The 70,267-nt window shown below is 48.2% G+C and overlaps 5 protein-coding genes across 6 annotated transcripts in view; 2 read left to right on the top strand and 3 right to left on the bottom strand.

The window, feature by feature from the left end:
* Positions 1-9,542: 9,542 nt before the first annotated feature.
* On the bottom strand, positions 9,543-25,870 carry LOC122370838. The gene is made up of 5 exons (XM_043346774.1): positions 25,677-25,870; positions 16,403-16,538; positions 15,019-15,233; positions 10,373-14,812; positions 9,543-10,177 (listed from the first exon to the last, which is right to left on the bottom strand). The coding sequence occupies exons 2-5, from the start codon at positions 16,477-16,479 to the stop codon at positions 9,978-9,980; spliced, it is 4,932 nt and encodes a 1,643-aa protein (XP_043202709.1). The 5' UTR covers positions 16,480-16,538; positions 25,677-25,870; the 3' UTR covers positions 9,543-9,977.
* A 2,983-nt stretch (positions 25,871-28,853) lies between these two features.
* On the top strand, positions 28,854-36,753 carry LOC122370833. 2 transcript variants are annotated; one of them, XM_043346769.1, is made up of 4 exons: positions 28,854-31,034; positions 34,247-34,417; positions 34,823-34,982; positions 35,300-36,753. In XM_043346769.1, exons 1-4 carry the CDS (start codon positions 29,702-29,704, stop codon positions 35,421-35,423), a joined length of 1,788 nt encoding a protein of 595 aa, XP_043202704.1. In that variant the 5' UTR covers positions 28,854-29,701; the 3' UTR covers positions 35,424-36,753. The 2 variants fall into 2 exon arrangements, with proteins under 2 accessions (XP_043202704.1, XP_043202705.1); XM_043346770.1 differs by lacking the exon at positions 28,854-31,034 and adding an exon at positions 33,153-33,732 and having other exon boundaries at positions 35,300-36,040.
* Positions 36,754-38,539: 1,786 nt separating this feature from the next.
* LOC122370835 (peptidyl-prolyl cis-trans isomerase-like) lies at positions 38,540-45,279 on the bottom strand. The gene is made up of 5 exons (XM_043346772.1): positions 44,893-45,279; positions 42,376-42,495; positions 41,115-41,235; positions 39,761-39,886; positions 38,540-39,138 (listed from the first exon to the last, which is right to left on the bottom strand). The coding sequence occupies exons 1-5, from the start codon at positions 44,959-44,961 to the stop codon at positions 39,077-39,079; spliced, it is 498 nt and encodes a 165-aa protein (XP_043202707.1). The 5' UTR covers positions 44,962-45,279; the 3' UTR covers positions 38,540-39,076.
* Positions 45,280-45,398: 119 nt separating this feature from the next.
* LOC122370834 lies at positions 45,399-49,501 on the top strand. Its single transcript, XM_043346771.1, has 2 exons — positions 45,399-47,502; positions 48,531-49,501. Exons 1-2 carry the CDS (start codon positions 47,421-47,423, stop codon positions 49,397-49,399), a joined length of 951 nt encoding a protein of 316 aa, XP_043202706.1. The 5' UTR covers positions 45,399-47,420; the 3' UTR covers positions 49,400-49,501.
* A 19,726-nt stretch (positions 49,502-69,227) lies between these two features.
* LOC122370831 overlaps positions 69,228-70,267 on the bottom strand; it is a 1,827-nt gene continuing 787 nt past the window's right edge. Inside the window, exons 2-3 of the mRNA XM_043346763.1 lie at positions 70,011-70,267; positions 69,228-69,332 (exon numbers count right to left, since the gene is read on the bottom strand). The exon at positions 70,011-70,267 is cut by the window's right edge and continues 384 nt beyond it. Of these exons, the coding sequence (XP_043202698.1) occupies positions 69,228-69,332; positions 70,011-70,267 (362 nt within the window). The remainder of the gene's footprint in view (positions 69,333-70,010) is intronic.

Genomic DNA, 70,267 nt, shown 5'->3' with positions numbered 1-70,267 from the left:
GTTTTTGCAATATCTCAGCCGTTTCTGGGCCGATTTAGCTGAAACTTGGACTGTCGGTGGTAGTTTAGGGTAGTGTAGTGTAGGGTAGTGTAGGGGTAAGGGTGGGGGTAGGGTAGGGTAGGGTAGGGTAGGGGTAGGGTAGGGTAGGGTATGGTAGGTTAGGGTAGGGTAGGGTAGGGTAGGGTAGGGTAGGGTAGGGGTAGGGTAGGGTATGGTAGGTTAGGGTAGTGTAGGGTAGGGTAGGGTAAGGGTAGGGTAGGGTAGGGTAGGGTAAGGTAGGGTAGGGTAGTAGGGTAGGGTAGGGTAGGGACTAGGGTAGGGTAAGGTAGGGTAGAGTAGGGTAGGGTAGGGTAGGGAAGGGTAGGGTAGGGTAGCGTAGGGTAGGGCAGAGTTAGGTAGGGTAGAATTAGGTAGGGTAGGGTAGGGTAAGTAGGGTAGGTTAGGGTAGTAGGGTAGGGTAGGGTAGGGTAGGGTAGGGTAGGGTAGGGTAGAGTAGGGTAGGGTAGGGTAGGGTAGGGTAGAGTAGGGTAGGGAAGTAAGGTAGGGTAGGGTAGGGTAAGGTAGTAGGGTAGGGTAGGGTAGGGTAGGGTAGGGTAGGGTAGGGTAGGGTAGAAGGGTAGGGTAGTAGGGTAGGGTAGTAGGGTAGGGTAGGGTAGGGTAGGGTAGGGGGTAGGGTAGGATAGGGTAGGGGTAGGGTTGAGTTCAAAAAGGGCCCAACATACAAAACACCTGAACACCACGCAACTATCACCCTCCCTTACAGTTCAATTAAAAACAGCTACCCAAATCTACCCAAATAATACACCTAAAAATACAAGTCAATCACCCAAACTAATGCACCCGTAGCATAACATAAATCAAAACATACAGTTATCGCGTAAACCTGTACCTCTAGTCTACTATTATAAATCTTAAAAAGTCCGCCGCCGCCGTCGGGGTTACGCAGCCGGCGTTACTCCCTAAAAGGCTTATTGCGGCGCCGTCGGTTGACGCACGAGGGTGAAATTTTCACGACTCGTGGGTCACGTAATTCAACAGGTCGTATTAAATTTTGGGCACGATGCGGCCGGGAGTGCGCCCGTGGCGCGTGCTCATCTGCGCCATAGGGTTAGCATTAGAATCGCGACCGGCGCCGAGCAGAGGGCACGTGCTTTAGGCTCAGTTGTTCGCTTAAAAAACTGAGTGGAAATAATCAGAGCCGGCAGGTCATTGACCTTTGACAACAAAGGCCGACACAGGGCACCGCTCGCCAAGGGGATTCGCCAGTAAATACAATTAATTCGTGTTTGCAATATCTCGGCCGTTTCTGGGCCGATTTAGCTGAAACTTGGACTGTCGGTGGTAGTGTAGGGTAGGGTAGGGTAGGGTAGGGTAGGGTAGGGTAGGGTAGGGTGGGGTAGGGTAGGGTAGGGTAGGGTGGGGTAGGGTAGGGTAGGGTAGGGGTAGGGGTAGGATAGGGTAGGGTAGTGTAGGGGTAGGGTAGGGTAGGGGTAGGGTAGGGTAGGGTAGTGAAGGGGTAGGGTAGGGTAGGGTGGGGTAGGGTAGGGTAGGGGTAGGGTAGGGAAGGGCAGTGTAGGGGTAGGGTTAGGGTAGGGTAAGGTAGGGTAGGGTATGGTAGTGTAGGGTAGGGTAGGGTAGGGTAGGGTAGGGGTAGGATAGGGTAGGGTAGTGTGGTAGGGTAGGGTAGGGTAGGGTAGTGTAGGGGTAGGGTAGGGTAGGGGTATGGTAGGGGTAGGGTAGGGTAGGATAGGGGTAGGGTAGGGTAGGGTAGTGTATGGGGTAGGGCAGGGTAGGGTAGAGTAGGGTAGGGTAGGGTAGGGTTGGGTAGTGTAAGGGTAGGGTAGGGTAGGGTAGGGGTAGGGGTAGGGTAAGTTAGTGTAGGAGTAGGGTAGGGTAGGGTAGGGTAGTGTAGGAGTAGGGTAGGGTAGGGTAGGGTAGGGTAGGGTAGGGTAGTGTAGGAGTAGGGTAGGGTAGGGTAGGGTAGGGTAGGGTAGTGTAGAGGTAGGGTAGGGTAGGGTAGGGTTGCATTGAGTAACCTCCTAACTTACAAAGGGTTTGAACAACTCGCATGCATCACCATCATACTTTACAGTCCAATTAAAAGCAGTTACCAGGTTCTACACAAATAATACCAATAAAAATGCAACTTTCTTCACCCAAACTAATGCATCCGTTAATCATACATATCAAAATATACAGTTATCGCGTGAACCTGTACCTCTAGTCTACTATTATAAATCTTAAAAAGTCCGCCGCCGTCGGGGTTACGCAGCCGGCGTTACTCCCAAAAACGCCTATTGCGGCGCCGTCGATTGACGCAGGAGGGTGAAATTTTCACGACTCGTGGGTCACGTAATTCAACAGGTCGTATAAAATTTTGGGCACGATTCGGCCGGGGGTGCACCCGTGGCGCGTGCTCATGTGCGCCATAGGGTTAGCATTAGAATCGCGACCGGCGCCGAGCAGAGGGCACGTGCTTTAGGCTCAGTTGTTCGCTTAAAAAACTGAGTGAAAAGCATCAGAGCCGGCAGGTCATTGACCTTTGACAACGAAGGCCGACACAGGGCACCGCTCGCCAAGGGGATTCGCCAGTAAATACAATTAATTTGTTTTTGCAATATCTCAGCCGTTTCTGGGCCGATTTAGCTGAAACTTGGACTGTCGGTGGTAGTGTAGGGTAGGGTAGGGTAGGGTAGGGTAGGGTAGGGTAGGGTGGGGTAGGGTAGGGTAGGGTAGGGTGGGGTAGGGTAGGGTAGGGTAGGGGTAGGGGTAGGATAGGGTAGGGTAGTGTAGGGGTAGGGTAGGGTAGGGGTAGGGTAGGGTAGGGTAGTGAAGGGGTAGGGTAGGGTAGGGTGGGGTAGGGTAGGGTAGGGGTAGGGTAGGGAAGGGCAGTGTAGGGGTAGGGTTAGGGTAGGGTAAGGTAGGGTAGGGTATGGTAGTGTAGGGTAGGGTAGGGTAGGGTAGGGTAGGGGTAGGATAGGGTAGGGTAGTGTGGTAGGGTAGGGTAGGGTAGGGTAGTGTAGGGGTAGGGTAGGGTAGGGGTATGGTAGGGGTAGGGTAGGGTAGGATAGGGGTAGGGTAGGGTAGGGTAGTGTATGGGGTAGGGCAGGGTAGGGTAGAGTAGGGTAGGGTAGGGTAGGGTTGGGTAGTGTAAGGGTAGGGTAGGGTAGGGTAGGGGTAGGGGTAGGGGTAGGGTAAGTTAGTGTAGGAGTAGGGTAGGGTAGGGTAGGGTAGTGTAGGAGTAGGGTAGGGTAGGGTAGGGTAGGGTAGGGTAGGGTAGTGTAGGAGTAGGGTAGGGTAGGGTAGGGTAGGGTAGGGTAGTGTAGAGGTAGGGTAGGGTAGGGTAGGGTTGCATTGAGTAACCTCCTAACTTACAAAGGGTTTGAACAACTCGCATGCATCACCATCATACTTTACAGTCCAATTAAAAGCAGTTACCAGGTTCTACACAAATAATACCAATAAAAATGCAACTTTCTTCACCCAAACTAATGCATCCGTTAATCATACATATCAAAATATACAGTTATCGCGTGAACCTGTACCTCTAGTCTATATTATAAATCCTAAAAAGTCCGCCGTCGGGGTTACGCCCAAAAACGGCTATTGCAAAGCCGTCCATTGACGCAGGAGGGTGAAATTTTCAGGGCTCGTGGGTCACGTCATTCAACAGGTCGTATTAAATTTTGGGCACGATGCGGCCGGGGGTGCGCCCGTGGCGCGCGCTCACGTGGTGTGCCATAGGGTTTACACTAGAATCGGCAACAGACTATTGCTCGGGAACGGTAAGGGCTACGGGGGTGAAATTTTCGCTGTAAGTCGGACGCGTGCACTAATTTGTCGTATTACATTTTCGAGGGGGTGGGTTCAGCGGTGTGCATGTGGTGGGGCCGCGACCGGCGCCGAGCAGAAGGCACGTGCTTTAGGCTCAGTTTCTTCGTTTGCAAAACTGAGCGAAATCAGAGCCGGGAGGTCGTTGACCTTTGGCAACGAATACCGACGCCGGGCACCGCTCGCCAAGAGGATTCGCCGGTAAATACAATTAATTTGTTCTTGCAATATCTCAGCCGTTTCTGGGCCGATTTAGCTGAAAATTGGATTGTCGGTGGCAGTGTAGGGTAGGGTAGGGTAGGAGATTGTAGGGTAGGGTAGGGTAGGGTAGTGTAGGGGTAGGGTAGGGTAGTGTAGGGGTAGGGTAGGGTAGTGTAGGGGTAGGGTAGGGTAGGGTAGGGTAGGGTAGGGTAGGGTAGGGTAGGGTAGGGTAGGGTAGGGGATTGTAGGGTAGGGTAGGGTAGGGTAGGGGATTGTAGGGTAGGGTTTGGTAGGGTAGGGTAGTGTAGGGTAGGTTAGGGTAGGGTAGGGTAGGGTAGGGTAGTGTAGGGGTAGGGTTGGGTAGGGTAGTGTAGGGTAGGTTAGGGTAGGGTAGGGTAGGGTAGGGTAGGGTAGGGTAGTGTAGGGGTAGGGTAGGGTAGGGTAGGGGATTGTAGGGTAGGGTAGGGTAGGGTAGGGTAGGGTAGGGGATTGCAGGGTAGGGTAGGGTAGGGAAGTGTAGTGTAGGGTAGGTTAGGGTAGGGTAGGGTAGGGTAGGGGTAGGGTAGGGTAGGGTAGGGTAGGGTATGGTAGGGTAGTGTAGGGTAGGTTAGGGTAGTGTAGGGTAGGTTAGGGTAGGGTAGGGTAGGGTAGGGTAGGGTAGGGTAGGGTAGGGTAGGGTAGGGTAGGGTAGGGTAGGGTAGGGTAGGGTAGTAGGGTAGGGTAGGGTAGGGTAGGGTAGGGTAGGGTAGGTTAGTGTAGGGTAGGGTAGGGTAGGGTAGGGTAGGGTAGGGAAGGGTAGGGATAGGGTTAAGTTCAAAAAGGGCCTAACATACAAAACAGTTGAACACCCTGCACCTCTCACCAACCCTTACAGTTTAATTAAAAACAGCTACCCAAATCTATCTAAATAACACATCTAAAAATACAAGTCAATCACCCAAACTAATGCACCCGTAACATAACATAAATCAAAACATACAGTTATCGCGTAAACCTGTACCTCTAGTCTATTATAAATTTGGTGGTGACTGTCGACTGGCGTCTGGCGGCCTAGACCTTGAGGCTTGAAAGTGGCCTTCCTTTTCCGTTGACTCCGATCCTCCAGATGGATATGATATAAAGGATCATTTTTATCTTATTTCATATGGGCCAGTCAGCAAAGTGGCTATTATGTTTCAGCATTCACACACACAATAGTTGACTGTCAGTCTCTCATGCTGTCAGTGTTGTGAAGTAACGAAGGAGTTGAGTTTTGTTGATTATAAATTGTGATGTTATGTAAAGGACTGGAAAATGAATGTGAAAACTATGGAAACATATTGGCAGAGTATTGTCACTTACTATCAGGACATATGGATAGAGAATACATTCAAATTAATAAGAAATGCCAAATATCAAGGTACTCAATCACTGATAGGAGTGGACTATCATATGTTTTAATGTCAATTATATGAAAGTTAAGACTGAAACTACCTTTTACCTCATCATACCTAATGAAAAATTGTGTGAAGAAAACATTCACAGCCTCTTTGAAGCACTTAGACCACTAAAAAACAAAAATTTTCACGTAAATATGTTGTGTCTCCTTCCTTCAAAACATCATATCGGATGGCGCCACTTTCGTCGACAGTTACTTATCTGCACGCAAATCGAGGAAAACGTGAATTGATTGACGTTTACGTGTTTCCAAATTTAAGATCACAGCATATTCAAACTTTTCAGTGTACCTTTTAACATCTAAATATAACTACAACGATAAAAACTTACCTTCAACACGAGGACGACGACAACCACGTGACCGGAGACGTCGCGACGAAATAAACAAACGGCGCCGCCAAATGAAAAATATTCTCCGATATGAGTAATGTGAAATTGAGTCGCAATCATTTTGGGTAGTATGAAAAATGCTCTTTCCAACAGAACCCTAGTAAAAACGTGAATGGACAAAAAATAACTTTTATTTCGACATAAATATTGGCCTGTTTTTAAGTCATTCTGGTATGCCGTTAGATTTCGACCTATAAATTGGTGTTCCCCCAATCATTGAAGCTTGAGCAGTGAAAAATATGAAAGCCTAATCTGTTTTGCATCATTAGTGATTCTCCTAGGGTGTTGCCATTTCTCCCTAGGTGTTGCGAGTTGCTTTTGCAAAACGTGTTCCTGAAACGGCTCAATTTTTTGAGCCCTCAACATTACGCCTATGGGAGCCTCTGACGTCACACGCTCAATATTTTGAGCGCTCAATAATTTGAGCTTTTCCCCCTTGTGCGTGGGACTGAAATTATCCTGTCCCTAACAAAATACGAACTTTCAGCCCATCGGCCTACGACCTAACCATTACTGAGATATAGAATTCGGTTCAGCACGTGCGCACGTGCAAAGTGAGACAGCAACTGATTTGTTCAGGTCACCCATATAGCCGGTCCCTATCTGTATACCAGCTCTGAGCGCACGTGCAATAGCACCCTAACTGTAATACACGAGAATGAACCCATATATATATAGGTATGTAGTTGTACAAAAAATGGCTTGTACATTGTGCATTGTGCAAGCCATGAGTTTCAAAACAATCGTTCCAGTGACTGCGGAGTTTGTGAGCGAGACATTTTAAGCACTCAGGATTCAGCATTTGGCACGCGCCGGCACGGTTACCCGGTTACCCAATACCCAGTCACATTATTTTTTTTATATAATGAACGATTTATCTAATGCTCAAGATCTCTCATAGACCGGTCAGGCGGTTGCAAATATGTAAGATTATAAAAAGCTTCAAAAAGTTTTAATTTGAATGCGCCCTTTTTATTTGGATGTTAATTTTTTAGTTTGAATGGAAGCATTTTAATTAAGCTGTGAGGTTTTTAATATGAAAGTGATCTTTTTTAATTGATATGTGACCTTTTTGAATATGAATGTGGCCTTTTTCAATTTGATTGTGACTCATTTTAGTTTGACAATAAAAATGTGTAGTTGGGTTCAGATTGAGACCCTTAGTGACCTGGCCTCTGTAACCTGACCTGAAATCAGTGACCCCATTTAGCAAAATATGTTATAATGCTGTTCCGTCGGTGGTTTTCGATAACTTTCTCTATGATTCTACAAATTTCTTAGTAGGCCTGTAAACGGTCAGAAACACGACCTTTGACCTGTCCTGTAACGTCATCGGTTGAACCGAGATCAATGAAACTGGGTCGCGAGATGGCTCCCTAATGGAGCTATCGACCGCCGTTTTTGAAAATCAGTCGGTAAATTCCGAGATCTTAGGGGGGGGGGCAAAACGACCCCCCTACGGATGTCAGGGTCCGGTAATAGTTACGGAGCGAGCGAAGCGAGCGTAGTCTTTCCTTAGATTAACGGAAATTTCTGAGTATGAGCGGCCGGCCGTGGTCACGCTTCTGCGAGGCTTATATCTCAGCAACCACTTGACCGATTTACATGCGGTAATTTTTGTAGGGTAGCTTCATTCCTTCTACCAAGTATTGGACTATTCCCGATGCATGTGGGTGACCCCTTATGCACGTGCCACGTGCAAAACGAAGAGGTGTCACTTTTGTAATTGTTGCAATATCTCGGTAACTACTTGGCCGATTGCGCTGAAAGTTGGCATGCAGGTAGGCACCCACTAGGCAATGCATATCCATGTGCCGGAGTTGGGGTGCTGCTGCACGTGCGCACGTGCAGGGGTCGATTCCAGATCTCGAGAACGGCTGGACCGATGGCGCTCAAATTTGGTACATGGCTAGGGACCGGTTAGTAGGGTGCCGTGCAAAAGTCAGTTGGGACCCATTTTGCACGTGCGCACGTGCAGGGTGCCGATTCCAGATCTCGAGAACGGCTGGGCCGATTGTGCTCAAATTTGGCACATCGCTAGAGACCGGTTAGTAGGGTGCCGTGCACAAGTCAGCTGGAGGCACCCCCTCGAAATTTCGCACGTGCAACGCTCACCCTCTCGCTCGCTCCGTTAGTCGCCCCAAAAGGCGTTATACTGGTCTTACGGGGTGCAGCTCAAATCTTAACTCAAAGGATAATGAATGAACATACAGGGTGTCCCAGAATTACCCGGACATTGTTAATTAGCGTATAAAATAAGGCAAACATGATTGCGCCTTTTTCTTTTTATCGTCCTATATAGTCAACTAGGGTGGCTGTGAAATAGCACATGCAATAGATACGCTTGTTACAAGATCAGCCGACAATGATTGAAAATGCCAGCCATTGCTGGTCTCAGTTGTTTTACGGCTCTCCCGAAACTGGGTGAAGGCCTGTTTTCTTTGACCTGTTGCCGGAGGATAATACGATCATATAAGATAAACTTAACATCAAAGTGTTCCTAGGTCATAAGGCATTATCCCCCAAAACAAAAATTGCTGCCTACACCAATTTTGTCGCGTTTTTTTACATCTGAAGTGGAGAAGCTCCATGTCTGAACATGGCGGGACCTTTGGCTTCCAACAGATTTGGTTTCCAAAACAAACCCGTTCATGGCCATTTGGTTTACGGCATCCAGTTTTTTACTGGTAGAATATTACCGCAGTAGTACTCTGTGCTAACCGCTGTCGTTGTGCCATCATATCAAGCCGAATGAGTGCACGGTGGCTCAAAATGTCTCACAATTTGATTTTCGACGGGTGCCTGGCCGTCTCTGCTGTTGGGGCGTTGTAGCCATCTGACGTTCACACACGCCTTTTTCGGGCGGTTCAAATGACAGAATACCTTCGTTAGACCACAAAGTGTGCTTCAATATAATTTTTTGTTGTATATGTTATATTCTTAGGATGAATTGTAGTGATTTTCGCTGCTTTTCCCGTAGTTTTCGCATATTTTTCAGGCGAGGGATCCCAAATTCCAAAATTTTGCGAAGATAGTGGTGGAAAGTAGACTGATGTTCTTTAGATAATCTGGATCTATCGTTTAGCTAGTTTTTAGCTAGATCAGTGACGTTTGTTCTCCATGACAAGCAACCACCCGTTTGACAACTGGTGCATGGCCCTTTTTTGGCCGAGCCCAAGCTTGTCAATCAGGTTTATCTCTTGATCTCTCTGGCTTCGTTAGCTGATATAATTGCGCTTTGATCAATCCTAACTGCTTGCAGATGAGCTGCTGAAGCTCTCCAGCAAAAACCATGCCGAAAGTCCGTTTACAAAGTTGAAAACGGGAGTTGATTCACCATGGTTGCCTATTAGTGGTTTAAGCTGAAAACGGAAAAGGACTACTCTTACTTGACTCTGGATAATAATTGACTCGAGTCGTTACCGGTCACCAAAAGCACACAGTCCCCAAGCTCGATAGCTAAGGGATATCTTATAAAAGTATGATGCTTGTATATCATTAGAATCGAGCGCAATCGCACTTTTTGCCAGAAAATAAATGTCCGGGTAATTCTGGGACACCCTGTAAGTGAAAGGAGGCCCGGACAATTGTGTTAAGGTGATACCCCCACCCCACCCCACCCCTTACACTGATGCTGGATATACATCGTATACCTTAACGGGTGCTGAAAACAAACGATAATGTGTCTGTCATTACCACAATTATGATTAATGATGATCATCAACATGTTTATTGCATACACAAAAACAAAATACATTTGCAAGACTGGTGCCAATCAGGAGAAGACCTTTTCCTGACTTGACTTTGTCATATCTGCAAAGCATGATGTGACTTCGGCCATTTACAGCAAAACATCACATATGGAGCAAATGACGAGTGACGACATGATGATTTAATTGCTCCAGTACTACAACATTTCACACACAATAACACTATAATTCTGGCAAGCCAAGCATGCGGAAAGACATCCGTCTTTCCGACTTATATAAAGCGTAACTAGTTCCGCCATCGTTACACTCCACAACTGGCAAGACAGACCGCAATGTCTTAGCGTGACATCAAGGTCGGTGCTACGCTCAGCGTTACATGACATCAGATTCACTGGCGCGGCAAGTACATCAGAGCCCGGTCTCGCACTGACCTCCGCCAGACATCAGTGGCTCACTGGTACCACTGGACGGAGTGGCGCCCGTAGACATGGCGCTCGCTGAGGTGACGCTTCTCTTGATTGCCCGACAGCAGGGGTTCTTGAGCAGGGCGTGCCACAGAGTCCACACTCCGCCTTCGCCAGCCACCATCAGAAGGAAAACGGCAAAACCTGCAGCGGGTACAAAGAAATCAACACCAAGGCACTCCGACTAGACCGAAATACACGTGCATTCTCACATACTTTACTCTGTATCTCCTTAACCCACCATGTTAACTTTGTAACAAACTTTTTAAAGTCCTGTAGCTTTGTACCTCAGATTGCTGTTGACATATGAGCACATTTTGAGAAGTTTCAAAGTCTCACCTTGAAGCGTGCTGCAAATGCAGAAGAGGAGGGCGAACACCAGACGACCTTCCCGTACGGCCAGGAAGCCAAAGATCCATGCCAGTCCAAGCATCACCGGGGTGACCATTGAGACGCGCAGACGGCGCCGCGCCAGCTGCTGCTCCGGCTGGTTGGTGCGCAGCCTCCTCTCACGACCGCAGTACAGGGCGCACACGATACGGACATACAGCGCGGCGTTAATCACCATCAACACGAGCATTGGCAGTACCAAGGCGTAGCGGAAACTCTGGAAGTCCATCCAGCAGACGCGTTCTTGGCTGTCATAGCAGTGAGGGCGACTAGCCAACACGCAGACAACCGGCACAAGACTTCCGCCCCAGACCAGTCCGCTTGCCTTATGCATGAACCTGGGAATGTACGTGCCCACAACTTTCACGAAGAGCAAATACTGAAACACAGCCTCCACGCACATCCACCCGAACGTTGCTAATAAGAAGAAATGAAGCAGCGCCGACAAACAAACGCAGGCGTCGTGATGTTCCTTCGCTCCCAGACCTCCCAGAAAGGTCACGTAGACCCCTGTTAGAGCAACACTCATGTGCATAACGATCTGACTACTACGCAGCTTCCTCCATTTCTTGAATAACACAAATGTCAGCATGGTAAAGACGAGTCCAAGAAGCGAAAGGCAGCTTCCGATGTAAGTGAGAATATCTAGAGCGTGGTGGTAGCTAGCACTAAGATACTCGTCCCGTTCGTAGTTGAAGATCCTGGCGAAGTTAGTCAGATGGTTGCAACGGCAAAAGTCACTACCGTCTTGAACCTTCACCAGCCAGCAACCCGTTGTGGACCAACGAGACTCAGCAGAATCCCAAAAGGCACATGTTGGCGGAGGCGCACACTGTCCTGGCAGACTACGAAACGTCATCAAAACATTTGCCAAGGCTCGCTCCTTGCTCGTTGCGCCAGGAATCACGGCCGACACTACCTGACTCGTGACACGTTGGCCGGGGGACTGCAACAGCCGACCATTACGATAGACGACAAAGGCAACGGAGATGTTAGGCCTCTTGTTTTCTAACAGGATCGATGACTCCATACCAGATGCGGAAAAGCGAGACATATCAGCGCCGTGGGCTATCTTTTTTACACTGAGGTTCGTTATCTCGTTTGAGGATGATGCGATGCCAACGATGTCCTCCGATAAAACTGCTATATTTTCCGTGTCTATATTATAATCGCCTTCCACTGAAGTTTCCAGAATGTCCTCAAGCGCGTTGGCAATGCGGGAACCTTTTCCAGGTACCAGTGAAGAGGTCTTGAGTACTGGCTGGTCCACATTCATCAGCTGACTGGCAGCTTCAACAACTTTCCTGTGTACAGACAGCACATCTTCCGGTGGTATGGGCCGATCCTCACCCTGTCTGCTCCTCTGCACACTGGCAGCAATGTTTTCCAATATGTCAGCAGCCGAGACCACATCTCCAGCATCCAGGGAGGCCGGCTCGGCTGTCAGCCGTTGCAGCTCGTCCGCTGTAGCCGACACGTTATCTGTAGTCACGGCGTCCTTAGACAGCTGGTAGAGGTTCCTTGAGGTGCTAGATACGGCGGCACAGCTGGAGGCTCCGAAGTCTACAGACGACCACTGGACGCCCGTCAGAGGAGTACCCTGGCAGTGCCGCAGCGGACGTCGCCCGGAGCCATCCACACACTGCTCTTTGGCGAAGACAGTCCCTCCGCACGTCTTCGGCCAGCTGAGAGGCACGGGGTGCTGGGTCCTTTCTGCTGGGCAGCAGCGTGCAGGCTTGAAGTACTCAGGCTTAAAGTCTCGCATAAGGATATCAACTCCATTAAGATCTCGGTGAGCCTGTTCAAGTTCCTTTTGGTTCGAAGTTCTAGAGTGGCTGGCGTTTCCGGACGGTGGATGGCTCAGGATGACCGCTTCTAAGGTGATGTAATAGTGTGCTGTAACATCTCCGTTGCTGGATGATGTTACACGGAGAGGGTAAACTCTTCGTTGAAAAACCTGGCCGGTATCGGGAACTACAAGTACCTCGCTTGTATGCGTCAAGTTGAAGCAGGGACAAATGGGGCCACAGAGGGTAAGTTCGCACTGCGAAATATTCCCTCCAGTCTCCTGGACTCCAACAACATATTCTTGCACGAATATATCTCGCTTGGTTAACAGAAGCGAGTTGGACGTGATCTGTACTCCCAATTCGGTGATCAGCAGTCCGCATGTGAGGTAGCCAAAATCTACTGAAGGAAATATTTGTACAAAGACTCGCCCATCGTCATCGGAGATAACATTGAAGCTTTTCACTCGAAATCCATCGCGTGCATTTGATGAAGTTCTTCCGTTCTGAAACAGCTCAGCTGTCGTCGCGTCCGAGGTAGAGACCATGCATATGAGATCATCATTCCAGTCTTCTACGAAATTCTGGACACTCGTAACATTCGCGAGAATGGTTTTGTTGTCGAAGGAATGATCATAAAATAACACAATCTCCGCTGCTTCAGCAACAGCATGTTCTTCACACAAGGCGCATCCCACGGCCTTTTCAACAGGCGTAACGAAGTCATACTGGCCACGTGGGACGTCTAAAACACCATGCGTATGACTCTGATCAGTAGACAGAAAAGGGGACAAGCCTGGGTAGGTCAGACTGCTTAAGTCTCGCCATGTCACTCGACCGTCGTGTCTTTCCAGTTGCACCGCGACACGGTCCGATCTTCCTCGAAAGCCGCTCAGACGAAGCACTGCATCCAGGTATCTTGGCAAGGTCAAGCTGGCTAGAGTTGAACCAGACCTGGTGCACAGAGCCGATGCTTCTGCCCACGAAATACGCGAGCTGTTACTTGGGCATATGAGCGCAAAACAGCGTTCGATGCCCGTTGTGCCCATCTTATGCTCAGGCTGACATATTCTCTGTCTTGCTATCGACCCCTGTGAAGCTTCCCTTCCAGTCGGTGAGAGCAGAGGAGTTATGACGCACGCCACTCCATGTCTCGCCGTACATGAAGAGCTGGAGACCAGACCTTTCTGGGTCATCACTGTGCAATTCTGATCATTTTGTAGGTTGACCGTGCTTTGACCATCATCAGTAATCAGAAGACTTCGAATTGCCGGTAAGAATGATCCATGTGGCCACAGTCTTTGAAAAGGAAGCCAGATTGTGGAACTGAGCCACGACACCCTTTCCTGTGGAATCCAAGGTATGGAAAACGGATGCCGATGGTGACACGCGGAAGTACGCTCTTCAAAGCTGACATTTGGAATTACCCTCACGCACAGTCCCGACAAAGTCTTTGTGTTGTTGGCCGGTAGGAGTACAAATCCGGGTGGGCATGCAGGTGGAGGCGGTTCGCACCGATGAAGCCTCGATTGGCAAACGCCAGCAGCGCAGAAGGGACCCCACTGGGCACCGCTGGGCCCAAAACTCGGCATACATCGCCGTTCAACGACAGCCATGAGACGATTTGTTACACATGGTGGATACGATGGAGTGAAACTCGAGCTGTTCGACGTCTGCCACATGTGTCCTTCCACGTCCACGATGGGACAACGGAAAACCTCACGAAGTGAGTGGTCGTTGCGGGACGAGGTTCCATTCTGTCGAGCGGTCGCATCATTGAAAGCAATGCTTTCCTGGAAATGTGCAGCATCAAGGGGTGCACCAATGTCGATGATGAGTGACACTTTGCGAAGAACAGGTCTTGGTGTTTTCCTTCCGTATTCCTGATGCCTGACGAGATTGCCTGGGTAGTCAAACGCTGCAACGAATCGAAATCTGTCCGCAACTGAATTCAAAAGGTCCCCCAAAGTTTTCATCGTTCCATTTGACGTCGACGTTTCTCCCAGTGCCGGGCCACCTGAGCTCAACTCCAGCAGCTGAAGTGTCTCCAGGATCCCGTCTGGCGTCGTCGTCAGCACGTACATATCTCCAGAGCTCGCCACGTGAAGGCGTCCACTTATCACAGGATCCGCTGCTCCAGTCACATACCTTCGACACCAGAAAGTGCCAACGCTCAGAACGTTTCCTGAACGAGGCGCGAACTGTTGAAAAATGGTGAAGTTTGCATTCCACCAACTCGATATGTAGCGCGTTCTTCCGAGCACGAAGTGATCTTTGACGATGGTGTCGCCCGGACCGCAGGTGATGTTTATGTGGATACCAGTCTCCAGAGAGGTTTGATCCACAAAGACGACCTCGTCATGGGCAGGAGACGGTCGGACGGTCGCAGCACCGATCTGAGCTGTGAAAGACGGTTTGTAGTTGGCTTGTTGTTGCTCCGCGTCAGTGTGCTCGTTACGGAAGCACACCACTCCTAGGGTGGCGTTGCAAGAAGTCCAGGCCATGCTCAGTTCGCTGTCTATCGTCGTTGCTCGAGCGCATAGATCTGTGACTTCAGCGGAGGCAGTGAGGGCGACGTCTCCAGGTGAAATAGAGCTGTAATCTGAAACAGACGTTGACATTGTATTAATTACTCTGGAAAACTAGCACCTCGACAATCTGTAATCATCCACTGCAACTTCGAACACCAAAACAACAACTGAGTTGCCCAAGTTTTCGCGATAGTACCTAATCACTCACGACGAAACTACGAACTCCACCCGGTTTATTTGTTCAATCGCCACTATTTTGGCCAGCATATCAGCTTACCACCATCCTGGAGAAGCCATTCAAAGTAGCCGTTTCGTAGGTACTTGGCACCGATCCAAAAGTCACTTGGTGGATTCAGACGACCGGCTGAGCTGAGGCCCACCAAGCTGTCGAATGCAGCTTGTGATGGCACCAAGAAGGAGTGTCGAAGTCGACACTGCTCGTGAGCTTCTCTCCATGTGGCGGTCCGGTCCAGAAAATCCAGACGGCCATCCCTGTGATGAGGATGAATTGTTTTAAATGGCGCAACAATAGAAATTATGTGGTGCCTTTTGTCTGTAGCGGCTGTTAACCCTCGCCCGTATTGGTGTTTTTCCAGCCGCGAACGTATAAGGGGGGGGGAGTCCGTTGGACCCCCCCCCCCTTGCCGTTTCGCCCCTGATCGAGCTAGAGCTTCGCGGAAAAAACGAGCGTGTTGCCCGTGACGAGAGGAAGCCGATGATACCTAATTTTAAGGTCCTAGGTCATTGGTTGACCTTGCAGGTCAGGTCAATGACCCAAAAGTCGGAAAATCGGGACCTGTTAGAACGTCGTAAAGTGTGGCTGCTCTGGGGTTTTTCGGGGGCGCTGATCACGAATATCATGTTAGTTTTGATCACAGATGATGTCTTCATGCATTTAGTCCAGGTCGGGTCAGGTCAGGTCAGGTCAACCAGTAGGGGTCCTGCCGGGTATTCCTAGTAGGTGTCAACCGCCTCTGACAGCTTCGTAACATGTTACGAAGGCACCAAAACTACTTCGTAAATGTTCATATGGTTGCTAAATTCGAATTCAGCTCCAAAAACTGGCCTAGAAACATGTAAAACTCGAAAAAGTGAACCGAGGTCACCAAAGGTCAATGACCTGACCTTCAGGTGACCTTGACACCCTGACCCTAATGCATGGGGGCAACATCATATCACCTGTTTGAACGCTTGAAACCACGAAAAGACTGCAAACGCGCGGCTAATGCGAGCCGACATACGCCGAATCGCGATTCCGGCCAAACATGGTCTCGAAAAGTAGGTCACAGGTCAAAGGTCATTGGGGTCAGGGTCATGAAATTTTCAGGGTAGGTGTAAAATTGATTGACGCGAGGGTACTGAAAGTTTCGTCGCGATCGGCCGCTTTTTACGCGAGTTATTCGCGAACCCCCCCCCCCCCTATACGGGCGAGGGTTAAATGTAAGCCACAAGAAAGCAGCCTATAAAATTTGATTTCTAATCACAGACAATGGCGATGACACCAACAAATAAAATGCAATTGTTTTTATTGTGATGTCATTGTCTGTGATAAAAAATATAATTTACAAGAAATACAAAAAAGGACAGAAATGGTAGGCTGAAAAAGGCTGAAAAAGAACACACACGCAAGCTTCTCAATCGCGACGGCAAATATTTCTCACCCTAGTAGTAGCTGCGAGCGTACGACGGACACAAGGGTGACTGCTAGCCAGGCCGCGAGGAGAGCCGACGACGTCATCGGTTTCAGGCAAGAGACACCATGAGACAATACCAGCTGAACTGGTCAACGCTGTACGCCTGCCACGCAAAACCAATGAACAAGCCGTCACATCTCGCTCAAAATACACTAAGCAGCGGGTGAAGTAAATGGTTAGGCCTAACTTGAGACATGCTCAATTATAAGAGGTAGGTACCTAATGCAGTTATACGAGGAAAACTTACGTTAGTAAGAAAAAATGACGTCCCTAAATAAGCGCACGAATGCCCAGTGAAGATATCAACTAAAATGTAGGTACAGGGTGTCCAGAAAAAACGGATACTATTATTTTTTGCTGTACTTCCGAAAATAAACACCGCACATTTTAAAATGGCACATGCTTGTATTCGTAAAAATATGGCAAAACAGACAGCAGGTGCCACATGGCATGTAAACACTTTGATTAGTCGCGGCAGCTCCTCAAAGCAGATACTCAATGTGAGCGGCCTTCTGGCGGATCAGCTCCAGCACTAGCACGGTCTGCAGGTGACTGATGGTCCTGTTGACCATCTCGGAGGGCAGACAGACAACTTCCCAACGACGCATTACAGTGCTCATGAGTTTTGCCAAATCTTGCACTATAAGCACATGAAGTTGGAAAAAAATCGGCACGTGCGTTAATGAATGCGACTTAAAGGGAGATAATGAACTTTCTTTTTTCTTAAATAAAAATTACTCGACATCTATACTATTTCTACTGTAGTTTCTATAAAATATGAAAATTTCCTAGCACATTTTCGTATGTGAAAAAGGTTTTTATTTTTGCAAAAAGAAGCAGTACTTGCAGTACTTGTAACACCCACCGAAATGCGTTGTCCTTCTCTATAAAAAAGTCGCAGTATATGGCGCTTTTGTTTCAAACAGCGACGCTTGGGTTTTTGTTTATGTTATCGCCTTGTCGTTGCTTGGTTGTAAGGATTCTAATTTGAATTAGAGTTAATTCGGTTTAGAATTAATTAGATTCTAATTCGGGGGTACATAGTGCCTACTCTTCTTTGTTTCCATGTATTATTTTGCGCCACAAATGAACGGCATGCGCCAGAAACGCAGCCAAATCTTGCGATTGCGACTACGAAATTCATTATTTTGGCCTCAGAGCCTGAAGCGAAAATTACAAGCATATTTATTTCAAAAAGACTTCAGGTTTGTCGAACGGTGTTATGAGAATTTTGATAACAGTACTGCATAAGTTTTTCAGTGATGCCGCAAAAGTGTTGTATCTATCTTCTTTTATTGTGCAGTCGGCGGGACCGATTCAAAATTGAGTCGTTGCTACTAAAATAGCAGCATATGGCGACAGATGATAAACAGGAAAAATAGTTGCGTAAATTTAGACATAAACCACCCCCAAACCATGAATATCTTTTGAAGGCACTATAGACGACCATTAACTAACTAGATGTGATGAAGATCAAATGTAATGAATACGCTCCTTTTACAAAATTACATGCAAGTACCAAAAAGTGATGTAAGTACTAGGGTTGACTATTAAGTAATGGAAGTGCTTCTAGCAATTAAAAGTTTTTGCACGTGCACACATTTTTTTGGTGTCATCACGTGCGCCGATCTTTTTTCTATCCAATAGTGAAGACCAGATGTCTTTAGCTACATTTTACTCTGAGCTATCGACGTTTTTCCAAGAGACCACCCAAACCTGCGGCGCACGACAAAAAAGGAGCCTGGCAATGGCCAAAATCGTGCGCCAGGGCGAGATCACCACGGCTCAGTGGCCAAGTGTTATGGTTACACGAATAAAATAATGTAAGTTGCTATATTTTCATAAAAACAATACATATAACACAATAAATAACAGCACCACTACTCCACATAATCGCCTCATAGCATCACACACCGTTCCAGCCTCTTGACCCAGTCCTGGAACGCCGCCAGGAGGCCATCTTCGCTGATCTGCGCGAGCACACGGCACACCGCCCGTCGCACCTGTTGCCTGGCGCACCTGATGCCGTCGCTCCATACACTTTTAAAAGAAATTTCCTGATCTCAGCAGGCATTTTCCCTACCCTACCACTAACTGAGATTTAATGACCTCGCGCTGGCGCGCGATTTTGGCCATTGCCAGGCTCCTTTTTTGCCGTGCGCCGCAGGTTTGAGTGGTCTCTTGGGAAAACGTCGATAGCTCAGAGTAAAATGTAGCTAAAGACACCTGGTATTCACCATTGGATAGAAAAAACATCGGCGCACGTGATGGCACCAAAATAATGTGTGCACGTGCAAAAACTTTTAATTGCTTAAGGCACTTCCATCACTTAATAGTCAACCCTAGTACTTATTCAACGGTCATTTTCAGCGCTCCCCGCTAACGTGACTTCAAGTTGAGATATTTGCGGCAAGGTACCGAATTGAGCAAAATGGTTATAATTTACATTATAACTTGTTGTGTTTTGTCAGAAAATGGTCCTAACTCAGATTTTGTGGAAAAAGGTCATAATCTCCCTTTAAAGGAAGACTGCCACCTTCAAAAAGTTTTCTCAGATCGGCCTATGATTTATTCCCTGGACAAAACAAAATTTTAGAATTCACCTGACAAAGTATCATCACGTGAATCGCGAAAAAAATTGTCGATTATCATACAATTATCAATCGGTTAATGTCTAGCGACAATGTTTACACATCACTAGACTTCAAGGTCATAAGATTATTACATTTTATTTGAAAAAGTAAGGTATTTTATGATTTACTAATATATGATTTCATAAGAAATTGGCCATGTTTAATTTATTTTGCATTTAAGTTCGTAAAACATTTAAAAATCATGGCTCATTTGGAATGGGTCTGGCCCATGTTAAACCCCATTTCCCACACTTTTTTGGAAAAAATGAACTACTGAATATATAAGTTTAACTTTTATTTTGACACTCCAAAATTCTTCTCTGACCTCGAAACAATCAAAGTTTTGACATATATTTACCAAAACATAAGAAAATTCATGTTTCAAAGTTATCGATAAACAGTAGAGATGTCGGTTTTCTTGGACTAAAAAAATGGCATCAAACTGAACTTTGGTCTCCGATTTCTCGCAAACGCGTTCGAATTTCGGGAAACCGACTTCAGTCTGGGACATAGGTGGCTCAGCTCTAGTGAAAACCGTTTTGTGGAAAAAAGGTGGCAGTCTACCTTTAATTTCCGTAGTCAGGGGTGTCGTTTTCCGAAAATGATTGGTAGGGCCCAAAGGCGGCGGCCGGCCACATGTGGCGGGGCTTAAAAGGTAGGGTACCCCCAAATCTGCCTTTCTCATCGGATTTCGGCCACTTATTTTTTCGCCCTGGTCATTGACAAGACAAACCAAAATCTAAAAACCAGTAAAACGCCTTTTGGGGCGACCACCGGAGCGAGCGAGAGGATGGGCCTTGCACGTGCGAAATTGCGAGGGGGTACCTCCAACTAACTTGTGCACTGCACCCTACTAACCGGTCTTTAGCGATGTGCCAAATTTCAGCGCAATCGGCCTAGCCGTTCTCGAGATCTGGAAGCAGCACACTGCACGTGCGCACGTGCAAGCGGGGTCCAAACTGACTTTTGCACGGCACCCTACTAACTAGTCCCCAACCGTGTACCAAATTTGAGCGCAATCGGCCCAGCCGTTCTCGAGATCTGGGAGCGCCCCCTGCACGTGCGCACGTGCTGTAGCACCCCAACCTTAACACATGCAGATGAATTATCTGATGGAGACCTAACTGTGTACCGAGTTTCAATTCAATCGGCCCAACCGTTGTGCCGTTATTGAGGTTGCAATTTTGGGGGTTCTTAAAAAATGTCCAACTTTACCACGCGCCACTTGCGGTGGTTGGCAAGAACGCATGATGGCCATCACACCACAGAACTTTTACGTCCAAGTGACATTCAGTAAAGAAGACCGCTTGTCAATCGTATGTCCCGTTCCTAAGATATTAGCTTTTGAAGAGCGTCCCCACGGCCGGCCGGCCGGCCGGCCGCTCATACTCAGGATTTTCCCTTAATTCAGTATGAGACTCCGCTCGCTTCGCTCGCTCCGTAAAAAGAAAACATTTTGGAAGTCTAAGTCCTCAACGAGCTCCATGCACAAAACGTGCAGTTAAATAGGCAGTTATAATAGTGTCGGAGGAATGCACGCCATTCTGAAAGAGGCACACGCCGACTTAAAAGCACGGCTGTGCTGAAAGGGGCCAGGGACGGTTTTGATGGCCCAAGCCGAATGAAAAAGACGGCTACGGGGCCAGGAACGGCTTTGAAGGCCCACGCCAATCGCAGGGTTCGACAACTAACGAGGTCTCGAAACACCACGATAGTTAGAAAGACCTGCTTGCCAAAATAAAAGGATGACGGTACAAGCCGGCATTCAGAAAGTTACATGCCCGACCATGAAGAAGCAGAGAGATACGTCATCGACTTATTAGACAAAAAAGTTCATTTATTCAAATAACCCGCGCCCCACTGGGGTCTGTGTATAACACGCCCTACTGGGGGGAGGGGGGGGGGCTATTCATAGCCCCCCCCTCCTAACTCCGAAACTACTGGGCCGATCGTCAAAATTCAAACGGCGTCTGATAGCCCCGGAAAAACTGTCGAGCGAAACCTAATTTCATTGACCTCGAGGTCACCGATGACGTCACAGGTCAGGTCAAAGTAAAAATTATTAGCATTTTTGCTTGTTCACATTTTGGGCTCTGGCCGCCGTCTTACAAGTCAGATCAGGCTCATTTTTGGTTTCCACACTCGTGAACAGATGCTCTAGATACCTTGAGGGTACCAAACTTGTACTTTGATTTTCAGGTCAGGGTCAGGTCATCACAGGTCACGAAAATATTATATCATGCGTCGGTCACGTGACACATGTTTTATGGTCCATTTAGGCCATAGATTTCGAATTTGATGTCGTCTGTGTCATTCGAGGTCATTTTGAGTCGAATTTAGCTTAGGTCAGGTCACTTTCAGGTTCAAAAAGGTCAAATTTTGAAGTTAAAATTTTTCAACAAAAAAGGTGTCTATTGGATGCAGTTTGAGCTCAGGAACACGATGGTGCCATTTATATTGGTGTACGATGTCAAATACGTACTGAAAAATTGATTTGAAAAATTAATAATTGTGAATTTTTTGCAATAATGCGTATAACTTGGCCATTTTTGAAGATATTTAGCTAAAACTTGCTAGAGTTAGTCATAATCATGCATTCTCTCACATATATTCCGGTGTTTTCGAAAAGTCAAAAACTTTTTGAAAAAAAAATATAAAAATATAAATTTTGAATATTATTATATACAATTTTCGAAATTTTCAAAATTTTGAAAATCCGAGATAGCAGTTTGATAGCGCGGTCAATTCTGAGTCCTATCATGCAAAGAAATTGGATCTAGCTTAAAAACTGAGCTCTTGGGAGCGATTGCCGTGGTTCAATGTTTTGCGTCGAAATCGGACGAACATGACGTCACTCTGACGTCATTTCCGGCCGACCTATGGTAGCTACAGAGTTTAAAATTTGAAACAAGGTGTCAAATTGATGCAGCCGAAGGTACTGAAAGTTTGGCGTCGATCCGTCAAGCGGTTTGGAAGTTATTGCAGAAAAACGGGAGGGGGGGCTATAAATAGCCCCCCCAGTGGGGCGCGGGATAACCACCGCTAAGACAAACACATTTCGCGCAGCGCTTCGGCCTTCGGGAGAGCCCTCAAAGTCTCCATAATCAATTGGGTTTTGGACCCATCCCACGTCCAAGACGGCTGCTTTAGTCTCCCTGCAGTCAGCGAAGCTGCCACTGCTAATTTCCTTATGCTGGGGAAGAGGTGGCAACCAGAGGGTGCAGGGTTCGGAAAAAAAGTGGATGCGACAACAACTCGAAGCCACATTTCATCACTTAACTTATCGTCACCCCGCGCAAGTACGCAGGTGCGTGGCCGTGGATCAGTTGCACACTTTATGTCAGCTTCCCTATAGCCTCTCCTCGATGTCTATCGAATGGACGCACATCATCAATTGTGCGCCCCTGTTTTAGAAAGTTGACAAGCAGAGCCCCGTCGGCATACCAAAATGTAACCACTATCACTTTGCCGACTAACTTCAACTCGTACCACTCATTTGGTGGCCGTTACTCGGTGTGCACTGTGCTTCCACTTGCGCAACTCGGCACGGTGTCCCTTAGTGTCAACGTGTGACGCCCACAATTCCTTTACGGTGACAAGTCAATGATATCTTCTAGATATTCGATAACCTTCCAGGCGGTGGGGGGGGCAATTTTTTGCCCCCCCCCCCCTTTAGTTTTTTCGATATATCTCGAGAACCGCTGCGCCGATCGTCACCAAACTTTCAGTACCCTCCCGGGAGCAGCTAGCGCACATGGTGACCAAAATTTTTTCCAAAGGCTATGATAGGTTGGCCGCTAATGACGTCAGAGTGACGTTATTTTTGCCATTTTCGACCCAGAAAAAGGTTTCGCGGGAAGAGCTGTCAGGCCTACAGCTTTAGAGACACAGAAAAATGTTTCGGACATAAAAGATGTAAAATTAAAAGGGCTACAAAATTGCTATTTCGGTGTTTCGAATTTTTTGGATTTTGACCCCACAAAATCAAAAAATAGATTTTTTGAATATAATAGCCAAAAAATCCAAAAAGTTTTTTGAATTTCGAAAAAACCGGAATATATGTGATAGCCCCTACCGCCTTCTATCTACATACCAAATTTGAGATCGATACCTCTTTTTTTGGCCAAGTTATAGCGAAAAAACTGTTCAAAATTGATGACGTCAAATTTTCAAACTCAATTTTTAGCAATTCTAGACCTCGTAGCGCAAAACAAAGATCACCATTAGACTCCCCGTGACGAGCTGCATCGAATCGATACCCATTTTATGCATAAATATCAACTTTGAAATTTGACCTTTTTTGACCTGACCTTGACCTGACCTCCACCAGAAAGTGACCTAAACCGTACCTGATGGTCTTATAACCAACACCATTGAGTTGGAAATGAAAAACTGGCCATAAAACATGCATCGCATAACCTTAGTAAAGTTGGGCTCATGTGGTGACCCTTGGTGACCTTTGGTGACCTGACCTGTGACCTGACCTGGTATGACCAGTGACCTCTAATAGCAACATATGTACTAGACAACCGACGCCTTATCGCTGATTTTCGACAAAATGCGTTTTACTCGGTGTTATAGCGCTTTCCCTAGAAGCCCCGTGAACGGTGAAACATTTTATCTTTGACCTGACCTGTGACGTCATCGGTGACCCCGAGGTCAATGAAATTTGGTTTCCCTCGACAAATTTGACAGGGCTATCGAACGCCGTTTGAATTTTCCGGATCCGTCCAGTAGTTTCGGAGATACGGGGGGGGGGCAAAAAAGTGCCCCCCCCCACCGCGCGGAAGGTGGCTGGTAGGCCCACCGCCTGCCGGGATAAGGGGCCAAACACCCCGCTAAGCCTCCTTTCGAGCTTGCCTTTTCTCTGCAGTGTCAGCAAACGGGGGATACATCTTGCAGAGATCTTAAACATAGCATGATAGATTCCAGTGGCGTAGCCAAGTGAGGGGGGGCACAGGGGGCGCGTGCCCCTCCCATCGGGTCCAAGGGGCCCTTCGGGTCCCTGCGGCGCCAATCGGCCGCTGAGGGTCCACGCTGGCCATATTTCGTCTCAAAGGGACCCCACAGGGCTCGTCAGAGCATCTCATGGGCCCTTAAGTGGCGTATTAAGATCTTCGTAAGTGCCCCACGCCGGCTTCTTAGAGCCCTTGTCACCAGTTAAGGCCCTAAGAGGCCGCCAAGGGCCCCTTACCAGCCTGCCCCTCACGGTCTCTGAGAATCTCTTGCTGGCCTCTAAGGGCCCATTGGTGGCCTTGGCTCTGAGGGCGCATTGGTGGCCTCGGCTCTGAGGGCCTATTGGTGGCCTCTGAGGGCCCTTACCGGCCTATTAGGAGCCGGCTCTACGAGCTGCATGCCCGCCTGTGATGGTCCAACACCAATTCTCTTAGGGCCCCAATAACTGTGAGGAGTGCCTCTGATAGCCCACACCGGCGTTTCTGAGAGCCCACGCCGGCGTTTCTGAGGCCCCTTCTCCCTCAGTTCTGAGGGTCTTCATCAGAGGCTCCTAAGGCCCTACACCAGCGACTCTGACGGCTCCACTGAGTCCACACTGGTGACTCTGAGGGTCCCAGTGGCGTCTGAGAATACTATTCCGGTCTAAAGGGACCCCCTCGGCGCTCCTGAAGGCACCACCGACCTCTGAGGTCCCCTTGTCGTCCTATGAAGGGCCCGCACCAGCACTCAGCTCAGCAGCTCTAAGGGTCCCACGCATATCTGTGATGGCCATAAACCAGTGTATCTGAGGGCCCCGAAACGGCGCTTAAGAGGGCCCTCACCGGCGACTGTGTAGGTCCCACTCCGGCGCCTCTGAAAGCCCCACACATATGCATCTGACGGACACCCACCAGTGACTTTTGCGTGGCCCACACCGGCAATTCTGAGGATCCCACCGGAGTCTGAGAGTACCGTGCCGTTCTCTAAGGACCCCACTGAACTTCTGAAGGTGCTGCCGGCCTCTGAAGACCCTTTGCCGGCCTGAGGAGTGAGGACACCTTGCCGTTCCCTAAGAATCCCCTGCCGGCTTGCGAAGGGTTCGCGACAGCAGCTCCTACGGCCCACAGGCCACACACATCTGTGACCAATGTACATATATGCTTATTTGCTTATCTGTTTATTTTGATTTTTTTACCAAGTGACAAAAGATTGGTAGAGCTCAGCGAACACTGGTAGGGCCCAAATAAACATTGGTAGGGCTCGGGCCCTACCAGGCCTATACAAAACGACGCCCCTGTCCGTAGTATCTTTTTTTCTGGACACCCTGTAGGTCGACTGCTTAGGTAACTAGCGCTAGCGCAAGCCATTCCCAGCACGAGAAACCCAAAGGAAAAAATGGTTCACTTGATTTCTTGCAAACCAATACCTAAACTCACTTTCATCATCAACCGACGACACATTTCCTCCCGTTTGAAAAAAAGAAAAAATGAGCATGCCTTCAAAAGTAATCATGGGCTAGAGAGCACTGGCAGCGTAAGGCTGTAGCTACTACAGTGGTCGGCACTCGTACGCTTTCCTGCTTAACCAAAATGATACCTACCGCGACGCATAGACAGGCACCAAATAACGGCATATCTACCACGCATGAAGTTTATAGTCAAGACCATACTCACTGTTTCACGGATCAGCAGTGGCCGCTGTGACCATCATCAATGGCCCGTGGGCCAAAATCAGCGTAAAACTCAACAAAAGTCTACAAAAGTAAAACAACTAGTAAAAGAACTACCCAAAACAACTACCTCTAGTAAAGTAACTACCACTGCACATCTGTCGCCAGCTACAACTGTCCAGTGCTCAGCCGTCAACCACACTGAATCATTTTTTTTTTACAAGTGCACTCTAGTGGCGGTATACTATCAGCCACTTAGTTCCGGAGCGTTCGCAGCTATCTGCACCAGTTTCCTGCTCCTGTATATAAAGGACACAATACACATGAACACATGGTGACAGGCGGTGACAGGCTGTCTTAAAGGGACACTCCCACCTTAACATTAGTTTTGAGTTGAGATAGCCAAATTGGTGGCCATGGCCTGCAAATACCGGTTTGGGCACTCACAACGTCGAAAAATGCTTTAATTCGAAGATATGGAATTTCAAACTTGCAGTTTTCGGATTCTAAGGGGCTAATGCATTGGAATGCCCCCTTAGAATTTGTGACGTCAGCGGAGATCTAACGATTTTTAAATCTTAGACTAAAACCATCGTTAACACGTGGTGGTATACGCTGCTTTGCGCGCAACGTCTGCCGCACTTTAAGGCTGCCAAATTATTGCTTCCAAATAAAGTCGCTAGTAACAGGGGAGATCCCAAAAAGTAAACAAAAGTAAAAGCCTAATATCTTGAAAACCAGTGAATATTTTTCGGTGAAATTTGGTAGATATTCGTTTTCGCTCTTTCTGAACCAAGGGACATCACTTTCATGCCAATTCATTAACTTTTTTGAAGGTGGGAGGGTCCCTTTAACTCTTAAGAACCTTTCGGTTGTGTGAATCATGATGTGAAGCCAGGGTTCACTGTGTATTTCCATGTACAGTCAGTCATGAAAGTACCGCGCAAAGTAACGGCGGATCCATCAAGACTGACCGAGGAAGGGACTGCTAAATTTGAGTCACCGAAGCAATTGACATTCTCGTCCATTCCCCAGGTCAATTGGTTCGGTGACTTTCAAATTAAAGCAGGCCCCTCCTCGGTCAGGCTTGATGGATCCACGGTCAGTCTTGAAAGTAGGGCACCTACTGGGCATCGTTGCAGTAGATCCATAAATCGCGACCGAGGAAGGGCTGCTAAGTTTGAGAGTCACCGAATCAATTGACCTGGGGGATGGATGACGATGTCCATTGGTTAAAGATGATCCTCAAATCAGGAGCCATTTCTCGGTCAGGCTTGCTGGATCCACCGCAACGATGCGCGGTACTTTCAAGACTACCTATAACCACTTCTTGCAGCATACACCCACCGCTGACATATTGGCATCATTATGTGAGATGTTTTTCGTACTCCAGCCATTATGTTCCGTTTTATCGGACATACAAGAGTTTTATCGTCCTTAGCGGAATGGCCAAGGCACGACTAACTAGATCCGGCCTACTTCATCGACAAGGGCTTAGCTTACCAGTACTTTTGGGATACGTGGGTAGTGAAGGTAGTGCAGCCAAGCAAGGGCCCACGTGGCTCCTCGTTGCACTGAATATTGAATGTCTACTAACCATATGATAGTGATAAAGGTAACATCCTTATATCAGCTGGGAGCATTTGTGTGAAGAGCGATATACAGTAAAATCCACTTAATAAATCCACCTTGATGACTCGGCGTTATGGATTTATTACGCGGTAACTTTATTAATCGGCGTCAGTTATGCTTCTATGGAGAAAACCGTGAACAGATCGAGTGGGCACAATAAGCAGCTGGATTTATTTTACGACGATGCATTAAGCGGATTCTACTGTAGTCTGTAGTAGGTACCAGACTCCGTCGGGCGATACCACACGCCACCACACACAGTTGATGATGTTTGGATTTTAGGAGTGTTCGGGCTCGTCAATTTGTGTACCGCTTGCTCGGCAAATGTACTTGTCCAATACACCTATCTTAAAGATCTTGATGTTTATTTTTATTTTTGTGCAAATTACATACCTACTACCTACTACAATATACGGCTTCGCTTTCATTTTTCGACGCCCTCAAGCCTCAACTAGAATCTGATCAATTTCAATCATCACCATTAGCTATTTAACATAAGAAAGCGTTCAAATCATCATCTCTTTGACATAGTTATCTTCTTGTCAGTCATTCTACCCACTTACCTACATACCCCCATCATCATGACTTCGCATGCCATGAATTGGAGCCTCAAGAGATGCTCTTCGCCAGAACGCAGCTTTACCTGCAATTTTCCACGCTTCGTGGCTTACAACACCGCATACAGACACCTAGCGAGGGTCATGCTCGCTTGCGCTTTTCCGCTTACCCAGCGTCTACGACCTCTGAGGTGAATTAGGGCGCACGACCCGCAGTGCGAAGCACCGCCCACATTTGCACAATTTGACGTGCACTATGCCGGGGGAGGCTGTGGGGAGCAGGTCGTTGTTCCGCTGCGCCACAGGACCCGGCTTAGAGGTTTCGGCAGCCAGCGTGGTGCGAAGGGATCGAGAGGACGTGCTACACGGGTTGTGGTCGAAATGAAGTGAGCGCCCAGTGTGCGATGACGGTGTAGTGTGCTTTATAGGAGCTGCTATGGCAATCGTGATGCGCCGGTGATCGAGAGAGAAGAGAGATAAGTGTGTGCCTGGAGAGTAGAAACCAGCAAGAAGACGAGAAGATCGCTAAAAGTACGACGAAAGACCACGTTCAGCTGTGCTTGATACTGATAGTGAAAAACTGAAAGAGTGAAAGGCGTGTAAAACGTGTAAGACTCCTTACTCCTTAGACGGTTGATATGTGCCCCTGAACAATTATTAGGTTGACAAGGTATGAAGAGTGAAGAGGCGAAGTGGGGATGACCTTTGTCTTCTTCCTTGATTGATTGATCACAAACAGATCCACGACTGGAGGAAGCTCCTTAGAGAAAGATTATCTCTGAAGACATTAAATGCGGTGCGAGCGACTTTAGCGAGTGTCATTTGAGCGAACGTCATTTGAGCGAACCATTTTCAGCGACTGGCAACTTAGCGAATATCAAATTGAGCGATTATCAAATATAGCGATTATCAATTTAAGCGAAAGCTATGCTTCAGCGACATCTATTTCGTCGACTACAGTTTGAGCGACTGTCATTTCAGCGAAGCACTTCATCGTCCCGTAACGGTGTATTTTTTCTTTTTCCTTTTGCGAGCGTACGTACAACGAATGTTTCCGGAACTTTTCATGGTTATCCGGAACTGGATGGCGGATGTCACGTGCAAAGTTCAGACATTAAGCTCCAAATTTAATGCCACATTTCTCAAAAATTTCAGCGGTTCGATTTCACCCCCCCCCCCCCCCCCCTGCTGTTTGCCAATCAATAATGATGACCAAACGTTTGTTCAGAGATTCATATTGCTTGTGCTGTTTTTCGCGAAATTCCCCCGCTTGAGTTTGGATCAGTTCCCCATGTTGTAAAATTTGTTCTTGCCCTAAGCAACGTACGAATTTTCAGATATTTGGGTGAGGTCCCTGAAACATAGACTGGATCCCCCTGTGCCATCCCTCGAGTTTATAATTGGTCCTTGGCATTCCTTCCATCGTCCTATCTCTCACGTTCCACATTTCCAGATCAAGGTTGCAGAATGAGGCCAGATATTTTTGTGGTTTCCAAGCTTAAAAAGCAAATTTTTAATTTGCCGCTTGAAGCATGACACATACCAAGCGGGTATTCCAAGGGCAAGACTTCCCGAAAAGTAGCAAATGATTGACTTCCGTCGCGTTCGGTTTCGCTGTAACTGTGTTCGCTCAATTGGTCCCCCATTGACCTCCATATATTCGCTCAATCTGGTTTCGCTGATTCTGGTCCTCGCTTAAGTTGATAATCGCTGTGATTGAATTCGCCGACTTGGCAATCGCTGAAATAGTCAATCGCTTAAATTGATAATCGCTGAAAAGGCTTCGCTCAAATGTCGTTCGCTGAAATGACGCTCGCTCAGGTGTCGCAGAACCCATTAAATGACGTCGTCAATCTTGCTAACGGTTTTGTTCTTTGCTGTGTCACGAAGCGAGAATGCAACAAGTCCTGAAGAAAAGCTTCCAGAGCCTGCAAGTTTTTCAATACCTCACTATTATCCCCAATCTCCATGGCAACCAACGTTGCCATGGCAACCGACTCGGAATGCGTTCTCTTTGAATGGGAACCCAAAATATAGCTCCAATCCTAACGGGTCAATCCATCCTGGAAGCTCACAAGAAACCATCGGGTCAGACCTGAAAGCGCTATCGTCGAGTAGAAGATCCAAAGTTAGGGAAAATGATGGGAGAGGAAGAGAATGGCGAAAAGGCTCGGGAGACAACGCCCGCAGACGAGTCGGTGAGTCACACGTGATCTCAGAATCAGGTGGAAACCAGAGACCCAGTGAGAACGACGATCCATTCCGAACCGCTCACTTCTCTGTGCGCCCACTGAGTATGTCTCCATTAGAAAAACAGCGTCTCGAAAGTGAAAAGTTTCGCGATTCTGGAAACGTTCCGACCGACCATCGGCCCTTAGCGCCCGATGGGCAGGCCCAAAACTACGAAAGATATCCCCCACACGCCTCACAAGACCCAACTCGAGGCGACACGCCATCCCAAACCTACCGAAGTCGCTATCCCTCAGATTTCGGCGCCGGGTTCCATTCCGGTCCCGGAATCTCTCAAGGTTATGGCCAAAACTTCGGCCCCGGCTATAACGGCCGTCAGAACGGCGGCTTTGGCTACAACGGCGGCTACGGCAGCAGCAGCTACAGCGTTTACAACCAGGGATACAGCGGCTCATACAACACAGCACCCTCGTCAGGAATCCGAGGCTGGTACGACCGCTTCCTCAGCGGCATGTCAGGAGGATATGGCGATCAAGAGGAATGTGACTGCGTGGCTTACAACCTCCTTGGTCTGGGGGCTGCGGCGGCAACTTCGGCAGCGCTGGCGGCCATCTTTCTCTTCGCCAACCTCACCAACGTCGGCCGGTCGCTGGAGGAGGAGTGGTCACTCGGTGTCGAGGTCATCGACCTGACAGCGTTCCTCGCCGAGCCGTTGGGTCACCTATCGCGAGGAGAGCGGGTCATATGGGACGGTAGTGATCCGAGGTCAGCGTTCGGCCGAGTGCTACATCAGCTGCCGGAGGGAATGATGCAGAGGTCGCTTCTGGATCTCGCCGAAAGAATCAAGCCTCACGCATTGGCCGATACAGCTGTGAGAGCGGTCTGTTATGGTTCAGGTTACAGAAGTAAAAGGCGAAAAGAAAACGGGACCTCAACAATTACAGGAAGATTTCTGGATAAAATTGGAATCGGCGCAAGAGATGGTGAGTACCCACTGCACGAATGATAGGTATTGGTGATAAGTTCATAGGCGTGTACAAGTCTACTACGCTTTTACTTGGCTGGTCATATGTGCTGCGAGTAATACATACTCTAAGTTTCCATTCAACAAAACAAAGCATTATTACGACTCCAACTAGATTATCCAAAGCTGTATAAGAAGTAGCTAAACGCTTTTAGTTAAGTCAATTCCTTGACATAACGTAGAAGCTAGAAAATTGCGAATCAGCTACGTTACTGTTGAGCTATCGTCACAACATGATACGTTTTCCCGTTACACAGACAACTGTATCTAACACTTCAATCAACTGTCGTGACGAAAATATCCACTCGTCCCTTTCCGACTCTCATGACATATTGACATGAACTTCTCCAGGTCATAGGTGAGCTCAAAGACATTCATGAAGAGCTCATAATCTGCATATTCGAGGCATACATGTGAATTTTGTTAAAGGTGTACTGGCGTTCCTTTCTATGTACGACCAATGTGTGACTGTTTCACTGCAACGACTTGAAATTTATCGATGAGTAATACATACTCATGGCCGACGGCCACCGCATATACGACACATAACCAAGAAACAATTGACATTCACGACACATGGCATACGTAGCAGTGATCTGACCTCCTGACCTAGTACTCGTGACCCGTTCACATCACACACATCGCAGCCCTCACGGATACCCAACGGGCTGTCTGTCACGGTTCAAAAACCACCCGCCGTCTCAAACTCGCGAAAAGCACGAAACATGCGCACCGACGCAAACGGAGCATAACTGCAGGCATAAACCACGGCTGATGGATGGGTTAATAGGGGTGCACCGTTACAAATTACCTCGGCGTCAAGCAGGGGTCTTGCCGGGGTTAGTCGTAGGTGCGCAGTGCTAGGGGTGGGGTCGCCAAAGGAAGGGGAACCTCGTCGCACATCCAGAGAGCGGCTCGTGAAGCGTGATCAGGCGCGACTCAGCACGGACGAGTGACACCGGACGAGGCTTGCAACATTTCTGTCTGTCAGTGGCGCTTAGATAAGCATTCTGGTTGCTCTGGACATCCTTTGGATCTTGCAATACAAGAAAAACTGGCTATTGAAGACTGGCTATTGAAGAGAATTTCGATATTCGATCAAGAAAATAGCCCGGAACGGCAGAGTGCCTCTATTAATTGAAAGCCCAGCTTAACAAACTGCTTTGAGATAGCAAATTGTTAAGCAATTTTGGCATGACTATTACGTTATCACAAGTTGAATTTGCTAGGCACCTACTAATGCATACTGAAGTTCCTAGAAGCCATTTGAAGTAAGATCCGCGATTCACCCGACAAGCACAACGTACCAAAGTGAAATCATGGGCTCTAACTTATGCATTGCGATAAGTGATCCGTGCTTCTAGTGACCTGACGTGAAAACCGTCCAGCCCCTGCTTAGACAGCCACTATGAAGCCACGTTCGGTCTGTCTTCTGGTGATTTTAGCTGGAGCCATGTCCCTATCTTCCCTAGGTCTTGAGATTCCCTCCGGAAATCATTTAAGTCTCGCTCAAAGTTCATCTCGCAGTCCTCTTCCATCCCTTCCATACGCAGTGGCCGAGAGCATACAAAAAAGAAGCGCCTCAAAGTCTCCTAAAGCAAGCGTCGATTTGGACTCGGGCAGGAGAAACTACAGCGCAACGACGGACATCCCGGCTACGAACGGAAATCCGAGTGCCGATTGGGGCACCTCGACCGTCTTCCCGGGTCCGGACAGAATAAGAGCAATATACGAGCTCACTCAGGCGTCTCTGAGACCTGACGGAGTGAATTCAGTGACAGCCAGCTACGGCGAAAATATCCGCGCTGCTTGGGGAGAAGATAACTTCAAAGTGAACGATAAAAACGACCGTAATAGAAGAGGGCGTTATAGCGAATCGAAATACAATGACGATCAGGTCTACATGGACACTGCTAACACTCCCATAAGAGAGACGACTATGTCCTCTGATAGAGCTCAATACAACAGCTACCCTTCATCAGCCCTCTCAGGGACGGGTCCCTCTGGACTCTCCAGACGTCGGCTGTGGCGCGACTGGGGCGACCCCTATAGCAGCGGCGACTGGCACGACATCTACAATGCACGTGGGGAGTTTGGCGAGCAGATGTCGGCCAGCGGAGGCGGCTACGGAGGGGGCACTTCCTACGGATATGGAGGCTCTCCGTCCTGTGAGTGCACTCAGTACGATGTTCTGGGACTCTTAGCCGGAGGAGCAGCCCTCGCCGGCCTGGGGGCGTTCGTTCTACAACAAATCACAGCAAACAATGGAGGAGGAAGGGCTCACGAAGGCAACTGGCTTCTACAACTGCCCTCATTTCTACGCACCAGCAATCACCTAGACAATTCGGCTGATTTTTCGTCGATGCCAAGTTTTTCAAGCCTCCTGCTGGAGCCGTGGCATCGTCTTACACACGGTGAAGGCGTGATATGGGATGGCAGTGACCCAAGATCCGCGTTCGGACACCTGCTGTACCAACTTCCCGAGGGGTTCATGCAAAGGTCACTGACCGACCTGGTGGCCAAAATATCGCCGCGGGCTATGGCAGACGTGGCCGTGCGCGGTGTCTGTACCGCCTCGGGCTACGGAGAGAAAGAAACTGGTGACCGGCCTATCTCCAGAAGAGAGATTAGGGACGACCCTGCCAGCGCGAGAAGTGGTGAGAAGGGGAGGGCTAATTGGGATAGGTATCTTTTATTATAATATGTCGTTCGAGAGCGCTCCTGCGTAGTGCGTACACAAATTAAGGAAGTTGTCGGTACGTAACTGAGATTATGATGAAAAACCGTAGCCTCATATGCAATCGGCTGTGCCAAAGTTGTAAGAAATGAATCGTTGAAATCTCCTCCGGCGTTCGGGAACAATTATAGCAAAGTATGCAACACATGAGACAGGTAGAATGCAAATGAGTAGTTTCTGTGCATGCCATTCATTGCGACAACATCTTTAATGCAGTCACACCCACAACGTAAGCATGTCGCCAAGTGAAAAAGTATTCATCGCAATTATCGGTACATGATAAAGTGACATAAACACTTTTCTAATCCCTGAACAAAGACCACCCCTCTCCTAAGCTTCTTCCATTTGACCCACAGGATCTATCAATATCGACATAAACAATCGATAGCCAAAAGCCACCATGTTCAATGCCCACTCCCCCTTTGATCCTGCAGGTTACGCCAGCTCGGGAGGCAGCTGCGACTGTTTTGCGGGCATTGTGGGTGCCTTGGCTGGGTTCGCAGCACTGGGAGCGCTGGTGGCCTTCGCCATCGCTACGGCTACCACTACCACCACGACTACAGCAGCCCCGGCAGGCACCGGAGGCAGGGCGCTGATGCCGCCAGGTGGGTGGTTAAGGAGGTTGGTGGGTTTTAATGACGAGTTCAAGGAGGGGTTGTAATGTGTCCATGAAGTAGAAGTCTGACGTCGTCGTAGTTACACCTCATAAAGATGTATGTCTCACGTGAACTCTAATAAAGGTGGGAAAGAGCTGGGAAAGAGTTCGTTATGCGTAGTCACAGCGCATTCAATAGCCATTACAGATGTAGTAGGGACATTTGGAAAAGTAGTGGCTAAAATGTTAGTTTTAACAGCACCTACGGCACGGGTGCTGCCGAGTTCTGCCCTCTGATGGTGGCAAATTTCACTAATGATAAAAACAACAGCCCTCCAATACCTTCACTAACCCATCTCGGCCAATGCCAGGCGACTTCAACCACTAATTCTACCAGTTCTTCCCCTGCTCGCAGACGGAGGAGGCATGGTGGACCCCTTGACGTCCAGCTTCGTGCAGAGGATGCTGCTTCTGCTGACTGAGGAGCAGGAGTGCTTACCTCACCAACTTTGTGTCCTATCCAGAGACGCCCGCGAGGCGGGAGACCCATATTCTACACTGGTGCAGCTTGGAAGGTGAGAAGTGAGAACTGCGCTATGATGCGCTAGCGTTATCGTTATATGTAGCTTGGTGGTGCTGGTCTGAGTCTGGTGGTACCGACTTTTGGCAAGACTGGTGATTCTGATTACTCGGGCTGAGCTTGATGATTGCGAGAAGTGATGAACATGATTTGCCTCGTTTTGCGAATGACTAATGCCCTTCGAGGAGTTCGACACTTCCGAGTATTCAGTTTTGGCTGTGATCTTAGGAAGACAGCATTGCAAACGTCCATACTTGCACAATCAAAATGCAAAATGAATACATGTAACTAATATTTCATCCTTCGTTTCAGTTTGCCGCTTTCGTGGTTTTTGACAAAAACCATCGGCGGCAACATGCCCGAGTACTGCAGTGGTCTGATGACGTCACAGGTTCGAGGCCAGTGTCTGCACACACCGGAAAGATGCCAATCCTAGCTAACAACAGGACGCCGGATGGAAAGGACTGTGACTTCTAAGATGGGAGAAATCCGTGGCGAATCAACAGACTTGCCAATGACCAAATGGAATAGCGATCACAGTGCAATGCTTTCGGCATTTGAAGCCATAACTCTACGAATGACGCGACAGCTCTAACAGTTACTAGTCGCGACATCTGACATCTTTATTGTGGCGCCGGCGAGGTTGACCAATGGCCACCAGCCAACAAGTTGTAAAAGGAGCCTGGCCTCAGCTCGACAAATGTGATGGCATTCCTTGCGGGAGACTGGAACAATGTTCAACACGCGTATTGTGAACTGTTTTGGGGAAACCTAAAAACAGGACTTTGCTGATGCCTAACGACTGAACAAAGGAAGCCACAGCCAGCGGCGAAAGAGCATCGATCTAACAATGAATAATGAGGCGTTAATGAAGGATCACGACCACTAGAGTGGATGATAGTTTATCTGGGTAATGATATATTTATGTCTAGTGAATTAAAAATGAACGACCAGAGGCATTTAAGATAAAGGCATTAAACAGGCCGACCACTCTCGAGTGTTTTGACCTGCTTGGATGTCCCCAAAGGTATTCAATATATATTCCATAGTCAATTGTTTTCATGAAGTCCTTATGTTCACCTATGTTTTACGTAGATGTGGTATTTGTATGACCTGCGGGAGGTATGCCTCGGATTGAATCAAGGTTAGTCAAAGGACTGGTGCTCTTTCAACCTGCAGTCTCCCATATATGTTTGATACGGTCACATTAAAGTCACCGCCCGTTTGCTTACATATCGATCAATGATTCCGTGAACCGTGGGGACTTCACAAATAATCATTCTCGTCCGAAGACTTCTCGACCGCTCGATCGCTTGCTAAGAGATGTGCATTGTGCACTACTGACCCCACACAGAAAACATCAAGCCGAAGAGGTTGTCGCCAGTAACTAGTAAAGGATTCCGGCAAATGTAAAGAAAGGTAACGGAACATGAATTGGATACTTCCAGCCGCTTCACGTGTGAAAACCTGGAGCCCACACTTCGTCACGCTGCTGAATCGCCAGCCCACGACGGTCCAGCCCAATATCCGGCCGACCAATACGGTCTATTTTCGCCGTATCAGCGGGCCGATATCGACCTTACGGCCGGAGCGGCGCATTGAACGCTCCCTCCCCTGACCCTGGCAGCCCATGCTAGCCGTATCCGTCGCTGTAACACGCGTGTATTCACTGAAGACTGGGTCTTCCCATGGGGTTTCGAGGTATACGCCACCAATGGGACATGACAAGGACCTCGTGAAGTAGAAAATAAACGGCTCTGGCTACATTGTTTGGCTACCAGTTATCACGGGCCCGTGGCTGAGAGCTTGCTTTCAATGGCGAAGTAAGCACTTAGCACAGCACGGGTAAGACAGATAAGCAATTATTGGTTGTTGGTAGGCTAGGCTGTAAAGGCAAATCGGAGGCTGGTCAAAGCTTGATGTAAATGTGCTCTCGTATGTGTTATGTGCGTCTATCCCAAACAGTTTCGATAGGATAAACCTGCCAGTAGTCAGTACTGATATCTGCAGTTTTTTTTTACCCAAAGCCTTCCTTCAGGACATGTATCTCAATCTCAAGTCTGTGTAGGTCATTGTTTCAAAATGTTATTGAGGCTGTACGCCTACACCTTTCTTTCTGAGGCCCTCCCCTGGCAAACTGGCTTCCGCCGCTTCCGGGGCCACGCCACACATTCATTGTTGCAACAAATTCAATTTTTGTCTCAGCTGATGCCTACTTGATAGCTCATGCCTGCCAATTGGCACCTCCAAAAGAGTTTCGTGGTTCGCAACACACCCTTCCCCGTCGTCTATGACGCATGCAGAGCCAGCGGTCGTGGATTCACCTTGGCCCGTGAGAAGGACGCTCCGTCCTCTCAGGCTGTCAGCCGTTCCCGTGCCAACGCGTGGCTCCCAAGGTAACGGGTAACACCTATAGGCTAGCCCAACGCTGTCATCATATATGGGGGTAAATAAATCGTATGTATAACATTAAAATAAAAACAACTTAGCCTCCAGCATGGCAGCCTCCAAGTACATGTGTTTCCGTGCTTTAAAACGACAACTCTAAACCAAACGCGTTGCACTATTCCCGCCACATTTTGACCTCGTGGCATTTCCCGCCACTCGGCGCGCAGAGGGCGCTGCTGACTGCTGCCAGCCCCGCGCGCCAGTTTTTGCCGCCATCGCGGCCGCGCCCCAACCACGCGGTCGCGTCACGCCAGTGCAGTGGAAAACTACCCGGCTCCCAGACCAGTTGTTGACTTTAGAGCGGCCAGATTTCAGCGGACGAACCCGGAGTGCACGCGAAGCCACGTGGTACTCGTTAGGCCAAATGGGATCTGCGAATACAGTGGGGAGACAAAGCAGAAGTGCCGAAACTGAGGTTCGACATAAGCTGGCAAGTGGCAGCGGTTGCATGCCGATAGTGCTGCGATTGATGAAAGAACCACCCCATCCTACCTTTATCCTCACATGTCCATTCCGCAGTCTGAACTTTGGGAATAACGGTCGCAAGTTAATGAGTTACGACCCCACTGACAAGTTGGCCAAAAAGCGATTTTAGGGTGGGAGAGAGGAAACTTTCGACGTCAAATACTTCGATGCTGGTTAGGATGCTCTTTGAATGATACTCATATGTTTACTTCGCCATACTAATCGTTATTTCAGTTCTCTGAAACCTGACGGCCTAAGCCAGGGAACTATGACCGTGAACGTGTCCGCCGTGCCAAAAACCGGCCGCTCTAGCTTGGCACGCCGCCCGCGTCTGCCGGCCGGACCTTCCAAGGCGAAACAACGCGCGCGGGGCCGGCCGCTTAGTAACCCAGGAGATGACTAATCCCACGCGACCCGGAGGTAGCCAACGATTGGACAGAGGGGATCGAAGTCCTGTTGTTGCAGCCTTTACGAACCGATGCATCTCAGGTGGAATTAGGAATAGAATCGTCAACAAGACACTTCAGTCAATAATCAGCCCCCGAACGGCATAGTCCTCAGAATCAGATCCCGCTGCGCTAAGAAAACCACTTGCGCTTTCTTTCGCGTACTCTCAACACTTTCTCAAAACACAGAGCAGAAAGCGAAGCAGTGTATTTCCGAGAACATCCAAAACTGCGTGCGTCGTTTTCTACGAACACCGGCTACATTATCAGGAATGTCACAGAATGTTTCGAATAGACTGCAGGACAAAGCCCGCAAAACAGGACAGATATCGCTCCAACCGCAGTGCACGGCGTGCCTAAAGATGCGACCACAAAATGCCAACCAATCACGAGCGGGGACAAACAGTGCAGATCACGCGTTGCGCGACCTCGCAGCCAAAACAATCACAAAACACACGAACCACCGCGCAGAAGAATTGCTGACGGATAACCGCATCTGCAGTGCGGAGTCGCGAATGTCGCGGTACTATCTCGCCAAACAGATGCTAATTGACACGAACGAACGTGAGGAAACATCGCCAGAACGTCACGAAATTCACAAAAAGTCGCCATATCCAGCGAGAAAATCAGAGATCCAGGAGAAAGATCGCTATTGGCAGCGCTGATACAAAGTTGGGACTCGCTCGGTGCGCGAGTGGGCGACCATCGTCGTCACCGTGGCATCGGGCGTTTACTTGAGCTCATTGCAGTCGGCAATGACGATCTTCTTCTTGGTGCTGCCAGACGAGGTGCCTGTGGAAGGGGAGCAGGGGAGGGTCAGTGACGCGCCGACCACCTTCGTGCCGTCGCGGACCGGCCGACCACAGTCGATGCGGTCAATGAGCGACGCTGGCCGGTCGAGCGCGGTTTATGCCAACGTAATAGGCTGTTGATTGCCCAGTTCCCGGGCTGTGGTATGAAATAGCCTAGGGTCGTGGCTCCAGGCGGTTCGGCGAAATCAGCCCCAGCCCCGTCTACAGAAAACATGACTGCTTTTGAAAGCAGTGCCCAGAAATGGTATTGCTAGAAACTGCTAAGGATATAAAAAACTGCGTGACTTGACGGAGAAGAAAGCACGAAAAAGCGAGCCTGTGGGACATTACGGTCAAGTCATTCCGACATATGTGGGCTTCAGGATTGCACCTGCAGATAAAAAATGCGTGCAAACGCCGCTTGTTATATCTGTGAAAGCAGATAGCAACTAACGAATACTATAAAAAAACAGCACCAGCATACCATATCTCTCCATCATCCCGACAAAACTACCCTCACTCCTTTCTCTTCCTTTCCTGAAAGTTCCACCAGCCTCCCTCCACCCCCAACCAAGCTACTTTTACCCATCAACCCTTCAGCATAGTCTCCCCCAAGCACTCACCGTAGCTCTCAATCTTCTTGACCACGTCCATGCCCTCGACGACGCTGCCGAAGACGACGTGCTTGCCATCCAGCCAGGAGGTCTTCACCGTGCACAGGAAGAACTGGCTACCATTGGTGTTGGGGCCTGACAGAGAACACATTGGGGGAGCGTGTAGATAATACTTTGTATGCAGTAACAATAGTGTCCAGTGTGTAGTCCATTGGGGCCTGACCCTGAACACATCGGGGAACGTGTAGATAATAGTGGATTATACCGTAATGTGTAGATAAAGTGTACCATTGCCGATGCCGCTGGTGTTGGGGCCTGACCGAGAACACATCGAGGAGCGTGTAGAGAATACGGTATGGGGCAGTGTATGTATAGAGAAAGTGGAACTAGTTAATGTTGCTGTTGGGGAATGGGAATGAGAACAAGGCAGAGAACGTGCGGATAATAAGGTGCTTGTATGCAGTAACACTAGTGTTTAGTTTATAGTCAGCGTTGGGGGCTGCCGTTTATCTGTGGTCGTTTGTATCGGGGTCTGACCGAGAACAAAGTGAGATGGCCTTGAGAAGCAGTCCTTGACGCCTGACGCACCCAGTCTAACCGTAGAATAATTGGCGTGAGTGCATGGTAACGACTTGGGTTTGCGGCTTTCTTAGGTTATACACTTTCAGCCCGTCCGGCAGACGACTTCGGCCGTTGGCGACAGGAGACAAACGAACTCGATAAATATTTATCCGCGGCATGCTAACACAAGCTTCCATCAAGCTTAGGGTTTGGGATCCCTTGACTACGAGTGGCACCCATGGCACCGGTTCTGCAACGGGAAACTTAAGAAAACTTTTACATGTTCGACATGCATTATCTGCAAAACTTAGTTATAACTAAATTGCAAGGAGTAAGGACCTTACTTAACGTGGGGGAAGTGCTCAGGAAATTCATAGTCTCGATCAAGACAGCAAGGCTTGGATCCACACTCGCTGGAACTGTTATAAATCCACTCGCATACGGAATCAAGCTGTGCAAATAATCATACCCGCGTGGGAACAAAGGTCAACAGGTACCAAAGATAAGGTACTTCACCATCGTGGCCCGGTGAAAGACCAGGGGACCCATCTTATTGACACGACAAACACTCCACTCAATATCAAGCCGCCCCAGACGCCAGTGGCCATCAAACCGAACCTGCTTTTGAAATTATAAGGGCACAGCTAAATAGATAAGTCAAAAAATACAGATATAGAGTAAGTTAGGGCAAAAGGGCGGTAGGGAAATAGAGAATAGATATGATTAGATAAGGAGAGAGAGAGAGAGAGAGAGAGAGAGAGAGAGAGAGAGAGAGAGAGAGGCCACGCGGCGTGCTACTCACCGGCGTTGGCCATGGACAGGATGCCGGGGCCGGTGTGCTTCAGGGTGAAGTTCTCGTCCTCGAACTTGGTGCCGTAGATGGACTTGCCGCCGGTTCCGTTGTGGTTGGTGAAGTCACCGCCCTGCGGGGTTGCAGGAGTTGGGCAGCGGTCAGTAATACATCTTTGGCACTCACTGAATGAGATTCCGCAAAGGGTGAAGAAGCCGGGGACGTGATATTTTCCAGAGTTTTTTTAAGAACCCAATAAAGTACCCACCTTAAACATTTTTCAGTTTTCCATTCCAGCTATCGATTATCATAAACAAAACGACCATGGCAGGATTTATTCAAGCTATGGTTGAATGGAAAGTGTCCTTTTTCATCCAAACAAATAGGAATGTTCGGGAAAGTGATAAAACTGGGCTACTTCAATCCTTTAGAGCAATGTCAATATCCTCCCTCTATTACCTAGTAAATTTATGTTGCGAATCATATGAAGTACAAAGAATTTATAATAAAAATCGGAGGATCAATGATGTGACGGTCTCATTGACCGAAATTTCTCATACCCAAGATCACTTAATTCAAAGTCGCGATATCCTAATCCCTATTTCCTGACGCCAGAGCGACCCGTCATCGCAAAAACCTCCGACGGGCGGCTGGATAAAAACTGGTGCGGCCCGCCTCGCGTCCGACAAACAAACCGCCTGGCAACAGCGCCGACCGACCGCCGTAAACGGACGGCGCGGCTGAGCGCCGCGCGTGGGGGCCAACCCGGAGCAACTCACACAAACATGGCAGTACGGTGACACGCTACTCGGCAACAACGCATTTACTGTCATAAAGACAATTGGTAGGATAAGCGAGAGGCGAGAAGTGAGCAATCCGGCCCGAAATGGCACGTAGGAATTTTAAAACAACTGGGTAGCACTTAACCGATGCGTTTCATCTTCACTTTTAATCAATGGAGGCGGAGCGCTACAGTAATTAGCATGCTGTCGAATGAAATATCCCGTGGTCCCTCACCTCTCGGAGACCCGCGTTCCCTGATATCCACCCCACCCGTCTTCCCTCAGATACCCTTTCTGAGGCCCGTGTTCCCTCAGATACATATCCTCTCGGAGACCCGAGTTCCCTCAGAAACCCTTTCTGAGACCCGAGTTCCCTCAGATACATATCCTCTCGGAGACCCGAGTTCCCTCAGATACCCTCTCGGAGACCCGAGTTCCCTCAGATACCCACCCCACCCGCGTTCTCCCAGATGCCCTCTCTGTTCACTCACCTGGCACATGAAGTCGGGGATGACACGGTGGAACGAGCAGCCCTTGTAACCGAAACCCTTCTCGCCTGTGCACAGGGCGCGGAAGTTCTCCGCAGTCTTGGGCACAACGTCCGCCCGCAGCTGCAGAGAAAGCACAGACGTCAATACTAGACGCTGGTGGCTGCTAGATAGATGAGAGATAGAAGACAGAGGACAGATAATGATTGATAGATTGTTGACGACACTGCAGAACACATGGACACACTGCTATAGTGCATCCTGGCGCAGTGACTGACACAGGCATTAGGCGGCATCATCCGGAACCCCACTAATAAAACCTATACTTGCTGGTCGGAGGGAAGCACCCAAGCATTCAGGACTGGGAAGCATCGAGTTGAGCCTCAATGAGGATAATGCGTTATTACTGGCATCAGCCACCACTGGTTCAAGTCTTGAAAGTATGATAAGTAAGGATAAGTATTAAGTAATTAAGTAGGAGAGGAGATAAAAACTTGAAATGTACAGTCTGTCTTAAAAGTACCGCGCAAAGTGACGGTGGATCCATCTAGCCTGACCGAGAAAGGGCCTGATTTAATTTGAAAGTCACCAACCAATTGACCTAGGGAATGGACGAGGATGTCAATTGCTTCAGTAGGTAATTGACCTAGGGAATGGACAAGGATGTCAATTGCTTCAGTAGGTAACCCAAATTTACAGGCCCTTCCTCGGTCAGGCTCAATGGATCCACTGTCGCTTTGTGCGCCGTGCAGTACTTTTAAGACAGACTGTACATACATAGGTATATTCCATGTTTGGATTGGGAAAATCTTTTCAATTAGTTATTCCTGGTTCATTAAAAAACTATTAACACTGATCATGATATAGGATGGCACCAGACATGTGCATAAATCTGAGGGATCTCAGATGTGATCCCACAGATCCTGATCTTGGATCAGACAGGATCATAGATGCAGAAAAGGAAGAAGGAACCAGGATATGATATCTATCCTGGATATCCATCATAAGATATCCAACTCTTTAACTTATCGAGAGATCGCAGGGATGGTAAAGATAAGATCCATATCTTATTTTTTGCTTGAGACCCACTGAGATAATGGATCCTCAACTATTTTTGGTCAACACAGAAATCCTTTTAAAAAATAACCTGTTGCAACTCAAAAGTGTTCTGTTATAATGATTTTATGTGGTGAGTTTGCCCAACTAGTGGAACCAGCAATAGCAGTGGGCAGACCCAGCCAGTCACCTGGGCCATTAGTATTACCCACTGCACATCTTCCATTTTCATTACAAATGAAGATCAGTCTCTCAGCAACAAGATTCCATCCCTATATCAAGCTATGGAACAGTCATGATCATCACTCCAAACAGAAATGGTACAAACACAGTAGGAAATGGCAATGCCAGCAACTATTACATAGGTACACCACCATAAACTATTCAACAGCTAGGAAATGAAATCATTAAAAGGAAATACAAAAACTCAGGTGCATATAGCATAGGTAAGGTAAGATCCATCAAAGCCCATACATACACCGTGCACCATAAGAATGAGTCGGGGGAAGTTTGGTAAATTGTTGTAATTTTAATACGTGCTATTTATAACACATGCCAAAAATGATAATTCTGCTATTTATAGCAGCAATGAAGCTGATTTCAGTCCTCAGCAAGTAAACACAATTTTGGAAATATAAGCACTGATTTTGGGAAAGTGCTGTGCACGGATACGGAGTCGGAGTCGGTCGGAGTCGACAGTTGTGACCGGAGTCAGAGTCGATTTTAGAAACCCGAGCTGGAGTCGGAGTCACCAAAAATCTGTCGACTCCGCAGCCCTGCTAGGTCTGCGGAGTCGGAGTCGGGAGTTGGAGTCGGTCGGAATCGACAATTCTGCCCGGAGTCGCAGTCGGTAGGAGCTGGTTTTTGACAGCCGGAGTCGGAGTCGCCGAAAATCCATCGACTCCGCAGCCCTGGATCCGTGCACCTTGTGTAGTTCTTCTCCATTATATCATGTTCCATTACTTTAAAGTTTCTAAATGCAGTTTATCTCTTTTTGCCATACTTTGTTTCATCTTGTGTATGAATTTTGAACTCAATTGGCAATCTTGGAGTACTACAATGATTTTTACAAACAATTACAATTGATACAATTTATGGTAATCATATGCGCTACTTTTTTTAGCAAGTGGGACGGCAATTCACACAGTTGAGAGGGCAATTTGGTACCTGATTTTTTATATCGGAAAGCTCTTCTTATAAGGGTAAAATTTTGGGTATTACTCTTCCATTCAATTAACAATTCTTCAGCAGTGATAAAGAATGAATCTGCTCAAACCAGACTGTACAAAAACTGTTTTTGAAAACCCTTCAGAAGAGCTAAAAAAAAGCACAGATCGTCGTGATTTAAGCACGTGTGCCAAAATACCACTTGCTTACTGACAACCGTCGACAAAAGTAAAACTTCCCGGGAATGGAATCGCCTAGGCTTCAGTTTGAAGGACAAATCTGCAGCCTTATCCTTACCTCCATGACGATGCGTCCGAGAGGAGCACCATCAGCAGTCATATCGAAGTAAACCCGGGGCTTAGCCATTTTGTGAAATTTGTGAGACAGGCGAAGACAGCCAAAATACAGGAACCGGCCTTAACGACAAGAGTCGAGCGCAGCACAGCCGGAAATTCCAACAAAACCCGGCGAACGCGGTTTGTGCTACCAAATTTTATGATGATTTCGGTTACATTCAAATTTACATGTCAACCTAATTCGAATCACAGATGTATTGAGTCATATCAGATATTGTACGAAAAGCATTATTATTTTATCACAAAATATATATCGTAAATTTGTTACAATCAATGTACTGACGAAAGATCAACTAATGAATGATTTTAGACGAAAGGGATTTTCAGTACGGTAGGGAGATTATTGAGATGGCAGCATGTGGAAGGTTGTGGAACCGGAAACAACACGATAGTCACCGCAGCTAAATTACATGGGGCTAATCCTAATGTTGAGAGGAGGTTATTCAAGTGTCCAACGAGCATTACAGTGGTCAAATCAGTCAACAGTAGCCATTTTTGTTACATTATAAGACAAATTCAATCATGTTTTACACCCTTATTATTTCTAGCGCTCGTCTGTCAATCCTTTTATTTGTCCAGATGTGATCACTGAATTGGCCATCGCAGCTGCCATCGTTTTCGGTGGCGGTTACGATTTCATTAGACATTAGGTATATTTCCCGGGTAGATCTAGAAAGGTATTATTACACTTATGGAGGCTGGAGGAGGCGCCAGCACTGAAAGTGACAGACGTCAAGATTGAAAGTGTGGTCCGAATGGGAAAGAGAGAAAGTGAAAGAAAACGTCCCCTGCTGGTGAAACTTACAAATGAAAGTGAAAAGAAGAACATTTTGGCAAGCGCCAAAAATCTGAAGGGTGAAGAAAACCCATGGAAAAAGCGAGTAGGCATATCACGAGATATGACAAAGATGGAAAGAGACCAGGACATGAGACTGAGGGAAGAACTGAAGGTCAAAAGAGCTGCTGGTGATCACACATGGTACATAAAAAATGGGAAGCTACAAAAGAAAGAGGGAGAGGTGCAGAGAGAAAGGCAAAGAGAGAGCCAGTAAAAACAGATAGATCAAAAAAGAAAGAAGATAGAGATGTGAAAAGGATCATTATAAATTTAGTCAATGTGCAAGGTTTAACAAAACCAAAGGTGATAGAGCTAGAACAGCTCCTACAAACAGACTGTGATTTCATATGCCTTACGGAAACTCAGCAAAAATATGAAAAAGTCCAATTATCAAAGGGCATAAATAAAGTTGATAGTATGCGAGACATGAAAGACAAGAAAGGAGGCGGTTTGCTCCTTATGTACAAATCCAAAGATCTCTTCAATGTAACGAAGGTACAAACTACAAGCAGTGATATTCTCTGTGTAAAGGTGGATATAGCTAGAGAAACAATGTATATAGTGATAGTTTATTTCTCTGTTGTTAGCAAACACGAAGATAAAGTACGAAATGACAGAATGAAAAAGGAAGTGGAGAAAATAATTATGAAAACCAGAGAAGAGCAGGAAGCACTTATGATACACTTATGATGACTTCAACGGACACATTAGTGGACTGGGAAAGCAAAAAGAAGATGACAATGGAAAAACAGTTCTTGAATGGATGAATGATCATGCACTAATTTTACTAAACATGGATGAAAGATGCAAGGGACAGATAACATGGCAGAGAAAAGAACAGCAAAGTGTGATTGATTTTGTAATAGTAAATGATAAATGTTACAAATGGTTTGAAGAAATGAACATAGATGAAGACAGAGAAAAGTTTGATCTCTCAGATCACAATATGATCACTGTGAGCATGAGGCTACCAGATGGTAAGAATCTCAATTTCTCCCAGGGGAAAGAAAAGACAGTAGAATACTACAAGACTGATGAAGAGGCACTGAAAGAGTTTGCAGAGGAAGTATGCAGAAGGGTACAAGATGAAGAGATGCAAACAATGGAGATGTTAAATAGAACTATGCAAAATACTGCAGAGGACAAGCTAAAAGCCAGATATATAAGGAGAGTTCTGAACTCACAAGTACAAGTGAAAGAACCTCCATGGATGACAAAAGAAATAAAAAAAGAAATCAAGAAAAGAAAAGAAATAAACAGGAAAAAGCGAAATGCCCAATCTCAGGAAGAAGTCGAGGCATTGGAAATAGTGTATCTGAAACAGAAAAGACATGTACAATCCCTGATCAAGGAGCAGATGGGTATACATGAGAAGAAGATAACCAATGAAATAAAATGCAGCACAAACAAAAGCAAAGCTCTATGGAAGAACATTGATAGCCTAAGGAGAAGGGATTTAAAAAAGAATGAGGAAACAAACCTGTTCACCTCAGATGGACAAAAGCTGGGGAAAGAAGCAGAAAAGGAAGAACTTATAAGATATTGGAAGACTGTATACCAAAAGCATGCAAATGATATAAGTCAGATATGGAATGAAGAAAGCAAAAATGAATATATCAGAGCATTAGAGAATGAGGAGCAATCTAGCAATGTCAGAAGACCACTACAAGATCATGAAGAGATGGCCCAAACTGCTACCAGAGGCCTGGAGCCAATGACTGAACCAATCATAAGTGAAGAAAAAGTTCAGAGATGTGTGCAAAACATGAAAGGCAAGACATCAGCAGGCCCAGATGGACTGAAAACAGAGATGTACAAAGCACTCCTTAAAACAAGGAATGGAGTGAAGATACTAACAAGCTGTCTGAAGAGAGAAGTGGGAGAAAGCAGGAAAATGAGTGATTGGAAGACATCAAAGACAAGAATGATAAAGAAGGTGCCACGCCCAACAGCGAAGGATTTAAGGCCCATAGCACTTACAAATGTAGCGTACAAAATGTTCATGACCCTGATGAAGAATGAAATTGAAGAACACTTGAGAGAAAATGATGCTGTAATTGAAACCCAAGCTGGATTCACGAAAGGGGGAAAGATTGAAGACAACCTCTTCATACTGAACTATTGTGTGGAAGAAAGCTACAAAAGAAAGACCCCACTCTATGTTACATCTATCGATTACAGAAAAGCATTCGATTCAGTGAAAAGAAGTGAGATGATAAGTGCTTTGATGACATATAAGATTCATCCTAAAGTTATCGATGCCGTAGCAGATATTTACCAAGGCGACTCAACACTTATCAGCTTGAATGATGACACAACAGAAAAGTTGGACGTGACAAGCGGAATCCGACAAGGGTGTACCGGCTCCACAGCCTTATTCAAGATTGTCACATATATAATCACCAGAGAAATACAAAAGACAACTCTTGGTTTCAGAAACGAGAAGTTTTACATTCCAATACTGTTCTTTGCGGATGATGGATTGATACTGGCAGCTTCACTGCAAGAAACACAGCTACTGATAAAAGTTTTAAATGAAGTGAGTAAGAAGTGTGGTCTAGATATAAACAAAGACAAAAGTGCTGTATTGATATTTAACTGTAAAGAACAGCCGGAGGAAGTAGAAGGAATACCCACGGCAGACAAGTTGAAGTATCTTGGTGTGAAGATCGGAAATCAGAGGAATATGTTCAAAGAGCAGAAAAGGCAGATGATACAAAAAGCTCAAAGAATGGCAAATATGACGTATGGGGTGGTCGCAAGAAGTTGCAACAAACTGCTGATAGGGAAAACCTTCTGGAAGAGCCTTGCTCTGCCATCCATATTATATGGTGTCAATATATTCCACGTAACAGAAGAAGAGGTCAAGAAGCTGGAAGTTATAGAAAACGGAGTATATCGGCAGATACTTGGTGCACCGAAATACACAGCCAACTGTGCCCTCCGAGGTGAAATTGGAGCTTCGGCGATGAAAACAAGAGTAATCAAAGGACATCTACAGTATGTTAGAAGCACTCTACAAGGAAATAACCAACTATTGAAGGAAGTGATAGAAACTCAATTAGAAGAAAAGGGTACGAAATGGGCGAGGATGATTATCACACACTTAGAAACCCTAAATCTAAACCAAGGCGACCTTAGAAACATGAAGAAAGAAGAACTAAATAAGAAGATGATTAGTTGGGACGATAAAAGATGGAAAGAGGAAGTAGAGACTAAAACAAGTTTGAAGGTATACAAGAGATGGAAGCTGAAGATAAAAGAGGATGATGTTTATGACAACACCCCGCAATCAAGAATCCTCTTTCAAGCGAGGACGGATACTCTCCCTCTGAACGCAAGGAAGAAGTTTACAAAAGAAAGAACGAACTGTGCCTTGTGTGAAGCGGAAAATGAAGATATTAATCATTTCTTGCTAGAATGTCCAGTATTAAATGAAGTTAGGGTGAATCATCGTGAATTACAACAGCCATACTTGGAAGACAAAGAAGAAGTTATAATGAGATTTCTATTTGATAAGGAAAGAAGGAATATGGAAGAAAAGAAACAGATTTTGTACAGCATGTGGACCCTAAGAACTAAAAGGCAAAAAGAGCTCAATACTTGTTAAGCACCCCGTACCAACTCATAGCGCGATAGTTTAAGTTAAAGTTTAAAAAGAAAAGGAGGAGCCGTTGCAAAGGCAATTCCTCAAAACCGTCAAGTTCAAGTTCAAGTACTGTCGTTGAGAGAGGTTGAGATATGTGGCCCACGCTAGTAGGATGCAGGGTGGTGGCACTAGCGAGTAGCGAGTAGCGTAGTGCGTACCTACCTATTTAGGGGAGCGCCACTAGCAGAGGCGGCGGAATGGGGAGGGCACCGGGGCACCGTGCCCCCTTTGATTTTGGCATTTTAACATTAGCCATATGGGGGTTTCATGGAAAGAATGGGACCAAAAGTCGGCAGTGCCCTCATAATTGAAGGTGTTCCGCCGCCAGTAGCGGCGGAACGCCTTCAATATTAACCCGCGCCCCACTGGGGGGGGGGGCTATTTATAGCCCCCCCCTCCCGTTTTTCTGCAATAACTTCCAAACCGCTTGACGTATCAACGCCAAACTTTCAGTACCTTTGGCTGCATCAATTTGACACCTTGTGTCAAAATTTGAACTTCGTAGCTACCATAGGTCGGCCGGAAATGACGTCAGAGTGACGTCATGTTCGGCCGATTTCGACGCAAAACATTGAACCACGGCAATCGCTCCCAACAAGGCCTCCTCTAACATACCCACTGGGTGGGCAAATGCCTACCCAGTCACCACAATTGCCCACCCAGTGGCGTCGATTTGCCCACCCAGAAGCAAATGCAAAAATAAAGGTCCGGCCAGACGTCCGGTAGGAACTACCACTTCGGTTTCCCGGAAAAAAAAAACTTGCTAGCAGCCAGTGCCCCAGCCCCCAATCACTGCAGTGCAGGTTATTTTTTACAATGGATGCATCTGAATGCAGGGGCGGTAGCAGACTTGGCGTTTGGGGGTGGGGGCAACTTGGTAACTTTGCAACTCTCGCAGTGGCGGTCGCAGGGGGGGGGGCCATCAGGGCCATGGCCCCCCCCCCCCAAAGCCAAATCAGGGGGGGCCATCATATCATTTGGCCCCCCCCAGGGGCGGTCGCAGACTTGGAGTTTGGGGGGGGCCAACTTGTCAAAGGGGCCCCTGCGCTGACCCGGAGGGCCCGGTGCTAGCTTAAAGGGGCCCACGGACGTAGTGCACGGGTGCAGAAATCCAGGCCATGGCCGGTGAAGCGGGGGGGGGGGGGGGTAGTGAGCGGCACCCGAGAGGAGGCTCATTGCGAAATGCGAGCTTTGAGGGTGTACCATGTCGAAAAGGTACCGATAAGTGCATTTTGAAACATTGATATTGTCAATAATTCACGCAACTGTGAATGGACTACCGCAAAAGTAAAGGCGGCGCGGCTAACTTTGCCATTTTCTAAGATCATCGTGCTAAAACTTTTGACAGTGGGTCATCGGTATCTGTTCACTGTTCAATCACATGTGTTCCGTTTCATCTTTTTTGTTTTTACTTGAGCACAAATGTAAGTTTTGAAGGCCATTACAGTAGCCAATACTTCGGAAGATGTATAGTGGGCCAAATATCCTAAATTTGTCGTGCTGCATGGAAAGTAGTGTTGCTGAGAAAAGGGGGTTTTGTTCCAGATTACTGTAGATGCAGAATACATTGTCTGCACCCACTGCAGAATTATTGTTGGTGCAACTGCGCCCACTGCACCCATGGTTCCTACACTTATGGGCCCATCGATAGCGCTTCGGCGATACCTATCGCCTAGAGGCTGCAATGGGGCCCTTAGAGTACGGTGTCAGACCCCCCAGAGGCTGGCGTTGGACCCAAGGGTCAGCGAAGGGCCTCGAAGGCCCCAGGTAGGGCCCCAGAGGCTGATGTGGGCCTTCAGAGGCAAGTGCGTGACGCCCATAGGTAAGGCTTGAGCCCCCCCCCCCCCCCCCGAGAACATAATAGGGCCATCAAAGGCCGGTGTGGGACCTTTAGAGGCTGGTTTGGGCCCATAGGGGCCAGTTTAGGGCCATCAGAGACCAGTACAGGGCCTGCAAAGGGCCGTTTGAGGCCATCAGAGATCGAATTGGGCACTCAAAGGCTAATGTGGGTCCTTACAGGCCAGCATGGAGCCCTCAGAGGTTACCGTGGGGCTCTAAAAGACCGACATGGGCCGGCGTTGGACCCCAGAGGCCAGTAGAGGGCCGTCAAAGACCAAGATGGGCCCTCAGAGACCGATGCGGGCCCTTAGAGGCCGGCATCGGGTCTTCAGAATCCAGTGTGGGGGCCCTCAGAGGCTAATGTGAACCCTTACAGGCCAGCATGGGGCCCTCAAAGGTCAGAATAGGACCCTAAAAGACCGGCATGGGCCGGTGTTGGACCCCAGAGGTCAGTGGAGGGCCCTCAAAGGCCAAGATGGGCCCTCAGACGCCGATGTGGGCCCTGAGCGGCCGGCATCGGGTCTTCAGAAGCCCGTGCGGGCCCTCAGAGACTAAGGTGGGTCCTTACAGGCCAGCACGGGCCCTCAGAGGTCAGTGTGGGGCCCTAAAAGACTGGCATGGGCCGGCGTTGGACCCCAGAGGCCAACAGAAGGCCCTCAAAGTCCAAGATGGGCCCTCATAAGCCGATGCTGACCCTTAGAGGCCGGCATCGGGTCTTATGAATCCAGGGGGCCTCAAAGGCTAATGTGAGCCCTTACAGGCCAGCATGGGGCCCTCAAAGGTCAGAATGGGACCCTAAAAGACTGGCATTGGCCGGTGTTGGACCCCAGAGGCCAGCAGAGGGCCCTCAAAAGCCAAGATGGGCCCTCAGAGGATGATGCGGGCCCTTAGATGCCGGCATCGGGTCTTCAGAATACAGTGCGGGGGCCACAAAGGCTAATGTGTGTCCTTACAGACCAGCATGGGGCCCTCAGAGGTCAGTGTGGGGCCCTAAAAGACCGGCATGGGCCGGCGTTAAACCCCAGAGGCCAGCGGAGGGCCCTCAAAGGCCAAGATGGGCCCTCAGACGCTGATGCGGGCCCTGAGCGGCCGGCATTGGGTCTTCAGAATCCAGTGCGGGGGCCCTCAGAGGCTAATGTGGGTCCTTACAGGCCAGCATGGGGCCCTCAGAGGTCAGTGTGGGGCCCTAAAAGGCCGGCATGGGCCGGCGTTGGACACCAGAGACCAGCGGCGGAGGGCCCTCAAAGGCCAAGATGGGCCCCCAGAGGCCGATGCGGGCTCTTAGAGGCCGGCATCGGGTCTTCAGAATCCAGTGTGGGGCCCTCAGAGACACTTAAAGTCTAGTCTTGGGACTCGAGAGACAGAAATGAGGCCACCAGAGGCCGGTGTGAGGCTCTCAGACGCCGGTTGGGCCCTTGAGGCCGGTTTAGGGGCCCTCAAAGGCCAGTGGAGGGCCCTCAGAGGTCAATGTGGGTCCTCAGCGGTCAATGTGGACGCTTGACCGCCACTGAAGGGCCCTCAGAGGTCAGTGTAGGACCCTCAAAGACTGGTATGGGAGCTGTTAATAGCTGGCGTGGGTTTCTCGAGCCTCGTGACAATCGAATACGGGCCAGGGCCCCATACGGCCATGGGGGCCCATCGGTTGTTTGGGGGGGGGGGGCAAATGATATGATGGCCCCCCCTGATTTGGCTTTGGGGGGGCCATGGCCCTGATGGCCCCCCCCCCTGCGACCGCCACTGGCCCCCCCCCAAACAACCGATGGGCCCCCATGGCCGTATGGGGCCCTGGCCCGTATTCGATTGTCACGAGGCTCGAGAAACCCACGCCAGCTATTAACAGCTCCCATACCAGTCTTTGAGGGTCCTACACTGACCTCTGAGGGCCCTTCAGTGGCGGTCAAGCGTCCACATTGACCGCTGAGGACCCACATTGACCTCTGAGGGCCCTCCACTGGCCTTTGAGGGCCCCTAAACCGGCCTCAAGGGCCCAACCGGCGTCTGAGAGCCTCACACCGGCCTCTGGTGGCCTCATTTCTGTCTCTCGAGTCCCAAGACTAGACTTTAAGTGTCTCTGAGGGCCCCACACTGGATTCTGAAGACCCGATGCCGGCCTCTAAGAGCCCGCATCGGCCTCTGGGGGCCCATCTTGGCCTTTGAGGGCCCTCCGCCGCTGGTCTCTGGTGTCCAACGCCGGCCCATGCCGGCCTTTTAGGGCCCCACACTGACCTCTGAGGGCCCCATGCTGGCCTGTAAGGACCCACATTAGCCTCTGAGGGCCCCCGCACTGGATTCTGAAGACCCAATGCCGGCCGCTCAGGGCCCGCATCAGCGTCTGAGGGCCCATCTTGGCCTTTGAGGGCCCTCCGCTGGCCTCTGGGGTTTAACGCCGGCCCATGCCGGTCTTTTAGGGCCCCACACTGACCTCTGAGGGCCCCATGCTGGTCTGTAAGGACACACATTAGCCTTTGTGGCCCCCGCACTGTATTCTGAAGACCCGATGCCGGCATCTAAGGGCCCGCATCATCCTCTGAGGGCCCATCTTGGCTTTTGAGGGCCCTCTGCTGGCCTCTGGGGTCCAACACCGGCCAATGCCAGTCTTTTAGGGTCCCATTCTGACCTTTGAGGGCCCCATGCTGGCCTGTAAGGGCTCACATTAGCCTTTGAGGCCCCCTGGATTCATAAGACCCGATGCCGGCCTCTAAGGGTCAGCATCGGCTTATGAGGGCCCATCTTGGACTTTGAGGGCCTTCTGTTGGCCTCTGGGGTCCAACGCCGGCCCATGCCAGTCTTTTAGGGCCCCACACTGACCTCTGAGGGCCCGTGCTGGCCTGTAAGGACCCACCTTAGTCTCTGAGGGCCCGCACGGGCTTCTGAAGACCCGATGCCGGCCGCTCAGGGCCCACATCGGCGTCTGAGGGCCCATCTTGGCCTTTGAGGGCCCTCCACTGACCTCTGGGGTCCAACACCGGCCCATGCCGGTCTTTTAGGGTCCTATTCTGACCTTTGAGGGCCCCATGCTGGCCTGTAAGGGTTCACATTAGCCTCTGAGGGCCCCCACACTGGATTCTGAAGACCCGATGCCGGCCTCTAAGGGCCCGCATCGGTCTCTGAGGGCCCATCTTGGTCTTTGACGGCCCTCTACTGGCCTCTGGGGTCCAACGCCGGCCCATGTCGGTCTTTTAGAGCCCCACGGTAACCTCTGAGGGCTCCATGCTGGCCTGTAAGGACCCACATTAGCCTTTGAGTGCCCAATTCGATCTCTGATGGCCTCAAACGGCCCTTTGCAGGCCCTGTACTGGTCTCTGATGGCCCTAAACTGGCCCCTATGGGCCCAAACCAGCCTCTAAAGGTCCCACACCGGCCTTTGATGGCCCTATTATGTTCTCGGGGGGGGGGGCTCAAGCCTTACCTATGGGCGTCACGCACTTGCCTCTGAAGGCCCACATCAGCCTCTGGGGCCCTACCTGGGGCCTTCGAGGCCCTTCGCTGACCCTTGGGTCCAACGCCAGCCTCTGGGGGGTCTGACACCGTACTCTAAGGGCCAGGGGTGTCGATTTTTCAAAATGGTTGGGGGTGCTCAACCCCTGCACCGGGTGAAAGATTGCAGCTTTGCCATTGGGCACAACCGTATAGGGTTGGTTATCCCCATAAGGTACTGAATACTGATAATGCCGAGATTTCCACTAATATTTCCCAAGGGCAGAACGTTCTTCTTGAAAATCATTCCGCTCGCCCTAGTACTTGGCTACCTTATTACATAAACATCTTTCCGAAAAAAGTCGTATATTTGCCGGCAGTATGGCAGCAGCCCCGGCACCTCTGTTAAAAGGTGACAGAAACCGATGACGGCGATTAGCACCGGTGCAGCAGTCGCTGCGGTCCGCAGGGGCGGACATTGCGCGGAGACAACGGTAGCTACGATGCTCTGGCAGTAATTAGACGATCACGATAATCGCTGAAAAAATGAAAGGTGATCGCATTTGGATATTTACAGGTTTACGATTTTCCTCAGTGGCGTAGCCAGGTGGGCCCGTGAGGCACGTGCCCCCCCCCCCCCATCAGGTTCAGGGTCCCCTCGGGTTATTAGGGCCTGAGGGGCCCTGCGGCGCCAATTGGCCGATAAGGGTCCATGTTGACCATATTTGGACTCAGAAGGGCCCCACAGGGCTCGTAAAAAAACACCTCATGGGCCCACAAGTATCAACAATAATATCTCCATAAGGGCCCAAGCCAGACTCTGAGGGCCCCTTACCGGCCTCGGAGGGCCACTTGCCGGACTCTGGGGGTCCTAACCGGCCTATTCCCAGCCAGCAAATTTGGCCTTGGCCGTAGCTGGTTTTACTCTGGATAGCTCAGGCATTTGCTCCGGCTAAAGCACGGGCAAGGTCTGGGGCTCTACTGGAGCTGACACGATCCCGGAGCTCGCCCGCACCACAGCCGGACTTATGCCGCATCAGCCGTGCCGTACCTCCACCGTACTTCAGCCACAGTAAGCCAGAGCAGCTATGAGGCAGCCGGACTGGTCGTAAGGGAGCCGGACTTGAGCCGTGGCAGGGAGCCGGACTTGAGCCAGACTTGGCGGTCCGGAACCATACCAACCCGGGAGCGCTACGGCCAAGACTGGCTAACCGGAATAGAGCCGTATCGACCCAAACCCCGGCTCTGACGGCGTTCCTTTTATACCGGCCCGAGTCTGGCATGTCGGAGTTGCCGGGGCAAAACGGACTTGCGCCGAACCAAATTGCTGGCTGGGTTAGGGGGCTCTGGGAGCTCTCTGGGAGCTCCACACCCGCCTGTAATAGCACCACACCTATTTCTCTGAGGGCCCCTATAACGGCGACTGTGAGGGCCCTCACCGGCGCCTCTGAGCGCCACACCGGCGTCTCTGAGGGCCCCACACCCCTAACTCTGAGGCCCCACACCAATGCATTTAAAAACCCCACATGGGCGATTCTGAGGGCCCTTGTCAGTTATCAGCGACCCTGACGGTCCCACACAGGTGACTCGGAGGGTCCCAGCGGCGTCTGAGAGCGCCATGCCGGTCTCTGAGAACCACACAAGGCTCCTGATGGCACCGGTGACCTCTTGATATCTTCTTGTCGGCCTATGAAGGGTCCGTTCCGTAACAGCAGTTCTGAGGCCACACGCGCGCCTCACCTAAACCAGTGTCTCTGAGAGCCCCCACAACGGCGCCTGTGAGGGCCATACATTGCCATATCTGAGGGCCCCACACTAGTGCCTCTTAAGGCCCTATATCGGCGGCTTTGAGGGCCCAACATCGTCGCTTCTGAAGGCCCCACAAGTGCACATGTGATGGCCGCCCACCGGTGACATTTGAAGGCCCCACACCGGCGACTCTGAGGGCCCCATCGGCATCTGAGCCCGTGCCGGTCTCTAGAGACGACCCCACAGGGTTTCTGAAGGTACCACCGGCCTCTGATGGCACTTTGCCGGCCTCTGAGGGCCCGTCGCCGGTCTCTGGAGCCCCCTGCCGGCTTGTAAAGGGTACACGCCATCAGCTCTAAGGGTCCGACACCCGTCTACGACGGACCCACACCAGTGTCTTTGCAACTTAACGTCTTTTTACGCCCTTCTTCTTAAGACTAACTTTTACTTTCTTTACATCTTTACTTCATGCATTGTAAATTGCGTAATTGTTTTATTTTTAGTAGTGAAAGACTGCGGAACCAATTATTTTCCTCAAGCAGTCCAGAGTTAGTGGGAGTTTTTGAGGGACCAAATCATTGGGGATGCTAAACTGGAACATTTGGGGGTGCCCGGAAAACCATTGGGGGTGCTCATTTGAGCATTGGGGGTGCTGCAGCACCCCCAAAGGTATACAAATCGACACCCATGCTAAGGGCCCCATTGCAGCCTCTAGGCGATAGGTATCGCCGAAGCGCTATCGATGGGCCCATAAGTGTAGGAACCATGGGTGCAGTGGGCGCAGTTGCACCAACAATAATTCTGCAGTGGGTGCAGACAATGTATTCTGCATCTACAGTAATCTGGAACAAAACCCCCTTTTCTCAGCAACACTACTTTCCATGCAGCACGACAAATTTAGGATATTTGGCCCACTATACATCTTCCGAAGTATTGGCTACTGTAATGGCCTTCAAAACTTAGGGGAAAGTGGGTGTATTGCGCCCTCCTAACCAATTGCGCCCACCAACATTCCCACGGATTCAATTGCATGTTTTGAATTTTGTGTTCGAAAACATTATTTTCCCCACTGGTTAGTTCTTTTTATGGCCCAAGCTCTCCGATAAAGCCAATCAGCAAGGCTCATTACGCCATCAAAGATGTCACGGCGTTTTCTTAACTTTTTTGCAGTATTTTGAACCATTGGCTATAAAAATTTGTGATAGTTGGGTGATTTTCAGAGTGATATTTAGAATGAAAAACCCTTTTTTCATTATATTTCACTGAAACAGTAAACTTCCTTCAACATCTTTGTGATAACTTCTACGCTTTTATTAAAAAGTACCTCAATTCTAAATGCGCCCATGGCAATTGCGCCAGGGGGGCGCAAATAGAATAATGGTGTAGCTATTATATCACGACAGTATGAATGCATCACTAACTGATTGCAATAGAGAAGGAGTTTAATGTCAGGCAGGGGAGCAACCCGCTGTCGTCAGTCCGCAAATTATTTCTCTCGTCAAACTTATAATGCAGCTGCCATTTAGGCTTCGAACTTGTGGTGTAATTGACAAAATACAACATTTTCAACATGGACTTAGGCGTGAGAGGTGACAGCTATGATAAAAAGTAAAAACTGATGTCATAAAGCTGTCGAAACGATAATAATTATTAATTTTGAGAGAAACGATTGAAAATGTAACCGTATAGGCGCATACGTTCACATATATCTAGTCGGTTACAATAAACGTTTTCGTTGCACTTTTACAAGCGTACGGACACATGTAAAGTTATCTACCTGGGTAAAAAACATTGCGATTTACACCTACATTTATTATTTAACCAGCGTGAATAACATTATAAATGTTAAAGTAAGCCGCAATGACATTAGACTGCCGGGCTGTATGCATTCCGTCTCATTCGCTTAGCCATGTTAAAGTATAGGGCGCAATTGGGTTCTAATTGCGCCATCCCCCTGGCGCAATTTACAGCAGTTGTTGGCAAATGCGCCCTTTTGCATGTTTCTGAAAAGCAGCTGTCAGAAGCAAACGAAACATTCTTGATTGATCGGGAGGCTCTTACATCGTAGCCAATGAGCTCCTCTTTGAAATGGTTACCAGTGCATGCTTATATCTCCAGCGGTTTTCTTACAATTAGCGTTTTTCCTTAAGGTGGCGCAATTCACCCTCCTTCCCCTACATTTGTGCTCAAGTAAAAACAAAAAAGATGAAACGGAACACATGTGATTGAACAGTGAACAGATACCGATGACCCACTGTCAAAAGTTTTAGCACGATGATCTTAGAAAATGGCAAAGTTAGCCGCGCCGCCTTTACTTTTGCGGTAGTCCATTCACAGTTGCGTGAATTATTGACAATATCAATGTTTAAAAATGCACTTATCGGTACCTTTTCGACATGGTACACCCTCAAAGCTCGCATTTCGCAATGAGCCTCCTCTCGGGTGCCGCTCACTACCCCCCCCCCCCCCCGCTTCACCGGCCATGGCCTGGATTTCTGCACCCGTGCACTACGTCCGTGGGCCCCTTTAAGCTAGCACCGGGCCCTCCGGGTCAGCGCAGGGACCCCTTTGACAAGTTGGCCCCCCCCAAACTCCAAGTCTGCGACCGCCCCTGAACTCTCGGAGGGGGGGCGGTGCTAGCTTAACCCGCGCCCTGCTGGGGGTCCTGGATTTCCACGCCCTGCTGGGGGGGGGGTGTTTGAACACCCCCCCTTGTAACTCGGCTCCTGGGCCACGTAGCGATACGCGGAAGGCGGCGTTCGAAAGAGCGTCAAAAATAATGACGAAATCACTTCGGTCAATTTTTTGGTCAGGTCAAAGGTCAGGTCACCAGAGGTCATTAAAGGCAAAATTTCGCCGATTTCCAGGTCGAATGTCGAAAATTTCCAAGAAGCCAACGCATAACTCGGGAACCAATAGAGCTACAGCGCCGCGGAAAAGCGCATTCGATAGCCCTATTAACGCCCTTTCTGAGTAATTCTCTCAGATTTGACCTAACGTCAACGGTTTTGCCTGCAGGGGGCAAAAACTGCAAAAATAGCCGATTTTTTCGAAAACAGTTTTTCTGCAATAACTTTTGACCCAAGCCTTGTACGAGCTTCCTTTTACCGGCATCGTGTTCCTCTCGTCAAGACGCATCGAATGAACTATAACTTGACCTTGAAAGGTCAACTTGAAAATTTGACCTCAGGTCAAGGTCATGACCTGACCGGAAAGGGTCATGTTGCATATCAGTCGATCCGTATCGTCGAGCTGAACACATCTAAGGCGTTTTCATTGCTCTAGCATGCCTCTATCAAAAGTTATTTGCGAAAAACTGTTAGATACCATTCGTGACCTAAGATGACCTCAGGGCATAAACAAGGGTCACGGACACCATTTTCAAGTTCAGTGTGTCTAAACCACTTGTAATTCGGTGTTTGGGAGTGTTTATAATGTCTTTCATCCAAAAGAGGCGCATTTCAATTTTCTCCCATTGACTTATAATGGGGAGGTCGCAAAATTGACCTGACCTTAGGTCATCGATATCAAAATTCTGAGATATACATTTTGTACATGCTATTGCTCTTAGCAATCGCTGAAAGTTTCAAAGCGATCGGTCACTCGGTGTAGCTATGACAGACATTGAAAGTTTTTATGAGGTGAGGTCACTTCAAGTGACCTGGTGACCTGACCTTGAATGACCTTGGTCTGAAATTTTCACAACATGTGTAGAATTGATGTATGATAAGGTGTACCAAAAACGGCGGCGCTCCGCGCCGCCGTTTTTGAGATATTCGCGAAAAACCACAAGGGGGGGTGTTCAAACACCCCCCCCCCCCAGCAGGGCGCGGGTTAAGGGGCCCATGGCCATAGCGGCCTCAAAGGCCCGAATGGAACCCCAGAGGCCGATGTGGGCTCTCAGAGGCCAGTGCGTGACGCCTAAGGGTGTAAGCCATGGGTCCCCAGCCACACAACAAAATAGGGCCATCAGAGACCTTATAGGCTGATTGGGGACTAAATAGGGCCTCAATTTGGAGCCATCAGAGGTTAATGTGGGCCTCAGATGTCAGTGTGAGGCCCTTATAAGACTGACATTGGTCCTCAGAGACCGGCATCGATCCTTCAGAAGCCAGTACGGGGCCCTCAGAGGCACAAAAGGGTCAGTCTTGGATCTCAGAGGCAGAAAATGGGCCATCAGAAACCGGTGTGGGACCTTTAAAGGTCGGTTTGTGCCCTCAGAGGCCAGTTTAAGGCCCTCAGAGACCAGTACAGGGCCTGAAAATGGCAGTTTGAGGCCATCAGAGGCCGACTTAGGCTCTCAAAGGCTAATGCGGGTCCTTGAGGCAAGGATGGGACCCTCAGCGTCCCATCCACACTAAAAGACAGGCTTGGGCTGGTGTTGGACCCCAGAGTCCAGAAAAGGCCAAGTTGAGCCCTCAGAGCCGATGCAGGTCCTTAACCCGGCAGTTGCTGGGGTATTTCGCCACCCACCGTTTGCTGGGGGGGGGGGGGCGTTAAACGCCCCCAGCCAATAACTCGAGAACCAATAGGCGCAGCGAAACGCACGAGGCGGCAAACGAAAGAACGCGACGAGACGCTTCAGATGAGTACTTTAAAGTTGAATTTTGAGGTCACAGGTCTGGTCAAGGTCAGGTCAAACACCTGAAATCGGACTTTCAGTAGCATGGACTTCAGGACTTCACAATGGGCGCCTCTCGTCATAAACTCTGTCAAAACGGTGCACAATCCATCATATACCTAAGGCCTAAAAGAGTGACAGCTCCATGTAGGGGTCAGTCAAGCATAGGTCAGGGTCAAGGTCAGGTCAACCGGGTAGGCACATATCCCCGAAAATCAAAACTGATATTCGCAGCCTGTGACACATGTTTTATGGGTAATTTGGGGCGTAGAACACGATGGTGACATTCATTTTATCATATGTGTGCGTGTTTGGCTCAAAAAGTTCAATTTAAGAAATGCATGTATCATGGTCGTGAAGTAGTCATGAGAAATTGCCAAGATTCAGTTCAAGATTTTGGAAAATGAGGAACGATAATCAATAATCGAAGATAGCCATTTGATTGTTCATGGTATTGTCAGTCTAATGGCGGCATGTCTGTATGTCTATTCTGTGATTTTATATGATTTTTTGAACACATAAAGTTTTTGGTCGAAAACCAAGAAATCATGACGTCACTGAAACCTCGATATCTCAAAAATTTTCCAGCCGATTTTTTTTTAAATTTTGTCACAATAAACGTCAATCAATTCCCTACAGGTACCCAAAATTTGGCGCGCCTGCGGCGCGCCGTTTTTTTTGCTATGGCCCAGCGAAAAAAGTTGGGGCGTTGAACGCCTTCCCCCCAGCAACTCGGGGGTAACCCTCGCCCGTATAGGGGGGAGTCGAACGGACACCCCTCGATTTTTTGCGAATAACTCGCGTAAAAAGCGGCCGATCGCGACGAAACATTCAGTACCCTCGCGTTGATCAATTATACACCTACCAGTACCCTGCAAATTTCATGACCCTGACCTTAATGACCTTTGACCTGTGACCTACTTTTTGAGACCATGTTTGGCCGGAATCGCGATTCGGTGTGTCGGCTCGCATTAGCCACGCGTATGCAGTCTTTTCTGGTTTCAAACGTTCAAACATGGGATATGATGTTGCTCCCATGCATTAGGGTGGGTGTCAAGGTCACTTGAATTTTAGGTCAGGTCATGTACCTTTGATGACCTCGGTTCACTTTTTCGAGTTTTACATGTTTCTAGGCTATTTTTTTAGCTGAAATCGAATTTAGCAACCATTTGAACATTTACGAAGTATTTTTGGTGCCTTCGTAACATGTTACGAAGCTGTCAGAGGAGGTTGCCACCTACTACGAATACCCGGCAAAACCCTTACTGGTTGACCTGACCTGACCTGACCCGACCTGATCTAAATGCATGAAGACATCATCCATGATCATAACTAACATGATATTCGTGATCAGCACCCCGAAAAACCATAGCACCCTTTACGACGTTCTAACAGCCAACGTCCCGATTTTCCCGACTTTTGGGTCCATGACCTGACCTGGAAGGTCAGCCGATGACCTAGGACCTTAGCCCTTGCCGGCACAGGGGGGGTCGATGCAACCCCCCTAAGGTTTTTTCGCGAATAACTCGCGTAAAAAGCGGCCGATCGCGATGAAACTTTCAGTACCCTCGCATTGATCAATTTTACACCTACCCTTAAAATTTCATCACCCTGACCCCAATGACCTTTGCCCTGTGACCTCTTTTCCGTGACCATGTTTGGCCGAAATCGCGATTCGGCGTATGTCGGCTCGCATTAGCCGCGCGTTTGCAAGCTTTTCGTGGTTTCAAACGTTCAAACATGTGATTTGATGTTGCTCCCATACATAAGGGTGGGTGTCAAGGTCACCTGAAGGTCAGGTCAGGTCATTGACCTTTGGTGACCTCGGGTGACCTCGGTTCACTTTTTCGAGTTTTTTTTTTCATGTTCTAGGCTAGTTTCTTAGCTGAATTCGAATTTAGCAGCCATTTGAACATTTACGAAGTAGTTTCGGTGCCTTCGTAACATGTTACTCAAAACTAACACTATATTCGTGATCAGCACCCCGGAAAACCACATAGCAGCCACACTTTACGACTTTCTAACAGGTCCCGATTTTCCCGGTTTTCGGGTCATTGACCTGACCTGGAAGGTCACCCGATGACCTAGGACCTTAAAATTGGGTATCATCGGCTTCCTCTCGTGACGGGGAACACGCTCGTTTTTTCCCGTGAAGCTCTAGCTTGATCAGGGGCCAAACGCGTGGGGGGGGGGGTCGTGCCGCCGAAGGACGCAATGGCCTGTGCCGGCGAGGGTTAAAATTGGGTATCATCGGCTTCCTCTCGTCACGGGCAACACGCTTGTTTTTTTCCGCGAAGCTCTAGCTCGATCAGGAGGGAAACGGCAAGGGAGGTCCAACGCCTCCCCCCCCCCCTCCTATACGTTCGCGGCTGGAAAAACACCAATACAGGGGATGGTTAAAGGCCGGCATCGGGTCTTCAGAATCCAGTGCGGGGCCCTCAGAGGCTAATATGGGCCTTTACAGGCCAGCATGGGGCCTTAGAGGTCAGTGTGGGACCCTCAAAGACCGGCATGGGCCAGCAGGATAGCGCACTACAAGGCCAAGGATGTATTACAAGTAGATTAAGGTCAATAAAAGCCGTATTTAGATGAAGAGGACGCGCCAAGAGTAAGCTGACCATGCCTCCTAAAAAGAGGCAGCGAGCATCACCTACCTATTCGATTTCTGGTTCAAGGAGCAATCATAATAAGTTTAACTCTGCACATTTGCAGTCTTCTTAAAATTTTAAATGTATGTAGACTAGAGATGTCAAATGGATACCAACTTTTTGGTACCTATACCGATACCAAACCGATACCAACTTGGTATTTGGTATTTTGATCCTAATGTTGTTGGTATTTTGTTGGTATTACGAATCCGGCTAATGTATAAGAGGATACGAATTCGGTAAAAAGTTGGTATTTCCCTCATGTTCCCAAGTTGGTTTGGTTTCGGTATTTTTCATGGTTTTGGTTGACATTTGGTTTGGTATCGGTATCCTGATTTTCCGTTATTGACATCACTAATGTAGACAATAGGCATACCTTTAAGGTGAAATACATACGAAATACCATATCACACACGACAAACGTTAAACTATAAATGGCACAGTTGGTTGACTGTGAAAGTGACATAGGCCTTAAAGGGACTGTCCCACCTTTGCATTAGTTCTGAGTTGAGATAGCCAAGTTGGCGGCCAGGTTCAGAAACCACTATAATCCTGGTCGCAATATCTTCAGTTTCGTGGTGTTAAAGAAATTCGTTCCCTTCATTTGAAAAGTGGCCCTTCGCTAAGGCCCTATCTCTTAACTATTAACGGCCATTTGATGACGTCATCAGCCGTTTCACGCGTTCGACCTGTTTTACGAATAAGTTGAAATCGGCGCCGGGGAAATCTTGCTACTTGTTATTGTATGAGCCGCGTCATATTTGAGAGCAAATACCTATATTTGCTGCCAAATTTCCTCCACATTGACATGAAGTAAATCCTTCATTACGTCACGGATCCGATCTAAATGACGTCACGATGAAATATAAAAGTCGCAATATCTCAAAAAGTATACAATGAAAACGTGTAAAAACTTGCAGAATTCGTCACAATATCATGAGTAACATTTCCGAATCCTAAATGGTACTTTTTTGAAGGTGGGATAGTCCCTTTAACCCGCCCCCCCCCCCAGTCGCAGGTGAAAATGGTTGCACCCCAACACAAGTGACTGGATCTGCCCTTGGGCAGGGGAGCGGCGAAAAATTTTGCCCACCCAGTGAAAAATCCTTAGAGGAGGCCCTGGCTCCCAAGGGCTCAGTTTTTAAGCTAGATCCAATTTCTTTGCATGAGAGGACTCAGGATAGACTGCGCTATCAAACTGCTATCTCGGATTTTCGAAATTTTGAAAATTTCGAAAATTTTATATAATAAAATTCAAAATTTACATTTTTACATTTTTTCAAAAAGTGTTTGACTTTTCGAAAAAACCGGAATATATGTGATAGAACGCGTTATTATGACTAACTGTAGCAAGTTTTAGCTAAATATCTTCAAAAATGGCCAAGTTATACGCATTATTGCAAAAAATTCACATATTAATTTTTCAAATCAATTTTTCAGCACGTATTTGACATCGTACGCCAATATAAATAGCACCGTCGTGTTCCTGAGCTCAAACTGCATCCAATAGACACCTTTTTTGTTGAAAAATTTTAACTTCAAAATTTGACCTTTTTTGACCTGAAAGTGACCTGACCTAAGCTAAATTCGACTCAAAATGACCTCGAATGACACAGACGACATCAAATCCGAAATCTTTGGCCTAAATGGACCATAAAACATGTGTCACGTGACCGACGCATGATATAATATTTTCGTGACCTGTGGTGACCTGACCTTGACCTGAAAATCAAAGTACAAGTTTGGTACCCTCAAGGTATCTAGAGCATCTGTTCACGAGTGTGTGAACCAAAAATGAGCCTGATCTGACTTGTAAGACGGCGGCCAGAGCCCAAAACGTGAACAAGCCAAAATGCTAATATGTTTTACTTTGACCTGACCTGTGACGTCATCGGTGACCTCGAGGTCAATGAAATTAGGTTTCGCTCGACAGTTTTTCCGGGGCTATCAGACGCCGTTTGAATTTTGACGATCGGCCCAGTAGTTTCGGAGTTAGGAGGGGGGGCTATGAATAGCCCCCCCCCCCAGTAGGGCGTGTTATACGCAGACCCCAGTGGGGCGCGGGTTAAGGGGAGGGGGGGGGGGGCACTGCCGACTTTTGGTCCCATTCTTTCCATGCAGCGCCCATAGGGCTGATGTTAAAATGCCCAAATCAAAGGGGGGCACGGTGCCGCGGTGCCCTCCCCGTTCCGCCGCCTATGTCCGCCGCTACCGGCCAGTAGGACATCCAGCTATATCTGAAAATCAACCCTCATGCGCAGTTTTGCGTCTTGCATATCTGAGTGCATGATTCTTGCGTCCCTCCGCGTAGAACCCCTGGCGAGGATGACCTAGTCGGAACTCACGCGGGAAACCAGAAGCTCATCGAATTAACCTTCCAGGCGATGGGGGGGGGGGGGATTTTCCCCCATTAGTTTTTTCGTTATATTTCCAGAACCGCTGCGTCGATCGTCACCAAACTTTCATTACCCTCCCGTGAATAGCTTTTACACATTGTGTCCAATTATTTCCAAAGGCTATGATAGGTTTGCCGCTAATGACGTAGGAATGACGTCATTTCTGCCATTTTCGACCCAATAAAGGGTTTCACGGGAAGAGCTATCAGGCCTACCCACAGGTTTAGAGATACAGAAAAAAATATTTAGGACATAAAAGGTGTAGAATTAACAGGGCTATAAATATAAAACTCGAAAAGCAAAGACCACTATTAGACTCCCCGTGACGAGCTGCATCGAATCAATACCCATTTTATGCAAAACTATCAACTTTGAACTTTGACTTTTCTTGACCTGACCTTGACCTGACCACTAGAAAGTGGCATTAACCGTACCTGATGGTCTTATAACCAACACCATTGAGTTGGAAATAAAAATTTGCCATAAAACATGCATCGCACAACCCGCACAACCCTAGTAAGGTGGGGTTTATTTGCTGACCCTTGGTGACCTGACCTGTGACCTGACCTAATATTATCAGTGACCTCTAATAGCAACAGATGTACTAGGCAACTGACGCCCTATCGCTGATTTTCGACAAAATGCGTTTTACTCGATGTTATAGCGCATTCCCTAGAAGACCCGTGAACGGCAAAACATTTCATCTTTGACCTGACCTGTGACGTCATTGGTGACCCCGAGTTCAATGAAATTTGAATTCCATCAACAAATTTGACAGGGCTATCGAACGCCGTTTGAATTTTACGGATCCGCCCAGTAGTTTCGGAGATACGGGGGGAATGCCCCCCCCCCCCCCCACCGCGCGGAAGGTGGCCGGGAGGCCCACCGCCTGACGGGTTAAAGGGACCCTCCCACCTTAACATTAGATTTGAGTTGAGATAGCCAAAATGGGGTCGGTCCCTGGCTCACAATTACCGGTTTCGGCACTCACAACATCGAGAAATGCCTTAAATCGGAAATATTGAATTTCAAAATTGCAGCATTTTGATTCAGAGGGGCTAATGCACAGGAATACCCCTCTGAATGTGTGACGTCAGCGCAGATATCTAACGATTTTTAAATGTTTGACTTAAACGTTTTGTAGCACGCGGTGGTATATGCTGCTTTGCGCGCAACAAGTGCCGCACTTTCAGCTGCCAAACTATTGCTTCCAAATAAAGTCGCTAGGAACAGCGGAGATCCCAAAAAGTAAACAAAAGTAAAAGTCTAATATCTTGAAAACCGGTGAATATTTTTCGGTGAAATTTGGTAGATATTCGTTTTTGCTCTTTCTGAACCGAGCGACATCACTTTCATGCCAATTCATTACCTTTTTTGAAGGTGGGAGGGTCCCTTTAACAGTCAAACCGATCCCAACCAAGTGAACCACTCGGTCACATCGTCCCAAAACAAACAAAAAGTATATCTTTTTCGCCCTTTTGGGTTGCTTTTGCAGCATACTTGCACATCATTCATCATGCTCCGACTTCATTCTGTGACCGCAAGTCGCAATTGCGATATTGTTGGACTTCATTCGTCGCCCAACAATAGGAGCCGTCGCGCACTCTTGTAGATGTGCTAGAAACTGAAGTGTCTATAACAGCACATAGGTAGCAGCACTGACTCTTAATGATCACCAGCCTGGGCCATAGGATAGGTCACATCGCCCCGGAGTCCCAAGATCAGACAGGGTCGACGCTATTGTTCATTCATGATCGTAGGAGGTGTAGTGAAAATGAGTGCTCATGTGCATGAAGAAAGTAGGTACAGGCGGAAGGTAAGCAAGAACACCTACCAGCATCTCCCCAAATAGAAACTTGTCTTGTTTTCTTCCTATTCTAATAGACACACAACGACAAATTGTCATCGCTTTCGGGCTGTGTATTGTGTAAGGGATGCATCTGTTCCGAAGGTCTCTCATTGGATCCGCCCGCCAGTGACCACAAGTGGCTATCGTGATTCGTGTCGCTCCCCTGTGCCAACTGCCACACAATCGCCCTCGACTGGACCTCTGAGAAGCGAGAGCTCAACCACACATATATGTGTTGTTGCGTACCTATGTCATACCTATGCGGCTGACTATATATAGTCAGCCGCATAGGTATACAACTAATGAGCATTGGTTATAACGGTTATGGAACTCGCTGGAGCTTTTAGCGATCAAGCATTATTCAGAAACTCAATTTCTATATCCGATGTTCGTTCGATGCATGTTCGATTTATAACCTTATAATGCTGTAAGAAAACAACTCTTAGGTACAAATCATATGAGATTGATATTTAATGTCAAGATAAATAAAATGAATAAAATACCTTCCTTCGGGCTTCGTACTGAATTGTACATTTTATGATCTACTTCAGTTTACCTCAACATACATAATCCCTTCGTAAGTAGTTGGCCGACACCTGTACCCACTTCAACGTTTTATCGCCTGTGAAACAGCGTCCTCCTCCTCCAACTAATTCTTGCTCCTTGCCTCGCTACCGACTGCTGAGAATCGTCAGATCAACACCCGAGGCAGCCGCAGACACATCGTTTTCTGCAAAGGCGGCGGAAATATTTCTGGTTCATGTCCGGTAAGCTTATTTTTGGCTGCAGGTATACCTATGGAATCTGACATTGTTCATTGAACCGTAGTGCGAATTCTGCTTTTATGAGCTTCCGATTTGTGTGTTCGTATTTTCGGATCGTTTTCTTGAGAGATGTTGATAATTGTCCGATTATATTGGCAAAGGTTTCAGACATAACATGTATACAAAATTAAATTCCTTAAGCTTTCGAAGACATCTACATCTTCATGATCACAAGGTTAAATTGTAAAAGCACAGAGCCTAAGTTTGCTATTAGAATGGAAGGGAGAAAAACTAAATACATATTGTGCGTGATAAATTGCTAAGGCCTCTTGCAGTCGTCACATTCAATAAACACACTAACTAATATACCTACATCGTTCCACACTTGAATGCATGACACATGACACATTTTGGTAATATGACACCTTTCTATGCACAGATACATAGATACCCTAAACGTCATATAGCCCTCCTAAATCCGATATCACTAATGCCCATCGCATTGTTCAGCTCCAAAGCGTGAGTGTCGTGCACCCCGACTTGTAGAGCTGCTTGTTGATGTGAGGCGAGTACTCACGGATGTACAGCGCCTCCAACACCCACAGTCTTCGCTGGTCATGGGTAGAGCACAGTATTTCGGTATTGTCCACCAAAATTTGTCGTGTGATGTCCTTGTCATGTTCTTTGTGCATGTGATTCTTCAGTGCGCCTTGTTGTTTATGCATTGTAAGTCGTCTGGACAGGGATGTGGTAGTCGCGCCAATGTATTTATCTTTGTTGAGAAGTCTACAACCTTCTTCGGGGCAACTGAATTGATAAATTACATTGGCTTGCTGTAAGTGTCTGTTGTCCTTGTCTCGTGTCTTCTTCTTGAACATGTTGTTGACCATGACGAGATCTGCGGTTTTCCTCGTGTTGTAATATATGATGAGTGTCACTTTCTTCGCCTGGTCTGTCGGCTTGACGTTAGTCAAGATGAGATCTCGGATGACCCTCTCTTCCGTTTTGTAGGCTGTGTTCATTTGACTGCGGTAGAACAGTTTGATTTTCTCCGTTTTCTCCGTTTTGTCTTGACATTTCTCATCGTTCTTCTGTCCACTTTCCTCGCGCTCTTGCTGCTCACTCTGCTCACCTTTCTCGCTCCTCTGATGGCAGGCATCAAGTTGTCTTTTGATTTCATTATCGACGAGGTGATTGCTGTATCCATTGTTGACGAGGATTTGACGAGATCTGGTGAGCTCTGCATGGACATGTTGCCAAGATGAACTGTTGTTAACAGCCCGCCTGACAAATGCCTTGATCACACTCAGCTTGTACCGCTCAGGGCACTCGCTCTGAGCGCTGAGACAATGTCCTTCGTCCGTTGTCTTCCTGTAGACCGAGGTACTGCACATGCCGTCATCCAGCTTCTCGACCATGGTGTCGAGGAATGCAATCTTGTTGCCGCCAACCTCGTAGGTGAACCTTAAGACGGAAGCCTCTTCGAATGCCGTCTTCAGCGTCTTCAGATGCTCCTCATCACGGACGCAGACGAATATGTCGTCTA

This window comes from Amphibalanus amphitrite, unplaced genomic scaffold (genome assembly GCF_019059575.1).
Source record: "Amphibalanus amphitrite isolate SeventyFive unplaced genomic scaffold, NRLGWU_Aamphi_draft 001172F_arrow, whole genome shotgun sequence".
In the NCBI taxonomy this organism is placed as follows: Eukaryota; Metazoa; Arthropoda; class Thecostraca; order Balanomorpha; family Balanidae; genus Amphibalanus; species Amphibalanus amphitrite.
The sequence above is the reverse complement of the archived record's forward strand: the minus strand, read 5'-3'. Positions and strand labels throughout refer to the sequence as shown.

Excerpts from the sequence above, each read along its gene's own strand:
- LOC122370838 (XM_043346774.1), bottom strand. The coding sequence starts at position 16,479 with ATGACGTCGTCGGCTCTCCTCGCGGCCTGGCTAGCAGTCACCCTTGTG. Across the intron at positions 15,234-16,402 it reads CGCTCGCAGCTACTACTAGG|GGATGGCCGTCTGGATTTTC; the intron begins GTGAGAAATATT and ends TCCTCATCACAG. Across the intron at positions 14,813-15,018 it reads ATGGCTTCTCCAGGATGGTG|ATTACAGCTCTATTTCACCT; the intron begins GTAAGCTGATAT and ends CGTCTGTTTCAG.
- LOC122370833 (XM_043346769.1), top strand. The coding sequence starts at position 29,702 with ATGACGTCGTCAATCTTGCTAACGGTTTTGTTCTTTGCTGTGTCACGA. Across the intron at positions 31,035-34,246 it reads TGGAATCGGCGCAAGAGATG|GTTACGCCAGCTCGGGAGGC; the intron begins GTGAGTACCCAC and ends TTGATCCTGCAG. Across the intron at positions 34,418-34,822 it reads CAGGGCGCTGATGCCGCCAG|ACGGAGGAGGCATGGTGGAC; the intron begins GTGGGTGGTTAA and ends CCCTGCTCGCAG.
- LOC122370835 (XM_043346772.1), bottom strand. The coding sequence starts at position 44,961 with ATGGCTAAGCCCCGGGTTTACTTCGATATGACTGCTGATGGTGCTCCT. Across the intron at positions 39,887-41,114 it reads CCTGTCCATGGCCAACGCCG|GCCCCAACACCAATGGTAGC; the intron begins GTGAGTAGCACG and ends GTTCTCTGTCAG. Across the intron at positions 39,139-39,760 it reads CAAGAAGATTGAGAGCTACG|GCACCTCGTCTGGCAGCACC; the intron begins GTGAGTGCTTGG and ends CCCCTTCCACAG.
- LOC122370834 (XM_043346771.1), top strand. The coding sequence starts at position 47,421 with ATGAGGAGCAATCTAGCAATGTCAGAAGACCACTACAAGATCATGAAG. Across the intron at positions 47,503-48,530 it reads GCTACCAGAGGCCTGGAGCC|TGACGTATGGGGTGGTCGCA; the intron begins AATGACTGAACC and ends GAATGGCAAATA.